The sequence below is a fragment of the Cibotium barometz genome, chromosome 23 (assembly GCF_041138505.1).
Source record: "Cibotium barometz isolate CiBa-2024 chromosome 23, ASM4113850v1, whole genome shotgun sequence".
NCBI lineage: Eukaryota > Viridiplantae > Streptophyta > Polypodiopsida > Cyatheales > Cibotiaceae > Cibotium > Cibotium barometz.
Window position 1 is genome coordinate 42,891,229 of NC_141068.1, and position 72,089 is coordinate 42,963,317.

The 72,089-nt window shown below is 44.1% G+C and overlaps 1 protein-coding gene across 1 annotated transcript; it reads right to left on the reverse strand.

Moving 5' to 3' along the window:
• Positions 1-36,236: 36,236 nt before the first annotated feature.
• LOC147625967 (uncharacterized) lies at positions 36,237-39,312 on the reverse strand. The gene has a single exon (XM_086817513.1). The coding sequence runs from the start codon at positions 38,188-38,190 to the stop codon at positions 36,592-36,594; it is 1,599 nt and encodes a 532-aa protein (XP_086673639.1). The 5' UTR covers positions 38,191-39,312; the 3' UTR covers positions 36,237-36,591.
• Between the last annotated feature and the right edge of the window lie 32,777 nt (positions 39,313-72,089).

Below are 72,089 nucleotides of genomic sequence, written 5' to 3' on the forward strand. Positions count from 1 at the left end.
CACTAGGCTGAATCTCATCCTTCTCCAAAATCTCCAATAGTATTATTGTTTTCTAATTCCCAAAGATAATTTAATATTTTTCTCTGATAAATTCCTAATGCACTTTACCTAGCTCAAAATTAAGAATTATCACCATGGCCTCCTATAATGCTCTATTTAAGATTTTTCCTAGCTCATTACCGAATAAAATTTTTATGGTCCAATATTTACAATAACGTTGCCATGTAAAATTTTAAAAATAACTATTATTATTTGTTCACGTCCAATTCTATAACTTGGATGCATGCCCATAATGCTCTAACAATTTTGTAAAGCTGGTTATGATTGCTTCAATGCCATTCCCCAACCCATCAGACGCGATCGAGGAATTTCGCCCTAGAAGGATATCAATGCTTCTATTATCAATGGTGGCTAGACCACAAGACGAAATGTCCTTTATGAACTAAACATCAACAAGAGTTACAAACTCATCAACTACTGCTGGTGGGTAGATACCAATGCCTAGGCAAGAGCAAATATGATCCTTATTATGCCAGACTTTGATTGAGAGAAGGAAGAGGGACTAGCAGTTGTGCCATGTTGACACAATCCCACAATCCCTCTTCTTTGATGGTACACAAACAGAAGTGCATGATGAGTCACGCAAGCAAAGAAAGGAAAGTGATGAGAAAACATGTGATAAGGAGAACTCTAGAGAAAATGATCTATAAGATTTTAAAGCTTTGCAGTTGAAGAAGAAGCTGCACATGAGCCAAAAATGTAGAGAATCTAAACAGTTAAGAAAGATGAATTAGAGGACATAAATTTTGGGGATCCAGATAATTCCCACAAGGTATAGGGTGAATGCTAAATTGGGAGAAAAACATAAAGAGGAGCTCCATGAATTTTTTAAGTCCTATAGGGAAGTGTTTGCTTGGAGCTACACGATATATAGGGAGTTGATCCATAATTCTATCAGCATTGGATTAACCTGAAAGAAGATGTAGTTTTGATTTACCAACAACAATGATATATCGAATGAATCTAAATTATGCTAAGAAAGTTAAGCTAGAGATACCTATGATAGCTATACAAGCATAAGGATAGAGTAGAGAAGAAAGAGCAAGGCCCAATTACACAATGGGAGAGTGTGTTGTATTATGAAAGAAACTAACTTATATAAGGCCATAAATGTTCACACACACTTAAATTGTGGCCGATTATGGGCACCCAAGGCTCACAAGCTGCCTATTTCTTAATCTAGATATACATGTATAAAGTACATTTACACATGTATTATACAAGGCCATAAGTGCTCACATGCACTTAAATTGTAGCTGACTATAGGTGCCCAAGGCTCATAAGCGACCTATTTCTTAATCTAGTAATACATGCGTGAAGTACATTTATGCATGTATTATATAATGGTTAATCTCATAATATAGTACATTTACTCATGTATTATACAATGCTTAATCTCATAATACATATGTGAAGTACATTCACAAATAGGGGATTTATCCTAGCTTACTACCATATGCTCTTGGAGCAAGAATCACCATAAGTATTCTATTAGAGCATAATAGGCACCCATCTAGGTTGTAGATCTAAACACTAATAGATAATAATAGTTATTTTTAAAATTTTACAAAACTGGGGCCTCCACTACTTGTTATAATGACATAACAGGTTGTGGCATAACAATTTAGATTGGCACCACATTTTGTGTTGATAATTCATGCGATAAGGAGTTTTTCATCCAATCCTATTATGATAGCATTGCTCTATAGAGTGGTTTGTAAGATTATAGATGGTACAATGACAAGTCATCATCCATCCCTCCTTTAGATATGTCAACTCTAGATTTGGATGATCTGCACACCTCTACTTCTAATTACCTTAGCCAAAGCTACTCTATCAATCGTTCTTCAACTTTCTTGTTAGCTTTTTGACTTCTTTGGCTCTTGTGCTTCTCATCCTCTTGATGGTCCTCTAAATCTTTTTCCAAAGTTGAATTCTTTTCAATATCTGATTCTTCTGAGTCTATGTCTATGTCTATGTCTATGTCTTGTGACTTCTTACCATTGAATTTGTTTGTCTCCTCTGAATCAACAACAAGGGTCCTTTTTGATAATACAATTGATTCCACCACCATGACATTGAAATCAATATTAGATCCATCAAAGCCAGATCTTGTCAAAGCTTCAAACATAAGACTTTTTTATGAAACATTTACCAATAAGTTCATTTGATGGGTGGCTGATTAGCTATATCCACTTGTCCATGGGATAATGTAAAATCTAGCCACGTAATCCTCCATACCGACAACATTTTTTGCTAAGAAGAGTGGAGCTTTTCCAGCACCTCGAAAGACGGTTTTTTGGTACCACTAGGGTTGTTTTGTACTGCTAGGGAGAAACGCATCACACAACTATACATAATTGAAAAAGTGCGCATCAGCATATTGTGCTTTTCCAACCACCCTGACTTTAGATTCCAAGGTGGACACAAACACATTATGTTTTAGATCATCTGGCTGATTCTGATTACTAGCATTAGCCGACCACCAACATTTAAAAGTACTAACATAAGTATCTGGATCCTCCAAATGCTTCCCCTTGAAGATAGGGTCCTTTATTTTCTCATGATGTTCTGATCCCAAGGTCAATGAGGTGGAGGGGGATAGAGAGCCGATGGAGCTGTGAGGACTCCAATTACCATTCCACCTAATAATCCCAAGGTCAGTGAGGTGGAGGGGGATATAGAGCCGCTGGAGCTGTGAGGACTCCGATGACCAACAAATTTGTCTGAGGATCTACACGCAAAATATCCTCCTATAGCACACCTTCCCAAAGATCGGCCCTTCAAAATGCCAACGAATGTTATGGCTCACCCAAACCCCCTTCAGAACACATCCAACAAGAAGATTACCTGTTGAACCGCAACTGTCGTGTGGATCTTTCCATTGGCCCAAGCTTATAACCCTTGAGGTCTCCAAGCTCCACAACTCCTTGAGAAGCAATTCCACCACGCCTCCCATGAGCATTGTCACACCGCCGCTTTGCAATACGTGTCAACTCTTGTGAGTCTAATTTATATATCTTCACTAAGGAATAGAGATCAATGTGTTGTGAAGACTCTAGTTGTCGTTTCAAGATGTTTGCAATTTAAAGAAAAATTCCAGGCGATGGGTTGTACCATTGACCAAGCTGTAGCCCACCACCAGAGATGTACCTGGAAAGTTATCGATGGTGAGGTTCTGGTGCAAATGTCTTCTAGTGAATGAGTATGGATATGTACTCATGGATCAGCCTGCTACATTAACTTAGCCAAAAGAATAGTAAGTTATAAGCTTAACAAAAATGTATTGGCTATTGCAGAGATCGTGGGGAGTTTTTGTGAGATTCTACCATTTTTAGGTAGGTCATTTGTGTGACTCCCTTGTGTTTTTGACTTTTTCTTTTTTCTTTTTCTTTCTTCTCTTTTTTTTCCTTTTTTTATTACCACCTTGCAAGCAATAGGTTCTTGTGGCTACTCTTGCTTTGGGAGAATAGGTTCTTATGTCTACCACATAGCTGTTGTACTCATGCTTTTCATCCAGAGGGGTGAAAATAGCATTATGAGTTTGTCCTTGATGCACTCATAAGTCTCCATTGCAGACGTGGTGATTGATTCTTGAATTTTTGGCTCAAGTGTTGTCGAGGCGGTAGGTGCAGCTTCTAGTTAGTTGCCATTGGCGCTGACTGAACATGCAAGCTCATGTGTATGTGTTGTACATACGAGAGGGGTTGATTGGCTTGCTTGGTGTTGCTTGGGCCTCTATTCTTGTCAAACTTTAGTTGAGTCTTTTGGAATTGAAGTCGATGTGGTGAGGCTTTCTGCAGTTTTTTTGATCTTAGCAACCATATGATGGGATTTCCATCATAATATCCTTGTTCTTGAAGCATATGCACAAGCACCTATCTTTGATGAACATTAGAAGTTAATGGTTGATGCCTTTGAGGCTTCTTTCTTTGAGCAGGCTTGGGGCACTTCTTGATGTGCTTGGAAATCCAAGCTTTGGTATTACCTTGGGAGTACCCTTAAGCTTGTAGTAATCATTTTGGTACCCACACTTGTTGAGTGGCTAGCGTTCTTTGAGGAACTTGCATAGGCTTTTGTGGATGACATTATGGAGTACTTTTATTCTTCCTTGGCCTTTGAGTTTTGCCTCAAGGAAGAGGCTTTGATTGTCGAGGCACCCAAATTGGATTGCACCTTTGTAGTAGCCTTGAGCTATAAGTAGCTGCTTTTCCACCCACATTTTAATACCATTAAGATACCTAAAATTTGGATGTCATGGTGGAGTTTTCTTTTTGGATGAAGTGGAAGTTTTGGGGCCCTCCTTCACATTGGTTGGCGCTGAGGTTGCATGTTTGAGACTCATGGGCATTGTTGACAAGGCTTAAGTCTCTTGCAGAGTGGATTTCGATGTTGAGGCTTTTGACCATGTAGCTTTCTCCTTTGGTGAGGATGGTGGATGAAGAGGCGTGGGCTCCGAGGCTTTACCCTTGAGTTTCTTGTCAAAGTAAGAGTGGAATTCTTAAGGAACTTCTTCAAGAGTGGCTGTCGTTGGAGAGGTTTTGACATTGGAAATAGAAGCTCTTTCTCTTATTGGTGAGGATGGAGTTGAAGGGTTAGATGCTTTGTCCGAGTTGGTCAAATGGTAGGTCCTTGTGTAGAGGGGCTTCCGAGGAAGAGGCTTGTAGCTTTTTGCATTCAGCATCATAGAAATCCATTAAGGTTGGATCCTCTTCCTTGCAGTATGGTATTGTCAACTTTGTGTCATTGACCATCATGATGACCCTATCACGAGGCAAAGCATAGTGGTGTTTGGGCAGCAATAGTCCATTTATGCCCTAAGATTAAATCTACTTCCAACACATACTCAACCACAAAAAACTTGCAAGTAAAGGGGTTAGATTCTATATACATTGTTTGTTCAAAGTACCCCAAACATGGCATGTTGATGTCTTTTGTGAATGGAATTTCTTTGGATGAGCTTTTAGTATTAGTTTTAAACTAACAAATCCCATAACTCGAGGGTCATAAGATTGTGTTCTTGCAGTGGATAAAGTTGTGCTTAGAGTGTGGTGATTTTATTGTAAAGTTCAAATCCAACCATAACACTTGGGATATTCTGAGTAAGATATGTTGGGAGTTCCAACTCCTCCAAGGTCTCTTTCTCCTATAAGAGCGATTTCACAATGCCTATAGGAGTGTTCAAGGTGACTGTTTTCATGGGTTTGTCAATTGAATACCACAAGTCACATACCCAAGTTCCACCAAGGATGACATCATATTTAAGGGAATCTAGGGTTACATGGAAGTCAAATTCCACAATTTGACCAATTGTTTGAGTAGCATAGCTAAAGTAACTTGGAATTTCAATGGTTTCTCCATTGGCACCTTTTGTAAGAGAATTTTCTTTGGGGATGATTGCAAGTTGCCCCAATGATATCCAAGTGTCTATTGTCACAAGGTTATGGCTTGCTCGAGGACTAATCAATGCGCGTTTGCGCTTAACGTTATTTCCCACATGGAAATCTAACCATACCATGATAGAATCCTCAAATGGAACCATGGAAGTTTCAGTTTTTGTTTCAGCTTTAATTCCTGTTTCCCATTCACTTTCATCCTCTTCTTGGCTCTCAGATTTTTCAAGAGTTCCCACTATGTACAATGGTGCCTTGGGTCCAGTGACCACTTTAATTGAGGTCTATTTGGAAACTTGTGAATCCTTAAATAGTCCTATTCTATGTAACTTGATATCTTGGTATAGCTCATGGTAAGCCTGTAAAGGTGCAAGGGTTGAAGCTATGCTAGCCTTCACCGCCACTACGAGAGAAGAGCACTCCTCCAAAATGAGGATTTGAGAGACTGTTTTAAATTTGTAAGGGATTCATCAAATTCCTCACATGCTTTTTCAACTGCGGCTTTCATGCAATCTTTTTTTGATGCCTCTTCTTGGCTTGATGAGTTCATTTCTGTAGAGAGTATGTGATACTCCTCCGATTTTTGTATTTTGGTTGCTTTTTTAGGTTTGACATTTTGAGGTTCAATCACAACTGGTAATCCTGTATGACACTCAAAAATGCTAAGCCTGCTCTCCTAAGCTTTCTTTTTGCATTCCGCATATGTTATGTCATCATGATTTTTGATATGGGGTGGTTAGGCGGGCTCTAGTTTCTTGATTAGATCGTGAGGTGCACTGAGTGACAAATCAGAACTTGTTTTGTCCTCACTAAGTGATGTACTAGAAGTTGTTCAATCTTCTGACTTTCTTTAGATCATCAAGTTTTCATTATGTTTGCCCATGCAACAAGAGTAAACTTTCTTTCGGTATTTTCTATCATGTGTCACACATGAGGGTTTTGTGGTTGGAGGCGTAGCCTTTGAGGTGGATGCATTCGATCATATGTAGTTTTTGGCTCTTTTGGGATTAGATCCTCCACAGGCTCCTTTCTCATGTCCTTTATTTCAACCTTGGTTTTGGCAATTTGTTGGCCCTTATTTTTCTTAGGTTTAGAAGGTTTTATTGCATTTTTTGGTTTCTGTTTTAAAAAATGCTCCTCTACCAATTTTGAAGTGTGTTCTTTTGTATTCTTTTTTACTATTTCTCATGCCTTGGCTTGCAAACGTGTAAGCACATTCAAGGGTGCCATGGACGATTTCCCATTCAACATGTAAGCACATTCAAGGGTGCCATGGACCATTTCCCATTTTTCACACTCAAGATGTTAAGAGTTATATTCTGCGAGATAGGTTGCATTGAAGCAACTCCCCTTGGGCAATCTTGGAATATGTGATCGATGCCGCATCATTCACATATGGGTTGCAAAGTGTCAGGATTATGGGCATGGAGGTATTCCAAACCGTGCAATCTGCCACTTTGTGCGGTCCACGACAATAGAAAGTGTTTACTTAATTGCTTCCTGAGCAAGTTCTACCCTTTGAATTGTGTTTATTTGGGGCAAGGACGGTTGTAGTATTAATATAACTATAGGTGAATTAGGACATTAAGATGTGTCGTGACCTAAGGTTTTGTAATGTATGCAGTACAAAAAGATAGGCCTAGGGTATGCACATTGGGGATTAGGATGGACGTAGTGATGGCAATGAACACAAGGCATTTCGCCCATCACTGTGAGAGGCATTAAGGATGTTTGGTTTTAAGTGAGCTTATCCTTTCTTTGATAGTTTGGTTCAAGGCTTTGAAGCAAGGCTGTGTAGAATTCAGAGAATGACAATTCCGAGATCAATTTTTCTTTAGCCTTTGCTTCATTTGGGTTAGATGAGGAACATCTCACATCATGATCATCCTCCATCATGTTGTCATCTAAATACATCACTTCTTTACAAAATTGATCAAATTTTTTCGGATTAGATACAATGATCAAATTGTGTAAGATGTTATTCTTTATTCCCATCATGAAACATCTCCTCAATTGAGCATCATTGAGTTTCTCCCATGGCTCACATTGTGAGTCCAAGATTTTTATCCGCAAGATAAAACCTCTAATGGTTTCGTTTTGTTTTTGCTCAATTGAATAGAGTTCTCTTGATGCACTCCACCGATTCACAATGTCTTGAAAAACTATGAATAAAGGCTATTTTCAAGGTCCTATAGTTTGTCTTAATCGTAGGCTGATTCAATGTGATGAACCATCGACTAGCCTTTCCCACTAAGCAAAAGGTTCAACGCATGTACCTTAGTGTGGGGCAATTTGGATTTCCAAAGGTTTCACATCTCTGTTCAAACATTTGCATAAATTGAATAGGATCAGTCGGTCCATCATATTTGGATAGGATAAACATTTGCATAAACTGAATAGGATCACTCAGTCCATCATATTTGCCCATGATTTTGGAAATCTGTACGACTGTGTTTTTGGATGAGTCACTGAGGCTGCTAATGTGGTTAGGACCTCATTTAGTCCATAGGCAACCACCCTTCCTAGATTAGTCAATATATCCAAGGTTTAGGCATTTAGGGGTTGCAAAGGGTTGGTATCTAGCACTTCGAAAGGTTTAGGTCTTGTGGTAGTGCTGGGCAAGGAACCAAATCTCGGAGGGATGTGACAGGGGGTGTAAAACCTAATGACACGCTTGTCAACATGGCAAATGATATTGGGAGGTGCATTTGGGGCATGGATCTCAATGGCTCGAAGATTTCAGCCATTAGATTCAGTTTGGGTGTCGGCCCATGTAATCTCTCTATTGTTTCCATATCTTGATGTTGCCAATTACTTCTTGATGAGAAAATCACACGTGTTTTTTTTAAAGATTTTCTTATAGCCCGTTATACAACCTCAAGAAGCCTAGCACACCTTTCTCTAGGTCAAACGAGGGTTCATTTGCCTTAATTTGCTTAGGTGCTAAATGCACATGAACACAAACTGCATTAGATAATTATTAACCACAATGGTTAACATTACTTAAAGCGTGGTTACACTTCATGTAATTTATTTTTATGCAAAACCACACTAAGTGCTTCATGTAAAAAGATATGGGATGACCGAGCTTACGACATGTGTAATGCCATCTATGAGCCACAAAGCCTAGATGTACATAGAGCTAGAGAACTAGTTTTGGGCCCCCAATTGTTAATGGGTGACTGGCCATTATAAAAAGAGAGCTCATGTGTATAAGCGACTTATTGAAATATGAAAAGGATGCAATCCCATTATCACAAATGAGTCTTCTTCTTCTTACCTCTTGCTCTCTTGTGGCTTGGTGTGGTGAGCTTGTGTGTTGATGCATGCTTGCTTGCTTGATTGTGAGTGTGTACTTGTAGGTGGAGCTCCATGTCCTCTCTCTCTCTCTCTCTCTCTCTCTCTCTCTCTCTTACACACATGAAGGCATTGAGATAAGAGTTAAGCTTTCCATAGCTCCTTCTCTCATTGCTCTCTACCTAGCTTAGCTCAAGGAAATCTCCACTTGTGTGACATAAGTGGTGGTGAAGTGAGCCCCTAGTAGCTTCACTGACATAAGTGGTGGTGGAGTGAGCCCCTAGTAGCTTCACATTGAGGAGTTAACCCACTTAGGGTTGGCTAAATGCATGATCTGAACCAACCCTTGCATATTCTCTTTTCTCTTTTCTTCCTCTCTCACGTAAGGAGAATGCTCATTGAGGTGAACACCTTTGGTGCTGTTGCTATCGGGGATAGCACTTAGCTTAGGGTCCTTCACAATCTCTTCCTAGTCTAGAGACTTATCTTGCCCGAATGGAATGCAAATCCATCGGTTGTAGGAGTTTGGTATGAGTTGCTTGTTTGATTTGTGTTCTTTTTGTTTTTCTTAGAGCGATGGAGTTACAATGGAGCATTGGGAGCAATAGGAGCTTCGGAGACTACATCAAAGGCAAAAGCTAAGTAAGTGCCCTAATTTTGCCCTTGATTCCATTGATTTTTGGTTTTTTCTTCAGGTAGATAGAAAAATTACATAGCTTAGTCTCACATTCATCCTAAAATATTATATTAAACTAGGCATTCCTTGCATTATTAGGTAGCTTAGGACTAAGCAAAGCTATGAATAAAAAGAAAACCTCAAAAAACCATCACTAAGGGAGAAAAATCAGGAAAAAACCAAGAGAAAATTAGGCACAATTCATTCTTGGGTTGTATTTTTGAGAAGTGAACGCCTCTTCATTGCACAGAAGTACGGTTGTACCTTCTTTAGCCATGCCCATTATTTTCCAGTTGGAGTATCTCTCCAAATCTATTTCATAAAGAGAGTAATGGGCATTAAAAGAGCATAATTTTTGTGCAGCTGACTCTGTCAAGAGAATATTTAGAGGCAGCTATCAAAGATACAATGTTTCAGAATAGTTAAGACAATTGCCTACCAGTCTATAAGTGAACGTCCGTACCTTCACAAATGAATTTTCGTTCCTCCATGATTGAACGACCATACCTAGATAATCCCATGACCGTTCCCCCACCAGCAAATGTTTTTTCCCTCCAACAATACCCATGGCTACACCTTCTCAAAGTCAAACGTCCATTCCTCTGTGGAAGAACGCTCATTCTTTTATTTATCCATGGCCACACCTTCTTGATGTATAAACACCTTTTCCTTTAAGAGAATGCCCATTTCTATTATAGTCCCTAACCCTACCTAAGATGGAAACTACTCTAGTTAAGCCATGCTCGTACTCACGCAACAAAAACGAACGTCCATTCCTCTGAGAATGAATGGCCATTCCTAACTTCCAGAGGGAAAACTCTCCCTGTTCCAAAGTGTGAAGAACACCCAAGCATGGGATAACCACCCCTGACTTAGAGGTGGGAGGATTGCTTACCCATTTTATGGACAGACCATTGTCTCAAGAGCAAACCCCAAGATCCCTTGCACACTCACAGAGGAGTCTTGTCTCGAGACTAAGAAACTTTATCCTTGGGATATACACAATCAGAAGAGCCTCGTCCTAGGGAAACGAGCCTAGACTACTGATTACCGTGTTGGTAGATTCATTTCAAGAACTTAGAACTTTGCCAAGCCTAGGTTGAGAACCAGCCCACCAAGACCCTGAAACCTTCTACCAAGGGGAAAGAATTCACCTAGAACAACCCAGCCAACACATGGCACCAATGTATAGTAACTACCCACCCCGCAGAGGGTGTATCCCGAATACCATACAAATCCCTATGGAGTGCACACTGGGGCACAGTCCACCCATGAGATACTACTCTCCAGGGTTTGCTTCCCCACCTATCATACCTACACACTGCACCATCTCTGGCTACCGTAGGATTGACGCCCGAAATGTTGAGGTTAGCCATGGAAATAGGGAGGGGGTAGCTTCAGGAATTATACCACCAAAACCCACACAGTCGATGCAATGGCCAAGACCAAAAAGGAACAAACTAGCCCATATCTGTAAACTTGTCACTAAGTTTGATGGGTCAGGGGATCCCATACCTCATCTAGAGATGTTTAACCAGATTTGTGAAGCATTCCTCCATGTGGAAGATCAGGTTAAGGTGAGTGCCTTTGACCTCACCCTTAATGAAAAAGAGGGACAATGGTTTGAATCACTAAAATAAGAAGACAAGGTTACCTTTGATGCCTTGAAAGAAGCTTTTAAAGAAGGATATTCGAGATGACAAGGAACTCGATGGAGTCCGGCAGAAGGAGGGAGAATCCATCCAGGACTATATCAACCGGGTACGATATCTTCACTCTTGTTGTAATGATAGAAACAAGATCTCTAATGAAAGATTGATCGATCAATTTCTAGAGGGACTTGAAGATGTAACCCTGCACAATTCCCTATATACTCTTGGACACACCTTCTTTGAGCAGCAATGTTGCAGAAGCATCATGGATTTTAAAGACAATTTCAAGGGAATTCCTTCCCGAGAATTGTATGAGGGAACTTCTAAAGCTTCCTTCAAAACCACAAGTTCCCTTTTCATATTTCATAAGTCACTTATATACATGAGCTCTCTTTTTACAATGGCTGGCCGCCCATTCTATAATTGGGGGCCCAAGACTAATTCTTCTAGCTCTATGTACACCTACGCTTATTCTCATGGCTAGCATTACACAATTTGTAATCTCAATCATCCCATATATCTTTTACATGAAGCGCTTATTAGCACAGTTACATCAAAATGAGGTACATGAAGCGCTTAGCACAGTTACATCAAAATGAGGTACATGAAGCGCTTAGCATAGTTACATCAAAATGAGGCACATGAAGCATAACCACACATAAAAATAATGTTAACCAGTGTGGTTAACTTGCCCCCTTCCCTAGAATTCAGGTCCATCCTCAGAGCTGCTGGCAAGTGGAATCAATGGCGGTAGTAGGTCTAAAGGAAGTCATACCATGATTTTTAATATGGGGGAGGATTTGTGAAAGGCCTTGTAGCTCATCCCAGAAGGCCGTCTCCATCATATCTTTGAAGGTTTAGAGATGCCAGATGCTCGTTAGTTGAAGAGATGCTTCAAGGTGGGGCCTTTGTTGAGGTCGAAGGTGAGGCCTTAAGGTCCCTCATGGTAGTTTTCCCAATGTGGAAAGGCTTCCAGGAGTGTGATGATGAGGTTAAAAATTTGATGGTTGCCACCATGATTGCTAGATCGAGAACATGATCATATCGGGTGATGAAGGCATGCATCTTCATGATCATACTGGCCTCCGTGTAGGGGTTCTGGGACGTAAGTGTGAACCATGAAGTTAAATTGCAACTTGGGGTTCTCCTTTTGTTCTGTTCACAATAGGTCCCAAGCCCAGCGTTGCCCAGGTACACGGAGTTGGTTCAAATCACGAAAGGGGCCTTGTAGTACTCTACCCATATGTATGGTTTGAGGAGGAAGGGGTGTCTCCATATTGGCTGCTTGCCCATGAGCTTGAATGTGATGGGCCGAGCATCAGACTATGGCCGGTTATACTCGTCATGTTGGTGTGTGCTGGCACATTTAGGTTGCATGTTTAGTGGGGCAAAGAACATGGATGTCCAAGTATTCCATGAGCTAGATGATGGGTGCCTGCTGGAGTTGTCAGCCGAGCAGGATTCTGATGGCCTGCTTTGAACTCTATATAATCCAAAGGGTTGTTCCAATTAAGTGAGTTGAGGGGGCAGATCCACTTCTTTGTGCTCTTGCGGGGGTTGTGGTGGGATTTCGCCTTCCTCTAATGGGGTCAGTGAAGGAAGGTCAATTGGAGATGGAGCAGCTGACGAGGAGGCAACTGTGCCGCGAGAGAGGCATTGAAGAAAGGAGGGGGACGTGTCGATGAAGAGGGTAGATCCGTGGGAGATACAAGCAATCCCAATCCCAAAATGGGGGAGGAAGGGGGTGATGGGGGAGTGGGTGAGGGGGTGTGGAGGGGACATGAGGGGGTGTTGTAGAAGGCGAGGGAAAAAGAGGTAAGATGGTTGGAGAGGGGAGGAAGGAGGAAAACTAGTGCCTGAGATGATTTTGGTGTGGAGGGTGGGAGGTTCCAAGGCATGGTGGTGGGCACCATTGGGGGTTGAGAAGAGGGGCCAAGTTGCGCGAATGGAAATGTGGTGGGGTGGAGGAGGAGAAGGATGTGACTGGGAGGTGGAGGGATCACATGTTCCAGAGGGGGCAGTGTTGTTGTCCCCACCATCGTCATGGTCATCGTTGGGGTGTCGGGCTGGCTGTTTGGAGAATAAGAAGTGTTGGGCTGGCCGTTTGGAGAAGAAGAAGTGTTGAGCCTCCCTTGCCTCCTCGATGGTGATGTTGTATGTGAAGGCAATGTGCAAATCATCAAATGACATGATGCTAGTGGTGGCAGCTATAACTTGCAGTTGAAGGTAGCACAACGATGATACATGACCAAGAGACCAGAAGGGGTATAAGGGGGGAGGTCTTGGTGGCGGGCGAAGGACTCAATAGGTGTAGCAGATCATGGACCAACCAAGCCTTTCCATGAAGCTGAGGGCCGCGACAAATTTGGTGGAGTAACATGGGTATGGGCAAAGGCCATGTGGAACAGAAAGATCAAGCATGGCATCCTCTTCTATGGCATGCCCATACTCCCAAAGTGCTCCCCCATTGATGAGGTTTGTTGCAATGGGGAATGTGAAGAGGATCGGCTGATGGAGACGTGGGGGAGTTTGTTGAAGAGGTAGGGGACCGTGGAAGGGGAGACTGGTTCGTCGGATGAAGATATTATGTTGGAGAAGGTTGAGGCACATGGCGAGATATTGGAGGTCAAGGATTTGGGGTGGGTTTTGCGAAGGAGTGAAGAGGGTGGGCACCTCTGTTTCTGCTGCTATGAGCACATCCACCTTCCTCTCCATGGTGCTTTGTATCGATTCCGAGGGTGCAAGTGGGGGCTGGAGAGCCCAAACTTTGGCTGTTGTAGGGCATCCTTCTGAGATAGTGTGATCTCAGCCACCTATTTGTAATTGTCGAATTGGAGGCACACGCAGTTGCAATTGGCTTCGGCATGTGGGCTCTATGGCTAAGCACCTAGGCTTCATTGTGTGCAATTGAGAGGGCATGCTTTGCTTGGTAGGCTTCTTCTTGGGTTTCTTGCAGTTGGTGTTGGAGCTTGATGTGATGGTGGCAAGGGCGGTGGGATCGCGAGGGTTGCCTCGTGATCCTCTAGGGCCAAGCGTGGCGAGGGTAGCTTCCTAGAGGTTCTCCTAGGTTTGCTCCTGGTCAGCTTTGGCCAAGATCATGGCCTACTCGGTGGCTACCACTTGTTCATGTTGGTGCTCCATGTAATTTTTCATGGAGGCGACGAGCTCTCTGGCAAGGTTTGAAAAACCTTCCACAAAATTGGGGATGGTACCATGGGTGGACAGAATACCCTCGCAGTAGGCTTGCTAGGAGTGGAAGCACCCAGCGTGGACCCATCACAAGGTGTCCAGAGTGTGGCATTGGGAAGAAGATGATGAGGATGAAGGCCCTTTGTCAAGAAAAATGGGACGTGATGAGGGCAGTTGTTGATGGCTCCCTGGGCTAGGGGTCTGGATTAAGTTCTCCCTCAAAAAATTGGGCAGTCTGGCAAAGGTCTTCCACCTCTTTCGCTTTGCGTCGAGCTTCCTCCACTGCTTTAGCTTGATGATGGGCATCCTCCTGCTTGGTGGGGATCCACATGGTGTCGTTTGGAGGGCGGAGGGCTTGGGGAGGGCTTGGGGTCTAGAATAGGGGTAGAATGGAGGGGGTGCCTTGTAGCTGGATAGGCTGAGGTAGGTTCTCCCAACCCACGGCGTGATAGATAACTTGGTGAGGAGGGACGATGTCGCGAGCTTGCCTTGGGGGTTTGAGCATATTGCATGAAGTTTCTTATGCAATACTCTGCCCAATTAACCTATACTCCTTAGTGGACATAGGTTAAAGTAGATAGGTTACATCTATTGAATATGTCTATCCACCACCGGGTGGTGAGGAGGAAAGTCAATGCTACCCGGGCAGGCATGACAAGTTCAGGGGGCGAGTAATACTTTACCACCATTTGACCCGATCTTTAATTAGTCAGCCCCCCCTGGAAGGCATCGCGCACATGGCGCATCACATTGCTATATATCAGACATAAGGTTGCTCGACTCGTGGGAGATGGAGTGTGTCCCGAACAAGATCGAGGGTGAGATAGACAGTCTAGAGATTGCCTCGTTGGCCCAGCACTTGCCCCATGGCTTGGTTGGCATTGTAAGTTTTGAGGAAATATAAGCAGTTTAGCAAGTCGGGTTACAGTGTGGGCAAGCTGTTGAGCCCTATCTACTCTCCATGAAGTTTATGATGGCGGGGTCCCAATAGCAAGGTTCTATATAGTAGAGCAATTTAGGCTCAATCTTATGGGTATTCTTCATGAAGCTGTTATGGTGTGGCCCTTGACCTGTTTCATTAGCACCTCACCTAAGTGGGAAAGCTAAGTCAAATGCTTTCCATATTCCTCAAAATGGTGGCCAGCATGTTTATGCTTCTTCTATGAGGTATGAGTGAGGATGTCATAAGATGAGTTTGACTATGCGAGGGTAGCCATGAGAGTTGGGGATGAGAACGTAGGCAAAAGTTTGAGAGAAATCAAGGGAAATAATGGTAAAAGTTCAACTAGAGGGCACGAAGACAAGTGAGTAAAATGAATGTGGGTGGACTCTTTTGTAGATTTGCCTTGAAGGTACGGCCGCCGTGACTTCATAGAGGTGCGGGCATCATGGCTTCACAGGGGTATGCCTGTGGCTACAGAAAGGGTACGATTGTGGCTCTTCGAAGTGAATGGCCATGGCTTCGATGTGAATGAACAAGTGTAGATGAAAAATTGAAACGATCATGGCTTGACTAGGGAATGACCGTGGCTTCGTGAGAAAATGGTCATGGGTTAGATGAATGAACAAGCGTGGCTCATTGAAGTGAACGGCTGTGCTCCTCGAAGTGAACGCCTGTGGCTCTTGAAGTGAACAGCCGTGCTCTTAAAGTGAACGATTGTGGGTTTTGAAGTGAACGGCTATGGTCTTGAAGTGAATGGCCGTTCTATAGAGTTACCTTGGGCATCTTGTAGCATTATATGGTAGTGATGTGTGAACACACTTAGGACCGTCAAAGCACTTTTTCCCTCACTAGAAGGTTTTTTCCCCCGTGTGTATGTACACCCTCTTATCTACTCATTTTGGGGTGTGTACTTATCTTTTGTATCTGGCACACATTTGTTCATTCTAATTTAGTGAGTTTGTGTGCTCTCTAGCTTCTCTATCTTGTGTGTGTGCATTGTTGCAACCCTAACTCTAATTCCAACAATTGGTATGAGAGCTAGCTTCCTTGACACTTGATCTAGTAGTCTGCCTCCCTCCTCATCAACGACCCTGTTTTTTGTTCTTCGATTGAGATACCCTCTTAAGAGAAGAAGGTATATACTGTAGTATGTTGTATACAAAGTATACAACATTTGTGAGGTCCGCGGCGCAATTTTGGCACGTTTAAGGCACATTTTGAGCACTACTGCAAAGTTTCTGGAGAGGCGTCATTTTGGATTGGTTTTGCTCGATTTTGGGTGTTTGGGCTGTGCAGTTGGCAGCCATCCGGGGTTGCATTCAGTGAATACTGTGAGTACTTGCAGTGTGTTGAAAGATTTTGCATTTGGTAGAAAGTCATGGTGGCTGGCAGTAGTGATGTATTCAACATGTTGTCTATTGAGGACAAACTTGATAAATCAGCCTTTTGATGAGGCAATTATTGAGGATGCAGTAGATGAGGACAGAGCAGCCATAGAAGAATCTAGGCGTATGCCAAAATGGCTTGTGCAGACATTGAGGGATAGCAAGTTGGCAGCTCCTTTACCTAGCAAAATTCGTGCAAGTTCTCATCATGCAGATTATTCTCGTGTGGATCATGTTCTCATTTCTACTTTATGTAATGAGGAGGAACCTGTTTCCTTTGAGGAAGCACAGGATGATGATCATTGGATGCATGCTATGCAAGATAAGTATAACTCTATACTCAAGAATGACACCTGGTATTTGACAGATCTAAATCATGGCAAGAAGAACATTGGTACTAAGTGGGTTTACAAGGTAAAACGCAAAGCAAATGGTAGCATTGATCGCTACAAGGCCAAACTTGTCGCAAAGGGGTATGCCCAGAAAAAGGGCATTGATTATGATGAGACCTTTGCACCCACATCTCGTATGACTACCATTAGGTGTCTCATTGCTTTGGCAACACATCATGGGTGGAATGTACATCAGTTGAACATTAAGACTCCATTCTTAAATGGTGATTTACATGAGGAGGTGTATGTATCACAGCCTCTTGGTTTTTTTGTGAAAGGAGAAGAGTATAAAGTATGCAGGGCTCTTTGTGGCCTTAAGCAGGCTCCTAGAGCATGGTATGAGAAGATTCATGCATACTTGGTTGCAAATGATTTTTGCAAAACAGCCCAACAGAGAGTACCCTCTATGTGAAGAGAAGTAAGGACACATTTTTGGTCATCGTTCTATACGTTGATGCTGCTCACGGGACCCAATATAGATCAGATTTCAGCCTTTAAGGCTGATTCGCAGTCATCGTTTGAGATGTCAGATTTGGGGCCGTTACATTACTATTTGGGGATTCAGTTTATGCAGCACAATGATGGCATTGTTATGCTATAGTCTAAATATATACATAAGCTATTGAAGAGGTTTAATCTTGAATACTGTAAACCTGTGGCTACACCTATGGAGACAGGAACTCGACTTAGCCTTCAAGATGCAAGAGACTCTTTTGATGCTAGTTTGTATCAATAGGCTATTGGATCCCTTCTTTATGTATGCAACACGAGGCTAGATATACAGTATGGAGTCTCACAGTTGAGTAGATTTATGCATAGCCCACGGGTACGAAGCATTGGTAGGCTGTTAAGCGGGTTTTTCGCTATTTATAGGGCACTCGGTATTTTGGATTGTTTTTCGCTATTTATAGGGCACTTGCTATTTTGGAGACAGGAACTCGACTTAGTCTTCAAGATGCAAGAGACTCTTTTGATGCTAGTTTGTATCAATAGGCTATTGGATCTTTATGTATGTAACACGAGGCTAGATATACAATATGGAGTCTCACAGTTGAGCAGATTTATGCATAGCCCAGGGGTACGAAGCATTGGTAGGCTGTTAAGCGGGTTTTTCGCTATTTATAGGGCACTCGGTATTTTGGATTGTTTTATCCTAAAGGGGGTAAGTCACAACTGCATGCTTTTAGTGATTCAGATTGGGCTGGATGTTATGACACACGAGTGTCCACTAGTGGGTTTTGCTTTCGCCTTAGTGATTCATGTATATCATGGATCAGCAAGAAGCAACCTATAGTGGCCACTTCCAACTACTGTGAAGTTGAGTACAGGGCAGTTTTTACAGCTACAATTGAGTGTGTGTGGCTCAGACGTCTTATGGCTGATTTGGGTGTTGGATAGTCATCTCTAGCACTACGCTTTTCACTGACAACCAAAGTGCATTAGTAGCAGTTACGAGGAACCCAGTGTTTTATGCTCGCACTAAGAACATTGAGGTGCATTACCACTTTGTCAGGGAAAGACTCTCTGCAGCAGCAGCAGCAGAGATCAACTTGGTCTATGTGCCTACACATGACAACATGGTAGATTTATTCATGAAGGCTCTTCCTCTTCCTCATAAAGGCTCTTCCTCTTCCTCGTGAAAAGTTCGAAGCTTTTCGTAAAGCTTTGGGCTTACTACCTTTTCAGGATTTATCAGCCATACCCTGTACATATTCACATCATCACTCCAGGGGAGATTTGTAGCATTATATGGTAGAGGTGTGTGAGCACACTTAGGACCGTCGGGGCACTTTTTCCCTCACTATGAGGTTTTTTCCCTGTGCGTATGTACACCCTCTTAGCAACTCATTTTGGGGTGTGTACTTATCTTTTATATCTAGCACACATTTGTTCATTCTAATCTAGTGAGTTTGTGTGCTCTCTAGCTTCTCTATCTTGTGTGTGTGCATTGTTGTTGCAACGCTAACCCTAATTCCAACACATCTTGCTATGTCCTTGTTGGTGCTTGGTGGGTAGGCCATTAGGTAAGAAGTGTACAACTTCTTCTCCCCATTCAGGAACCAACCATAAATGGAACAGGGGGGGCATCTGGTAAATCATCATTGACACCCACCAGTGGCTCTCCATTAGGAATGTGTGACATATGGTCGGCCAATAGATGTTGTGAGTCTTTTCGTATCGTGAGACAGTAAAGTCATATTCTAGCAAAATTAGGAGCCATTGGTAATTCTGCCACAATGGTACAAAGTTTATTTACCAAGTAGAGAAGACCCTGATGGTCAACAAAGAAAATGAACTTGGTCGCCAAAAGGTAACGATGAAACTTTTTAAAAGTGTAGACCATGGCCAACCCTTCTCTTTCCATGGTGGTATAGTTCCACCCTGCATCATCGGGCGGCTGGTAAAGCTAACAGGGAAATCCCTATTGCATTCTTCGGGTTGAGCCAGTATGCAACCAATTTGAAAAAGCAAAGGCGTCCAAAAAATGATCTCCCAATCAGGGGATCTCAAGATAGGAGCGCTTTGCCAATGCCCTTTTTAGAGTGTCATATGCTTGTTGGCACTACTCTGTCCATTCAAAAATCATTAGGAGTCCATAAAGGGGATGAGCGATGTTGACATACATTGAGATAAAGCGTGAGTAGTAACCAACATGCCCCATGAATCACTAGACTCCTTTGAAATTAATAGGGATAGTAGCTGGCGAATGAGTCACATCTATTAGCTATGGAGATTTCATGTTCTGAGATAATATGTCCCAATATCACTCTGTGCCTAACCCAAAATTGGCATTTTAGAGGGCTAACAAAGATCTTCTTGTAAATTTGGCATCTCTCTAGCACTTTCCTTAGACACCACATATGTGCTTTCCAAGTGGAGTTGACACAACGGTAATCCATGAAGACTTCAAGGAATTTTCGGAGATATTCCTTTATAGGTTATGCACATTAGGCATTGGTCAGGCCAAATGGCATGACTCGATATGCATAGGTGTCCCATTTTGTGGCAAAAGCTATTTTATGTTGACCTTTTGTATCCATCAACACTTGGTTATAACTGGAAAATCCGTCAAGGAAACTGTAGGCTTCCTTTTCTGCCACTCGTTCGAGCACATGTTCTATGAAGGGCAATGGATAGTGGTCTTGTATATCGTGGCGACATTGACCTTTTTGAGGTCTACGCACATTCTCACTTTACCATTCTTTTTAGGTACTATCATTATGGGTGAAACCCACTCTGTGTGCTCTCTTTTGTAGATGAATCCGGCATCTATAAGTCATTTGATTTCTTCCCATACCATTTTGGAGTATTTGGGATTCATAGGGTAGGCTCTCTGCTTTACTAGTCTTGCTCCCTCGACTATGGGAATGGTGTGTTTGACCACTTTGGGAGGCACACCCTTCATATCCATATACTTCCATGCAAAGCAATGTTGGAATTCTGTGAGAAGAGAGAGAAGATCTTTTTCTTCTTCTACAGAGAGATCTTCCCCGATGTAGATGGGTTTAGGATCTTCCCCTGGGCCTACCAGGTTAATTTCCTTGACCTTGGCCGGATCATCATAAGATGTTCCTGGATTCCCATCATGGGTTCTTTAGGCCTTGTCGTATTGCATGAAATGATCTCCAACCTTATAGGCCCTAAAGTGTTGGGGGACTTGTTTAGTCTCTTCAACCTTAGTGCTCTCTTCCTCCATTAGCCTTTTGGCTTCTTTTTCAGCTAGTGCCAATTTTTTGTTTTGTGCTTTGCATGCAGACTATTCCTTCTAGTTTTGTGGTTACTGTTTTAACCGGAATGGGGAACTCATCGAGCCCCTTTTGCTAAACTTGGCCAGAAGTAGGAATGTGTGTCGATAGCTTCAACGTATCTCAGCCAATGTTCTTCTGACTCTATCGAGAAGATGTATGCTTCTTTTCCTAGGAAGCCATTGGATTTATGTGTTTTGCAGGGGTGGTTTCCTTGCAACTGTATTTCCTCTCTATTGCTCACAGGTTCCTGGCTTGTAGCATCGGGCATGCATGCAGCGCTGAGAGCATATAGAGGGATGTGATTTCTTGCCCATCAGCCATGGAAAATTTGGTACCTGTGCATTTTGGAAGTATGTCCACGGTAGCAAGGATATGCATCCAATTCTCAGAGTCTTCCAACTCTGGGAGGGATGCAGATTCCACACTATCCTATTCTTCATATGGGGTTTTATGGCATGTTTGACACAAATGGACTGCGATGGATCTGGCCATCGTTACCGAGTCCTCCATGAAGGGCCTCCCACTCATAGGATGGATCTTCCAAGTGCGCAGGTTGACCTTTAAAGTTTGGTCTTTCTTTTTAACGTAGATATAATATATGTCCCAATCATGGATCTTTTTGGTTTCCCTCATAAAGGGACATACTAGGATGCAATCATAAGAAATAGGTTGCTGGTTAAAGTTCATCACCACACGAAGGCGTGTCGAAAGTTGGTTTCGATAATCTTTATCTTCAAACTCCGCAAAAGTCCTATGGGTTTTGTGGTGGCTCCATCAGTAAGTTTCACGAGTAAAGCTTTGTCATCCATAGAAGGCCTCCCCACCAGGAACCCTAACCCTCTACCCTCCCTACCCCTATTCCCTTGGAGGAAGGCGAGATTCCCCCTCATCCTCCATAGGAAAAGGACGAGGTGGATCCTCCACTTAACCCTCTCAACTGACGTGACCCTCTAGATCGCACTAAATTCGAACAAGCAATCAGAATCCTTCTTGGTGCCAACTTCAACAAACTCATTTGATGAAAGTCACTAGACCGCATGGACATTCATGCCCTTGACCGCATGGACATTCATGTCCTTGAACTTTACATTGACACTAAGTAGGATGCCTATAAAAGTCAACACCCGCACTGACAATGCAAAGGATACATGTAACCCGACATAGACATCGGGGCCATCACATTCGATCTTATGGGGAAATAGCCTGTCTGGCGCTCCTTCCTCTTCAAACCTCACATCTGGGTTGCATATTGTAAGGCCCCACACCACCTCCGCATCAATCCATCATATCTCCCCATCTGCCAATCGATGGGCATGGGACTTATTCTGCAATGTGAAACAGCAGCAAGACGTGAAGCTTCAGTTTATCTTCCCTTAGTTCATACCTCAGTTTTGGCAGTACATACACATAAGAAAGCATGCTCGCCTGGATGTACGCATTCATGAGCAGGTGCCCGACCCTGCCATCATCTTCACCATCTGCTTCTTCCACCTACTCATCACCCTCTTGGTAGAATTCCCTACTTGGCACCACTATGATGAAGGAGCCCAAGGCCTTGCCTTTGACATCAACAAAGGCCCCACACTCAAGCAACTATTCAGCTATTACAAGCGTATCCAGTGGATGTCTGCCTAGTGCCTCCAGACCTTCGAAGACATGATGGAGACAACGTTCTAGATAAGCTACAAAGCTTTCCATCATTCCTCCCAATACCCCAAGTCGCGGTATGATTTTGTTCGCACCTACTTCCTCTACTACCGCCATTAAGCTTTATTGCCAGTTCTGAGGACATACATGAATTAGGGAGGGGCCTATGTTAACCACAATGGTTAACATTACTTTCCAAAAAAAAACGTGGTTACACTTCATGTAATTTATTTTTATGCAAAATCACACTAAGCGCAAAAAATATAGGATGATCAAGCTTACAACATGTATAATGCTATGTACATAGAGCTAGAGAACCAGTTTTGAGTCCCCAATTGTTAATGGACGGCTGTCCATTGTAAAAAGAGAGCTCATGTATATAAGTGACTTAATGAAATATGAAAATAATACAATTCCATTATCACAATTGAGTCTTCTTCTTCTTTCCTTTTTGCTCTCTTGTGGCTATGGTGGTGAGCTTGTGTGTTGATGCATGCTTGCTTGCTTGCTTGTGAGTGTGTGACAACACTCTCAATGCAATGACCAACCTTCCTTTCTTTAAAGAGCCAAATGGTTATAATGCATAAACTTATTGACTTAAAGGTCTTTACTTTGCTCTTTCTATTATAAATTATGCCCCAAGGAGTTGAGGACCCTTACATGCTTGCAATAAGAAAGGTATTGGGAGAATGCCCAATCATGAAGCAAACATGCTTGCCCAAAGGATGCAAGTGTGTAATTTCCCTTAGGGTTTGGGAAGGCATATTGGACATTGGGTACATTTTCTTTTGCATATTGGAAAGGCATATTGGACATTGGGTACATTTTCTTTTGCATGGAGAGGCATGGGAGTTGTGTGAAGGCCCTTTGAGAGGGATGGTGGACCAGATCCCACCTCTCATCCTCCTAAACAAGAGAGGATCGCTCCCAAGAATGTGTGAAGGCCCTTTGAGAGAGATGGTGGACCAGATCGCATCCTCTCATTTGCAATTTGTTAAGTGATGTATTTGGATCTTGTATTTAATTATTGATAAGTTCTTTATCTATCTATTTTATGTTCCAAAGAAAAAGAGAGAGAGAGAGACGGTGGACCAATAACCAAGGGGACCATATTCAATTTGTGATTATCTACAAGTTACTAAAAATAATATTATTCACAACTAATATTTAATTAATTGATAATATTAATTGATTTGATTTTGTAATCAAGATAGTACAATCTCTACACATAAATAAAAGCCGGCCCGTTCCGCTACTACCGATTGCCGAGCAAAAGAGCTTCAGGTATGATCGTTGTTACTTCGTTTAATGATTTTTTAGGGTTTTCTGTTTCTTCCTCTGTTCTGCGAGCTATTTTCCTCTGCTATTTTTCTAGGTTTGAGTTTCTAGCGAACTAGATCTCTGTAGTCAATTTTCACACACATTTTTTTTTCTCGATTAATTTTTCTATCACAGAATGCCTGTAAATTACTGTGTGTTATTGGCATTTTGTGAGCTAAATAAGTTTTTATTAGAAGTCTTCTATCAATCAGATGATCAATTTATCAGAGGGAGTGTTGTGAATTATCTCCAATTATGGACTAGTGATATTTTACGCCTGAAAAACGGGAAAAACTGTTTTTGTCTAATGATTTCTGGTCTTGGCAGTAAGTTACTCGCACGGTCAAGTCTCTCATGTCGGATTTAGATGTGCAGCTCTCTGGCACACTTGGTAAGTGTACTGTTTTTCCTGTGATTGTTTATTTATTTTTTCGGAAGGGATACCAGCAGAAAGATGAGTTTTTCATTTGAATGTAGTTTCTTTTCCTCATATGTAATCATAATTCAGGCTTTAAAAAAGCAGTAATCTCATCATTTTCCAGGGAAAATGACAAACGTATTGCAGTATTTCATGTCATGCCATCCAACTGCAAGAAAATTGTAGATGCAGAAGTGGGTATGTTGCAATGGGATCCGCAAACGCATGCGATCTTTAGAGGGTTATAAAGTCTGTAAGAAAGACTGCTTCCCTCCTTTACAACCGTGGGACAGGTCCCCCTAATCGGTGTCCGATGCTTGCACGACTAGACTACACTTAAACCTCACACATCATTGGAGAGGGAGCTTTGATGCATAAATGGACCATACTACCATACATGGGGTTAAAAGCAATGCCAACTTCTCTTGACATCTTTCTTGTGTGGAGGGGAGCCTCTTTAAAAGGTCTCTTGCAATGTTGGAGGCAATTAAAAATTCTATTAAGCAGCATAGTAGATCAATTATTGTTATATGTGGCTTATGCATTAGAGAGAGAAAGAAAGGAAAATTCTATTAAGCAGCATAGTAGATCCATGAAAATATTGCATCATGGCAATAAACTGAAAAAAGAAGAGACTAGTTATTATTGCTATGAATTTGTAATTGGATGGACAAAAGCTACTGGCCGACTTGCTCCATGGAGCCTATATAAGAAATGCCAAGCTTTTGCATCATTTATTTGATTCCTAGGGATTTGATCATAGACTAGGACTTTTGAGTCAAGACAACTTTCTTGGGTGTGGCATGGCCACCAGCTTTTGTATATACATACATACTTTTGGTATTATTAATATATTGTAAATCAGGTGAAAACTTTGCGTTTTTCTCTCTCTTCTCTCCATTGCTTCTACATGGCTACATCTATGTGTTCCTATGAAAGGTGCTTAGAGCTGAAAGAAGACCGAGAGCTTTCGCGCATGTAACATTGGTATCAAGAATCAGGTGGTGTCACATATGAAGGTGCACAGTCCAAGGAGAGTAACACGACATGGAAGAAGTTTCCAGGAGGTTGGTTGGGAGTGTTCCACAAGACCCAAGGGGAATGGCAGCCTTGTGAGTCGGAAGCCATTTGGGGCATACCAGGAAACATTCAAGAAAACTGTTCCAAGGAATATGATCATCCAAAGGGTGGAGTGAGGATACTATACTCAATACTTAGGAAAAGAAGACCAAAGAAAGTGTTTAGGGACAGGGCATGAAGAGCCAAGGGACAAGTGGAATAGATGCAAGGAATGGCAAGGTTTTCAGTAGGAAGGTTACCAGGATTTGAAGGATAACAATGGGAGTCCATGAGGAGACAGAGGGATGATGACAGTCATCCAAGGTCAAAGATTTAGAAGCTCGTCAGCAAGTTTAGCAGAAGGGGATGTCATGCATGAGTGCATGGTGACAAGATGGCTCATCATTAGCACATCATTGTACGGCAATAGGGCCCTTTAGGATATGAAAATGTCATATGTTGTGGCCCCATTGTAATCCTCAATCGGGATATGTCAGGCACGAGCTACGTAGGACATTCCTCAGCCTTCGAGTGTCAATCAATTAGTCAGTCAAGTTCCTTAACCCACATGGAGAGAATCATTCATGCATGTAGAGTCAATAGAAGCCTTAGGGTTTGCATCAGTCCATGGTGTGCATTTGCATAGCATTCATGCCCATATGCATGTAAACCAGTGTAGAAGCCTTAGAACTTTATTCAACATTATTAGCATATTATTAGCATTATTATAATCATTATTCAGCATTTATCACATTGGCAACTTTTTTAGCATGTAATGCTACAGTCGGCCAGCTCTGTATCCAGCCGACCAGCCACATACTCCATATAAATAGCATTATTTTGCATCTCATCATTCATCACATCATTCAGCCTTCAACGATTCAGTATTCAGCCATTGAATCTTCATCGCTTGAAGCATAGAAGCATTCAGTAGCACAAAATGCATCATCATCAATCAGCCAAGGAAGAAGCGCTTCAGCCCTTTGCGTGTCTAACCCTATAGCAGATTTCAGCATTCGTATACATCATCGTTTGCTCCATCCTCCCGGGTGAAGGTAAACAAAGCATATTCATGCATTCATCTTGCATATTCACAGCCTAGAACAGTTCCAAAACAGCCCATCTCTCAACCACAGTGTGCAACCTTCCTACAACCCCTTGGAAGAGTGCATTGGCCTTGAGATTGGACATCATTGGTGCTTCTACAGCCGTGTACAGTTCAGCCCAACTCTTGGTCTTCCGAAGGTCTTGCGTTTGGCTTATCTACGGTCCAAAGTCAATCATTCTCTTCAAAGTAATAAAGCAAATACTCCTAGGAATAGGAGGGGGCCCTTCAGTGGGTAATTTGTGTAGATCTCTCTCTCTCTCTTCGCTCTTCGCTCTCCCCTCCCGCTGCTTGCCTGCGCCCACCCCTCCCGCCGCCCCCTTCGCTCTTCGCTCTTCGCTCTCCCCTCCCGCTGCGCCCACCCCTCCCGTTGCCCCCTTCGCTCTTCGCTCTCCCCTCCCGCTGCCTGCCTGCGCCCACCCCTCCCGCCGCCCCCTTCGCTCTCCCCTCCCGCTGCGCCCACCCCTCCCGCTGCCCCCTTCGCTCTTCGCTCTCCCCTCCCGCTGCCTGCCTGCGCCCACCCCTCCCGCTGCCCTCTTCGCTCTCCCCTCCTGTTGCCTGCCTGCGCACCCCCCTCCCCTCTCTCTCTCGCTTCCGCCGCCCTGTTAGCGCCGCCTGCTTCGCTTCCCCCTCCCACCTGCTGTTCGCCGCCCCCTCTCTGTTCGAACTTTCTGTCACCCCCTCCCGCCTGCTCGCTTTCGCCGCCTTCCCTCCCTGCTTGCCGCCGCTGCCCTGTTCGCTTCGGCCGCCCTGTTAGCGCCGCTTGCTTCGCTCCCCCCTGCTGCCCTGTACGCCGCACAGTTCTGCTGGCAATGGCCAGTCTATCTATCCGTTAGGCTGTCTGTCCCCCTTTCGCCACCCACCCTTGCTCAGGCCCCCAAGGCAGCAGCATAACTCTCTCTCTCTCTCTCGCTTCTTCCATGGCTTCCCCCTTGCGCAACCCGATGAAGGCGACCTTTATGGTCACAAACAAGAGGATAACAAATGTGGAAAAGGAAATGAAGGAATGGAAGGCAGAGATGGAGGGATGGTGGAAGGAGAAAGCCAACTTTCTCCAAATGGTATTCAATGAGGGTAAGCGGTGGAAAGAGGAGAAGGAGGACCTCTTAGCGGAAGTCAAAGACCTTCACGGGGAAGTCAACACGCTCAAAGGCGTAATTTCAGCTCTTCAGAGGGAGCTTGCAGAGGCCAAGGCAAATGGTGGACTTGAAGAAGGTGAAATTCAGCCATCAATGATAGAAGAGCTCAAGGTTATCAAAGAACAAGTACGGGCAATTAAGGAAGAAGAGAAGCAACATGAAGCAAAGACTTCCTCATGGGTGGAAGTCATCACCAAGACGCAAAAGAAGATGGATGAAGCGGAGAAGTGGATAGAGGTCGCCAAGAAGGGTAAAGGTAAGGAAATAACAACCCCTACACCTACAATCATTAACATGACTTTGGAAGAGGAACAACGAAGACGTACACGTGCTTTGCATGTGAGGATTACCGGCCTTAAAGACAGGGATAAAGTTGAAGAGGAGGTGAAAGAGCTTATGGTGTTGATGGGGATTGACAGTCCGGCACACGCAAAAGCTTGGAGAGTGGGCAAAAAGGGCGGAGGCAACGGGGAAACATCAAAGGAAAGAGCTCTCATACTTCGCTTCCCCTCTATTGAGGCGAAGAAGGAGTTCTTGAAGAGACGACCCACTTTAAAGAATACAGGCATTTTTCTTGGTGATGATCTTACTCTTTCACAGCTTGCACATATGAAGGAAGTTATGCCAGAGATTAGAGCGGCAAGAGAAAAGGGAAAGATAGCATTTTATAGAGAAGGGAGGGTGGTCATCGTGGAGCGACGCTCTACATGACGGTGCGAGACCTATGGGACCAAATTAAAGCTGGCAGCCTGGAACTGCAACAATGGATCCCTCAGACTTGATGTAGGTGCCTTTGAGGACAGCTTTAGAGATAGAGATATAGTCTTCTACTCGGAGACTCACCAGGCTCCTGGTCAGATGATGCCACAGGTGACAGGATACAGATGGGAGACAGCTTGCAGAGTAGGGACGAGATCGGTACACAGTAGTAGAGGATCAGGAGGGGTGGCAGTTCTTTTCAGGGAGGAGCTGCAACCGCTTCTACACATCGTTCGGAGAGATGATCAGGCCAGATATATGTGGGTGAGACTGAGGGCTGACACAGGCAGATTCCTGTATATTGCCATATGCTATTTTGCTCCTAGTAGATCGACATATGCAGCACCTAGAGGGCAGTCTCCTTTCTCTGTGCTAGATGATGACATATGGGAGTTCTCTAGGGATGGAGACATCATCTTGTTAGGGGACTTTAATGCCCGGACAGGCAACCGCCAGACAGCCTTTTATGATACCTGGGAGGAGATGCTGAGAGAGCTGGACACTCTGGATATGGGATTAGACAGACGCTCACAGGATGTGGAGTGCACAGAGTATGGGAGATATTTGGTAGATATGGGGACTGCACATGGGTTGGCCATACTTAATGGCTTGCAGAGGTTTCCGTCAGCAGCTGGATTTACTTGCTTTCCACATAGACATGGTGCTAGCATAGTGGATTATGTTATGGCTATGCCCAGCTTTGTTTCATGCATTGAGGACTTCACAGTTGGATCTCGGCCCATTGGGGTAGTAGTGGATCATGCATTGTTGACATTGACTATCTCTTTTCACTTTACCACAGCTCAGAGGACACGAGGGGCAGATCACACTCCATATACTTTTACCTCAGAGACTGATGCTGTCTACACAGATGGGATTTATAAACGTCTGTACACAGAGGAGCCAGGGAGACCTTTGGAGGAGTTGACCCATATACTGATAGAGACTTTACATGATGCAGCGAGAGAGGCATATCCACATACTCAGCCTGGACAGAGACAGCCATAGTAACCTGGACCGGCAGAAACGGTCGGTTCGGACCGGGTTGGAAACGGTGTTTCCGAGTTTCCGCGAGGTCGGAAACGGCAAGAAACGGAGTTTCTTTTGAATTTATTTTAGACATGTAAAAAACATGCATAGAGACATCCTATTAAATAAACTTATGTCAAGAGATGCAAAAAACATGTATAGAGACCTCAAACAAGACACATCAAAGACTCAAGTGGACATTAAAATCATAACACTTAACAGAATGTAGATAATGGACATGTATGATGTCGCGGCAAATTCATGTGAACCATAAAAAACTGAAGGCTGAAGGCTGAAGCATACATAGCGAGCTGCAAATTGTGATCATAATACATCATACATATCAGCAATGATCATCAAACTTGGGAGTCAGAGGTGCCCACTGTGGCACTGCCAATTTTCAAAATTAAATGGTCCAAAAACTACAAAATAACCGACATGCCGGCTGCCAAAAAAAAATGTACGGAAACGGCGTTTCTGCCGGTCTCCGTTTCCGGAAACGGCCGAACCGTTTCCAGAGGGCGGAAACGCCGTTTCTGGTTACTATGGAGACAGCGTTCTAGATGTATGCCCCAGAACAGCTGGTATGATGAGGAGTGCAGAGAGACCAGAGCCCAACTGCAGCGGGAGGTTGCTTTGGGAGTCACTACTCACCGACAGTCACGTATTGCCTTCCAACGTCTTGTGCGAAGGAAGAAGCGGGCCGGCCTTGCTCAGCTAGAGCAGGAATTATACCAGCTATTCTTGAGCCAGGATTCGAGGGAGGCTTGGCGTCTGTTTCATGAGTCCTCCCCTGCTTTGGCCATCACTTCTACAGAGGTCTGGGGTAGTTATGCAGCATCTCTATATACAGTTCCTGGACAGACACCTTTTCCTGACCCGCCAGCACCATGCCCACAGACATGTACTTTCTTTACCGCAGAGATGGTAAGGAAGGCCATTGATAGGATGAAGACTGGGAGAGCATATGATCATGATGGATTGGTCGCTGAGCACTTTATTCATGCGAGAGACATGTTGGCAGAGCTTCTAGGAGTGATGTTCAATCGTGCTATGTGCGAAGGCTTACTCGAGACTTGGAGTAGGTCCACCATCGTGCCTATCTTCAAGTCAGGGGACCCTATGGAGCCAGGGAATTATCACACTATTATGATTGGTCACACACTAGCACGATTGTATGCATCCATTCTTGAGCAGCAGTTGAGTAGATGGGCAGAGAGAGTTGGCATTCGAGCAGAGGGACAGGCAGGGTTCAGGAGAGGTTTCTCTACTCTTGACCACATCTTGACTCTCCGGGCCATTATTGAGGAGGGCAGGTCGCATGGGCGACGGATTTATTGTAGCTTTGTGGACTTCCGCAAAGCATTTGATACAGTGCCCAGAGCCAGATTGATGAGGCGATTACAGGAGATGGGGGTACCCACAGAGCTCATATGGGGAATTATGGCTTTATATAGATCAGTTGCAGGACAGGTACGCACCCCAGAGGGGGTCTCTACTTTGGTTCACTCCACTATAGGAGTGAAGCAAGGTTGCCCGTTATCTCCTTCACTGTTTGGTATGTATGTGGATGAGGCTTCGGACTACATTGAGAGATTGGGGGACAGAGGAGCCCAGCTAGCAGGTACATGGATCCCACTATTGTTATATGCTGATGATATTGTGTTGATCTCTGATTTCCCTGAGGGTATGCAGCGTCATCTGGATGCTTTACATGAGTTTGCACATGATAGTGGATTGTCTGTCAACCTTGGCAAAACCAAGGTTATGGTGTTTAACACCACGCCACAGTGGGTTAGGCGATCAGCTTCCACATTTACATATGGGCAAGAGATTGTGGAGTATACAGATGCATATACATATCTTGGGGTAGTATTCAGTGGGCCAGTGTTTTCGATGAGGAGAGCAGCAGAGACTAGATTGACTAGAGCACATGCAGCCCTGGGTGGTTTGGAGAGGATGTGTTCGCAGGTTCAGTTTCAGGAACCTCGAACGAAACTTTGACAACAACAGATACCATAGCTCTACTCCGAGCACAAAATCAACTTCTCATGGAGCGTCTCCAACTCTTGGAGGCAACTCATTTCACCAGCTACCCTTGACTTCATCTTTCTCTTCTTTCAGATGAAACAACAAAGATGAGAGGATGAGGCCAGACGGCGGGAAGAAAAAGCCGAAGCAGAAGCATGAAAATAACAAGAAAAAGCAAACAGACGAGACTATGTGAAAGCCCAACGCAGGCTTGAAGAAGATCGGCGTTAGGCTAAACTCATAGCTCATGAGTACTAACGAGAGCTCGATCAAGAGCGAATGTTACTCGAACATAGGCGAGGAAAGGAGTACATGCATCTGCAATTTCAGCACACCCTCTCTTCAGTTTCCCCATCCATAGGTGCCAACAGCCAGACTCCCATGACATCAACGACCATCATTAAAACTTAACCAAATTTCAGTAAGTATGATGGTAAGTGTGATTAGCTGCCAATCAATTTATTCATCAGTTTAACGCATATTTTCCTTTGGCAATCCCCAAGATAAAGTCCACGTAGCGGTTCCCCACCTTACGGGTGAGGCAGTCACTTGGTGGCAATATTGGTCTAGTGTACATACGGACTAGACCTCAAGTGTCAGCTTTTTGCTAGGATGCCTTTGTCCATGACCTAAAGACCCCCTCCCAGTACTTGATCAACCTGGTAGATCAGTTCTATGGACTCAAATAGAACGGGTCACCCATGCTTCAGTTTTTCGGTAAAGTTATCACTTTAGCACAACAGTTAGGCTTATCTGAGCAGGCCAAGATGGATCAATTCATTCGTGGATTGGATCCTAATATCCGGTTCACAATTTGTAACTTTGAACCTAGCACATATGACCAGGCTTTGACTCTTGCTCAAAATGAAGAAATGAAGATGAACGGAGGCAAGCCAAAACAACCACAGTCTAGTACCAAACCCCAACAACAGCAATCTGCTTCACAGCCGGGAAAAGATAATTCGTCTTCTAAAGATGCTAAGAAGGACGGTAGTTCTAGCTCTAGTTCAGGGGAGAAGAAGGAGAAGGAATCCAAACCTAAGAAAGTCCCTAAGGAAAAGGCTAAAGTAGACATCATTGGAGGCTATCTTACTCCATAGGAGCAAAGGAAGGAACAGTCAGAAAACCAATGTTTTTTCTGTCATATCATTGGGCAAGGATTGTCAAAAATGGCAAATGAAGTAAGCCTCCAAGCCACCTTGCCACATCTCGTGCTCCTCCAGCCCCGCCTACTACCACTAATGCAGTTCAGCTTTTGTCTTCTATGCATCCTATGCCATCCGTTGTATTTGATGATAAGTAGGAGAGTGAGAGTGAGGTTCCACAGAAAATCCTAATCCAAGCTTATGGCTTTGCCAAGGGCCGGCAGTTTGTAGTCCTATTTGACATGGGCAGTTCTGAGGACGCCATCTCTCCCCAGTTGGCTACCAAAATGAGCTGTACTTTAGTGCCTTATCATTTGGATGTGAACAGGTTTACACTGTGAAAACATACTCGAAAGGGTATTTACCCAACCCAAAAAGGGTTATTTTGATTATTTTTATTGTACCTTTATTTGTTGGCCGACAACCTTTGCTGGCTGACCAGCACCCTCCCTTCCTATTTATAGGAAGCGCATCTTCATTCAACGTAGACAAGCGAGCTCCTCCTCGATCATTGCCAACCTCTGAGGCACCATCAGCCCACCTATGACAGGTGTAAGCCGCCGCCTCTGCTGCTAGTGCAGGTCACCTACGATTGGTGCAACCTGTTGCTTCCTATGCGTTTTCTATCATCGATGTAGTTTGAGTTTTCCTTGTTTATTTCCAAGACATTGAAATGTCTTCGACTTGGGAGACAATTGCTAGTTTACAGCATAGCTGAAAATTTCCCATGTTTATTTCCAAGATTGTGAAATGTCTTCGACTTGGGAAACAGTTGCTAGTTTACAACATAAGTTTCCTAGTTTCGTTTCTTAGACAAATTTTGTTCCCAAGAGTGGAGACGTTTTGAGAAGGGGAAGTATGCTACATACCTAGTACTAATCTTTAGGATTAGTGGTCTAATCCAACAGGGTTAGGGAAGTAGATTGATAGAGGCGGCTAAGGCTCATGCTTAATAATACCAAGTATATTGGCCATTTATAATCGGATAGTTACTTATAGCAGTAGTAGTTGCTATATAAGCGAGACTTGGGTTATTATTGTTCATAGAGAGTTATTCACTTTGTGGTCTATGATGGACAAAGATTATCGTCGGGAACACATGATTGGATTCAATGGAACACCGGACGGTCATGCCGCTTAGAGGTAGGCGTTGGTTGTATACTAGTGTTGAGTGGCATGGTTCGTGGGATTGGAGCCTTACGCTGTCACATGCACACTCTTTCGAGGTGTGACATGGACATGTTTATTTCTTATAGCCACCGAAAGGGCAAAGTTAGAGGAACATTACGCACAGATTGGAGCCATTTTGGCAGCCTTGTAGGTACCCAAGACATGCATCAATGGTTAGGACATGTTATGGGCACAATATGAACGCATTTTATGACATTCTTGATGACTTTTTATGGCCTAAAAGGTGAAAACCGACCTGATTACGACTTGCGACAGAAATCTCTGTATAAAGGCAAGGCATGGGTCATTCTTAGCATTCAAAGACAAAGATTGAAGAGCCAAGGCCAAGGACATGCGGTCTAACAGTTTGGATCAACCAAGTACATCTCCAAATCAGCATTTTCCATTAACGCACAGAGGAGGATAGTAAGCATTAGTTCAAGATCTACATTGAATCTATGACAATCATTGTATGTACTCATTCATTTAGTAATATATAGTAGGAGCAGATTAGGTAAAGAGTCTCTTTCTTCTCTCTCTCTCTCTCAATGGCGTGAAGCTACGCAGGCCCCCCCTCCCTACTCACGCTACGCGCTGGTGGTCTCTTGTGCCCGTTGTGCGGCGCCGTTTTGTTGCCTGGCCCCCTCTACCAACTTTGTGCTGCCTCTGCTCTGCCTGGTGCAGGTCGCCTACGACTGGTGCAACGTGTTGCTTCCTTTGCGTTTTCTATCATCGATGTAGTTTGAGTTTTCCCTGACATTGAAATGTCTTCGACTTGGGAGACAATTGCTAGTTTACAGCATAGCTGAAAATTTCCCATGTTTATTTCCAAGACTGTGAAATGTCTTCGACTTGGGAAACAGTTGCTAGTTTACAACATGAGTTTCCTAGTTTCGTTTCTTAGACAAATTTTGTTCCCAAGAGTGGAGACGTTTGAGGAGGGAAAGTATGCTACATACCTAGTACTAATCTTTAGGATTAGTGGTCTAATCCAACAGGGTTAGGGAAGTAGGTTGATAGAGGCGGCTAAGGCTCATGCTTAATAATACCAAGTATATTGGCCATTTATAATCGGATAGTTACTTATAGCAGTAGTAGTTGCTATATAAGCGAGACTTGGGTTACTATTGTTCACAGAGAGTTATTCACTTTGTGGTCTATGATGGACAAAGATTATCGTCGGGAACACATGATTGGATTCAATGGAACACCGCACGGTCATGCCGCTTAGAGGTGGGCGTTGGTGGTATACTAGTGTTGAGTGGTATGGTTCGTGGGATTGGAGCCTTACGCTGTCACATGCACTCTCTTTCGAGGTGTGACATGGACATGTTTATTTCTTATAGCCACCGAAAGGGCAAAGTTAGAGGAACATTACGCACAGATTGGAGCCATTTTGGCAGCCTTGTAGGTACCCAAGACATGCATCAATGGTTAGGACATGTTATGGGCACAATATGAACGCATTTTATGACATTCTTGATGACTTTTTATGGCCTAAAAGGTGAAAACCGACCTGATTACGACTTGCGACAGAAATCCCTTTATAAAGGCAAGGCATGGGTCATTCTTAGCATTCAAAGACAAAGATTGCAGAGCCAAGGCCAAGGACATGCAGTCTAACAGTTTGGATCAACCAAGTACATCTCCAAATCAGTATTTTCCATTAACCCACAGAGGAGGATAGTAAGCATTAGTTCAAGATCTACATTGAATCTATGACAATCATTGTATGTACTCATTCATTTAGTAATATATAGTAGGAGCAGATTAGGTAAAGAGTCTCTGTCTTCTCTCTCTCTCTCTCTCTCTCTCTCTCTCTCAATGGCGTGAAGCTACGCAGCCCCCCCCTCCCTACTCGCGCTGCGCGCTGGTGGTCTCTTGTGCCCGTTGTGCCCGGCGCCGCTTTGTTGCCTGGCCCCCTTTACCAACTTTGCACCCCCCCCCCTCTCCCCGCTTGTGCACTAGGAGTAGATTAGGTAAAAAGTCTCTCTCTCTCTCTCTCTCTCTCTCAATGGCGTGAAGCTACGCAGGTCCCCCCTCCCTGCTCGTGCTGCGTGCTGGTGGTCTCTTGTGCCCGCGGTGCCCAGCGCCGCTTTGTTGCCTACCCCCCTTTGCCAACTTCATGCCCCTCCCCCCCCTCCCCCCCCTCCCCCCTTTGCCAACTTCACGCTGTCGGATAGATCTATTTAGGTCTCTTGGGATTGTTCCTATGACATTAAAACAACGTTCTTCACTGGGTGTGTGAGTAAATAAACAAAATGGGTTAACCTTTCTATCACCCAATGTGTGGTAGATCTGTTAGCTCATGGAGTTGTTATTCAACATGTCTTGTGTTCGAATCTCACTCCTGTCGGATAGATCTATTTAGGTCTCTTGGGATTGTTCCTACGACATTAAAACAACGTCGGGGTGGAGATTGTAAATGCAACCATCCAAGAAGAGAAGATGAGATAAGCAAGAAGACTTAGTGTGAGAGTGACCGGCATAGTGGAGAAAGAGGGTACCACACCCCAGAGGACGGGAAACAACTATGCCACAATTTGGGATATAAGGACGAAGACCCAACTCCCTTCCTCAAAGCATGGCGGGCAAGGAAGGACCTTTCACGCCCACGGTGTCATGTGCACAGTGTGTATCTACCGTGTGCTACACCATAGTTACCAGGGGACGGGGACGGGGACGGGGACGGGGGACGGGGACGGGGACGGGGACGGGGACGGCTAAAGGTAGGGAACGGGGACGGGGGGTGGGGACGGCACTCAAAATTGTTAATTTTAGAGGAGTAAAGAATCAAGATTAATCAATCAATAACAACAAGCTTTCTAACTCCAAAAGTTATGAATCATGATACACATTACATTTAAAATTAAATTACGCTACGAGGTGCAAGAGTCAAGAGTCAAGACTTGCAAAGTCGGAAAAGAAAGACTTTAAAGTTGATAACATTAAATAGATATACTCAAAAGATGTTGGGGCCTAGGCGATACAAAATATAAGTCACTCGCGGGCCTAGGCGATACAAAATATAAGTCACTCGCTCTCATACTCTGCGCTCCCAATAAGAGAGGTGCTAGCCTCATGATCATGAGTGCGTGAAGTGTGGATGGGGTTTGTGTCATCCGATGAAGGCTCATGATGAGAACCATCTGTCCCACCCTCCTGTGCAATAGTTGTAGCTGCCTCCTCCTGTTCCATCTCCCACTGTGTAAAAGTATCGGCATTGCATCTTGCACTCTTGCCAAGCATGCGCAAGTTTGCGCTAATGAAGACAAGATCATTAGCTCTTTCCACCCCAAGCCGATTTCTTTTCTTTGATGAAATGTGGCTGTAGGAGGACCATAATTGCTCTAGGCAAGACGAGCTAACGGACTGGCTCAAGATCCGGATCGCCAACTGTTGTAGCTCTGGTCCATCTGATCCGAAGTCCTCCCACCATAATGCTGCACCAACCTTGAATCTGTCCTGCTGCGCATCTGCACATCCATATGAGCCTTGAAATGCCCTGTAATTAGAGAGCTGGTCTCTAATTTTGCGCCTGATTTCTGCATCCGGCGTGAGGCGATCCAAGATGAGTCTCCAACCGTTGCTCACCTCTTTATCACCCTCCTGCCCTTTTCCCTGAAATTCTGGGTCCACCATAAAAGCAGCTGCATGTAAAGGAGAGGAATATGAGCTCCATCTCGCCACACAAAGCGAGTGGATCTCCTCATATCTATCTACGTCTGGCTCAAGCTTCTCAAGACTCTCTATCATCTGGTCCATGGCTTCATATACTTTGCCGATGCATGGCTGCATAGCATCAACAATCCTGAGCAAGTGGACAATGGGATGCACCATGGCGTCAGTGCGCTTGAGGTCCTCCCAAAAATCAGCATCGTCGACCTTTTTCTTGCATGAAATCCCTACCTGTGTACGTGCAAAAGATGAGGAGCAAAACTCATCACTGATGAATAGTTGCCGCACGGCACCCTGACAATCCTTCAAGCGATGCAACATAAGAAAGTTGTATGCAACGCGAGTGTCCGAGTACTTGAGAAGGACCTTTGTGGACCTCTTCCCAAACTCGGATCGAAGGTATGTGTGATTGTTGATGAAGGTCACAATTGCACATGCATCATCAATCACCGATTCAATCCATGACAATTTCCCAATATCTTTCAAAAGATTATTGAGACAATGTGCCATGCAAAAAGAGACGGTGATTTGAGGATACATACTCTCAAGAATAGCTCCCGCTGCCCTATTTGTCGCCTCACCATCCGTGACGAAACCGATCACACATTCGGGGCCGATAATCTCGACAGCACTACTCCACTCAGCAGCAAGTACATCCGCACTCTTTCCCGTCCCTGAAGCATCATGTGAGGAGACAAAGTACATCTCCCCCCGTGAGTATGCCACAAGGCCATGGATAGACCTTTTCCGTGTGTCACTCCATCCGTCTGCAATCAAAGAGACTCCATTGCGAGCCCATTGTCTCTTTGTGTTTGCCGCCGCTTGCTCAACAAGGCGTTTCTCCTTGTCAAGCATAGTGGTCCGCAAGGTTTCGGAGGATGGAGGTGTGTAGTGAGGACCGTACTCGCCAATCTTCTTCACCATCGTTTTGAAGTAGTCGGACCTATTTATCATTTCAAAAAAAAAGAGGGCAAGTAATTAGAATGGCAAAATGGTGATCCGTGAATCAAGACTCGTGAGACATGATGATGAAATCATGTGAGTGAAATACGTACCGTGTCACACGAAAAGCAATGTGGTCATGAAAAAAGAAGCGGGCCACCGCGGCATCAACCTCCTCCTTCTTTTTGGGATCCCAACTCCCCTCAAGAGTACTTTGCCGACGAGAGAGAGAGGGTGGACTAGGTTGCGGCATTGAGAAGGCGGCTTGTGTGAAGCCACGAGTAGTGCCACGAGGAGGACGTGGTAGAGGGGTAGATGAAGATGCACCACCACCCGATGTAGAACCTGATGTTTGGGTTGGAGTGACATAAGTGTTGGGATCCACTCCACGCACCCTTTGGCTTGCATTCAAAGCTTGATGGGCGGCAAGCTTTGCAAGAAGCTCCTTTCTTATCTCCGGTGTGACCCGCTCACAAAATTTCACCTCATGACCGGGCTCATGCAACAAATGGGCCCTCACCCTATTGGCCCCACCCACACGCTTATATGGGCAAAGCTTGCATGTCCATGGACGTGCACCCCCCGCATGAGTAGGAGGCTCGAAGTTGACCTCATCCCACCATGACCACCCATCCGTTCTACTCCTACCGCCCGCACGAGAAGAGGATGCCATGAATAGTTAGTAACTTAGTAGTAGTCTAGTAGAAGAGGGTGGAGAGAGCTTAGAGGGTAGAGTAGGAGAAGAGGTAGAGGGAAGATTTAGGTAGTCTAGTAGAAGAGGGTGGAGAGAGCTTAGAGGGTAGAGTAGGAGAAGAGGTAGAGGGAAGATTGAAGTAGTCTAGTAGGAGAGGGTGGAGAGGAAGGTGGTGGAGTAGGAGAGGGTGGAGAGGAAGGTGGTGGAGTAGGAGAGGGAGATAGTGGAGAGGAAAGATTGAGTAGGAGAGGGAGATGGTGGAGAGCCTAGAGGTACATCATCATTCATGGAAGGCTTGAGCAATGAGTAGAAGAGGAGTAGCATAAGCCCATTATATAGCATATGGCAGCTCTCTCTCTCTCTCTCTCTCTCTCTCTCTCTCAAACGGCCAGCCTCAAACGGCCAGCCGCCAACGGCTAGTAGCCGTTGCCCGAAAAAAAACGGCTACTTTTCTGTAGCCGTTGCGCCGTTGCAGGCGTCCCCGTCCCCGGCTGACAACGTCCCGCCGTCCCCTCCGACGGGGACGGCCGTCCCCTTGCCACGTCCCCTCCGTCCCGTCCCCTGCGCCGTCTCGCGCCTGAAGTTAATCGGGACGGCGTTCCCACGTCCCACGTGGCTGTCCCGCCGTCCCCCTGTCACTATGTGCTACACGCACACAAGACTAGCTTCGAGGTTGGGGAAGCTTGGAGCTAGGCAGGCTGACTGGCGAGCTGAGTTAGGGATAGACTAACGAGCGGGCACCCAAGTATGGACGGGCGGGCACCCAAGTGTGGACGCCCAATGACCGGCCAAGAGCCTATAAAAGGGTGGCCAAGGTTACTCATTAGTCATATAGAGTCTCGCGTGTCTTTGTGAGAGCTCTATGGTCAGGAGCCTGGATCTAGTGCAGACGTGCACCTGCTTCATGCAGCCGAGGCTGGCAGCAGTCTCGAGGCTACCGCAAGGGTAGCTTCGTGGCGGTATGGGATGTCACGAGGTAGAGATTGGTCGGTATGTTCATCTAGTTAGCTCAGCTCGTGGCTCGGTGGGGATAGCCAAGACTTGTGGGCTTGCCCACGGCTGTCAAGGTTGGGAGGTGAGTCAGGCCTGCACCCCCGTTATGTTTGTTTCGTTTGTTTTGCAGGTTTCGAGTCTTGTACCAGGAGCATTCTACGAGGAGATCGTGTGGGGATTTGACAGTGGCATCAAAGCAAGCCTCGTGAACGAGCAAGTTGGTAGGTAGAGAAAAAGAGGTCGAAGAAAAGGTATGAGTTCGTGAAGCTTGCTGTTTTTTCTGTGTATACTGTTGTTTTTTCAATTTCAGCATGTTGCTTTTTCATCATAGGAGCCCGCGGTGATGGGGATTTTGGTCTTGTTATGGGTTGTTTGCTTTGCAAGAAGAAGGGCTTAGGTGTTTTCAACTGTATGAACAGTTTAAGAGAGAAAAGAAAAAGCCAGTCGGTTGTGTTTTTGTAAGAGAGAGAGAGAGAGAGAGGAGGTCGCCGGCTGTTAGCTGTGTAGCGCTTGTATGGTTGCTGCGCAGCCCACTTGTATGAATAGGCCAGCAGCATGAACGCTGCACCAGTTAGGCGGGTAATACACACACGCTGACAAGCGGTGCACGTGCGCAGGCTGGTATACACAGGCAGGCGGGCGGGCCAGTGCACGTTGGCAGGTAGACTGTATGCAAGCAGTTGGGTTGCTTTGCGCAGCCAGGCGCGCAGGTAGGCCAATCTTCGCAGGTAGGCAGGCGGGTGCACGCAAGCCGACGGGTGGCAGGCAGGCGGCGATGGAATTAGCGAAAAGCAAACGCAGCGTGGAGTTTTTTTTAAGCTTTGGTAAAAAAAAAAAAACCCCATGCCACGTTTCTCTTGCTTGCGTTTTTTCCTGAACCTTAGCAAAGAAGTTCAAAACCCATGCTTTGTTTTCTATGTTTTTTTTAAAGAATATATATATATATATATATATATATATGTATATGTATATATATGTATATGTATATATATGTATATGTATATGTATATGTATATATATATGTATATATGCATGCATGCATGCATGTATGTATGTATGTATGTATATATACATACACTAAATTTTTTATTTAAAAAAAAACACAAAAGCAAAAGCTAAAGTTAGCTTTTAGGGAAGCCTATATATTCCCCTTAAGCGGGCTTCTTGCCACACATCTCTCAAGCTCTCAAGCTCTCTAGCACTCATCTTGTGCAAGATAAATATTCTCTCACCTTGCCCTCTTCAAGATGTCGACCCAAGAATCCGAGTTGGAGCCCTTTCTCGAACGTGAAGACCTACCGGTTACGGAAGCCACCGATGCCGATCTTTTTGACGATTATGTTTCAAAATCAGATTTCTAAGAGTTTAAAGTTGCTCTCGAAGCTTCTTCCTCGGAACGCCAAGCATAAATCGCCGCGCAGATGCAAGCTTTACAGAACTCCATCTCTTTGTTGACCACTACCCTATCTACTCTTTCGAGTATGGATACCTTGGCATCTGCTTTAGGCCCCAATATTACTCCGAAACAGTTTGGGGGCGAGCAAAAGTAGCGTACCAAGGAGATTGTGGACACTTGGCTACATAAGTGGCAAGTCCATTTTCAGTTTCATCCATATGATGATGGAAAAAAGATCCAATTAGCAGCAGGTTTCCTCTCAGGCAAAGCTTTGCTTTGGTGGAAGGAACTCAACCCTAAACCAACGACTTGGGCACAATTTGAAGACGTCTTCAAGAAAGAATTCCTCAAGGAGAAGAATGACTATGATGTTGTTGCCCGGTGAGATTCGTTATAGAAAAGGGTCCATGAATAGTGTTGCAGATACGCTTAGTCGAATTAGAGAGGTGAATACTTTGTCGTTCACCGAGATTTCTACTGCTTTATTTCAGTCATTGAGAGGGCTTTGCAGGATTGATAGTTATTTTGGTCCATTTTGGCAGAAGATCCAGGACGGGAGCTCTTGATTGACCAAGACTCAATGATTGAGCAGCCTACCATTCAGGCTGCAAGAGGCCAGTGGATGATTCGGAATGGTTTACTATTCCGTGATGACAAAATTTGTGTACCAGAGATCCCGGACATTAGGTCCAAGATTCTTAAGGAGTGTCACGACGCCTCTTCTGCTGGACACCCTGGGGTACCCAGGACATTATCGTTAGTGAAACACACTTTTTATTGGTTAAAGATGAAAGGGTATGTAGAAGATTATGTTCTCAAGTGTCAAGTTTGTCAAGCAAATAAAGTTGAACGCTTTAGACAGGCTGGGTTGTTGCATCCTTTGCAAATCCCAGGTAATAAATGGGAAAGTATCTTTGCAAATCCCAGGTAATAAATGGGAAAGTATTTCCATGGATTTTATTACCGGATTGCCAAGAACACATCAAGACCACGATTCTATTTGGGTTGCGGTAGATCGCTTGACAAAAATGGCTACATTTTTACCAACCCGAAAGACCATTACAGCTACGCAATTAGCAAGGTAGTTTATCGAGCAATTGTTTAGACTGTACAGACATAGTCAGTGATAGGGACTCCAATACGAGTGATTTTTGGAAACTTGTTTTTGAGAAGTTGGAAACAACTTTGAATTTGAGTTCCTCAGATCATCCTCAATCTGATGGCCAGACTGAAAGAGTGAATCAGATTTTGGAGGATATGCTTCGAACATATGTATCCAAAAGGCAGAGTTCATGGGAGGATTATCTTCCTATGTTAGAATTTGCATATAACAGGTGAAGCATACGAGTACACGTTTTAGTTCTTTCATGCTTATGTATGGTTTTCAACCTAGATCACCTGTTACTGTGGGATTCTCTGGACTTCAGCATGATGCAGCACGTAATTTTTTGCAAGATATGCAAGAAATGTTACAAGTTGCGAAGGAATCTATTAGAAGTGCTCAAGACCGAGACAAATTTTATTCTAATAGACATCGTTCACCAAGAGAGTTCTCTGAAGGAACGATGGTGTATTTACGAGTTCCGAAAGATTCGAAGACTTTACGGACAGGTCGATCTCCGAAATTATCCGGACCATTTCGTATTACACGACGGATTGGTTCAGTCGCATATGAATTGGATTTGCTATCTCATGTGAAAGTTCATCCTGTATTTCATGTCAGTAGACTTAAGGAAGTACTGGGTGGAACAGACCAGTTAGTTACTCCTCAAGAAATCATAGATGTCGAGGACAAGACATTTGTTCCACACGAACCTGAAAAGATTCTTGTATTTCGTGAAAGCAGATTACGTAATACGCTTATCACGGATTACAAGATCAAGTGGAAGGATCGTGTTGAGGAGGACGCTACATGGGAGACATTGACTACTCTTCAGAGAGATTACCCTGGCTTTTTAGTGAGCTCAGGAGTGAGATCTTAGAGGAAGGGGAGTATGTCATGTGCACAGTGTGTATCTACCGTGTGCTACACGCACATAAGACTAGCTTCGAGGTTGGGGAAGCTTGGAGCTAGGCAGGCTGATTGACGAGCTGAGTTAGGGATAGACTAACGGGCAGGCACCCAAGTATGGACGGGCAGGCGCCTAATGACCGGCCAAGAGTCTATAAAAGGGTGGCCAAGGTTAGTCATTAGTCATATAGAGTCTCGCGTGTCTTTGTGAGAGCTCTATGGTCAGGAGCATGGATCTAGTGCAGATGTGCACTCATGCAGCCAAGGCCGGCAGCAGTCTCGAGGCTCGCAAGGGTAGCTTCGTGGCGGTATGGGACGTCACGAGGTAGAGATTGGTCGGTACGTTCGTCTAGTTAGCTCACCTCGTGGCTCGGTGGGGACAGCCAAGACTTGTGGGCTTGCCCACGGCTGTCAAGGTTGGGAGGTGAGTCAGGCCTGCACCTCTGTCATGTTTGTTTGTAGGTTTCGAGTCTTGTACCAGGAGCGTTCTACAACGAGATGCTATGGGGATTGCTACACGCACACAAGACTAGCTTCGAGGTTGGGGAAGCTTGGAGCTAGGCAGTCGTATTGGCGAGCTGAGTTAGGGATGGACTAACGGGCAGGCATCCAAGTATGGACGGGCGGACGTCCAAGTGTGGACGCCCGATGACCGGCCAAGAGCCTATAAAAAGGTGGCCAAGGTTAGTCATTAGTCATATAGAGTCTCCCATGTTTTTGTGAGAGCTCTATGGTCAGGAGCCTGGATCTACTGTAGACGTGCACCTGCTTCATGCAGTTGAGGCCGGCACAGCAGTCTCGAGGCCCGCAAGGGTAGCTTCGTGGCGGTATGGGACGTCATGACATAGAGATTGGTCGGTACGTCCATCGAGTTAGCTCAGCTCGTGGCTCAGTGGGGACAGCCAAGACTTGTGGGCTTGCCCACGGCTGTCAAATCCCCATAGGATCTGCTCGTAGAACGCTCCTGGTACAAGACTTGAAACTTGCAAACAAATGAAACAAACATGACGGGGTTGCAGGCGTGACTCACCTCCCAACCTTGACAGCCGTGGGCAAGCCCACAAGTCTTGGTTGTCTCCACCGAGCCACGAGCTGAGCTAACTAGATGGACGTACCGACCAATCTCTACCTCGTGACGTCCCATACCGCCGCGAAGCTACCCTTGTGGGCCTCGAGACTGCTGCCGGCCGAGACTGCATGAAGCAGGTGCACGTATGCACTAGATCCAGGCTCCTGACCATAGAGCTCTCACAAAGACACGCGAGACTCTATATGACTAATGACTCCTTGGCCACCCTTTTATATGCTCTTGGCCGGTCAAATCCCCATAGGATCTCCTTGTAGAACGCTCTTGGTACAAGACTCGAAACCTGCAAACAAACGAAACAAACATGACGGGAGTGCAGGCCTAGCTCACCTCCCAACCTTGACAGCCGTGGGCAAGCCCACAAGTCTTGGTTGTCCCACCGAGCCACGAGCTGAGCTAACTAGATGGACATACCGATCAATCTCTACCTCGTGACGTCCCATACCGCCACGAAGCTACCCTTGCGGGCCTCAAGACTGTTGACGGCCTCGTCAGAATGAAGCAGGTGCACGTCTGCACTAGATCCAGGCTCTTAACCATAGAGCTCTCACAAAGACACGTGAGACTCTATATGACTAATGACTAACCTTGGCCACCCTTTTATAAGCTCTTGGCCGGTCATCGGGCGTCCACACTTGGGTGCTCGCCCGTCCATACTTGGGTGCCCACCCGTTAGTCTATCCCTAACTCAGCTCGTCAATCAGCCTGCGTAGCTCCAAGCTTCCCCAACCTCGAAGCTGGTCTTGTGTGCGTGTAGCACACGGTAGATGCACACTGTGCACATGACATACTCCCCTTCCTCTAAGAGCTCACTCCTGAGCTCACTAAAAAGCCAGGGTAATCTCTCTGAAGAGTAGTCAATGTCTCCCATGTAGCGTCCTCCTCAACACGATCCTTCCACTTGATCTTGTATTCCGTGATAAGCGTATTACGCAATCTTCTTTCACGAAATCCAAGAATCTTTTCAGGTTCGTGTGGAACAAATGTCATGTCCTCGACATCTATGATTTCTTGAGGAGTAACTAACTGGTCTGTTCCACCCAGTACTTCCTTAAGTCTACTGACATGAAATACAGGATGAACTTTCACATGAGAAGGCAATTCCAATTCATATGCGACTGAACCAATCCGTCGTGTAATACGAAATGGTCCACAGTATCTAGGGGATAATTTCGGAGATCGACCTGTCCGTAAAGTCTCGGAATCTTTCGGAACTCGTAAATACACCATCGTTCCTTTAGAGAACTCTCTGGGTGAACGATGTCTATCAGAATAAAAAATGTCTCGGTCTTGAGCACTTCTAATAGATTCCTTCGCAACTTGTAACATTTCTTGCATATCTTGCAAAAAATTACGTGCTGCATCATGCTGAAGTCCAGAGAATCCCACTGTAACAGGTGATCTAGGTTGAAAACCATACATAAGCATGAAAGGACTAAAACGTGTACTCGTATGCTTAGTACTGTTATATGCAAATTCTAACATAGGAAGATAATCCTCCCATGAACTCTGCCTTTTGGATACATATGCTCGAAGCATATCCTCCAAAATATGATTCACTCTTTCAGTCTGGCCATCAGATTGAGGATGATCTGAAGAACTCAAATTCAAAGTTGTTTTCAACTTCTCAAAAACAAGTTTACAAAAATCACTCGTAAACCTAGAGTCCCTATCACTAACTATGTCCTGCGGTAACCCGTACAGTCTAAACAATTGCTCGATAAACTGCCTTGCTAATTGCGTAGCTGTAATGGTCTTCCGGGTTGGTAAAAATCTAGCCATTTTTGTCAAGCGATCTACCACAACCCAAATAGAATCGTGGCCTTGATGTGTTCTTGGCAATCCGGTAATAAAATCCATGGAAATACTTTTCCATATGCAACAACCCAGCCTGTCTAAAGCGTTCAGCTTTATTTGCTTGACAAACTTGACATTTGAGAACATAATCTTCTACATACCCTTTCATCTTTGGCCAATAAAAAGTGTGTTTCACTAACGATAATGTCTTGTGTACTCCAAGGTGTCCAGCAGAAGGGGCATCGCGACACTCCTTAAGAATCTTGGATCTAATGTCGGGAATCTGTGGTACACAAATTTTGTCATTACGGAATAGTAAACCATTCCGAATCATCCACTGGCCTCTTGCAGTCTGAATGGTTGGCTGCTCAGTCATTGAGTCTTGGTCAATCAATGAGCTCCCGTCCTGGATCTTCTGCCAAAATGGACCAAAATAACTATCAGTCCTGCAAAGCCCTCTCAATGACTGAAATAAATAAGTAGAAATCTCGGTGAACGACAAAGTATTCACCTCTCTAATTCGACTAAGCGCATGTGCAACACTATTCATGGACCCTTTTCTATAACGAATCTCAAAATCAAAATCTTGCATTAATTCAGCCCATCGAGCTTTCCTTCCTCTCAAATCATCTGCATCACACACATACTTGATTGACTGATGATCAGTCAATACCACAAACTTGGAGCGAGATAAATAATGTCTCCAAACCTTGAGAGCGTAAATCACAGCATAAAGCTCCTTCTCAAGGGTTGGCCAATGAGATTGAGTGTCGTCTAGCTTTTTACTTTCAAAAGCAACAGGTCTACCATCTTGAAATAGCCACATATAAAAGATGTGACCTAAAGTGTGTTCACATGGTCCGGCCATAAACTGTGCCAGGTGGACCAAACCACTTATAAACCTCTATAAGTGAAACTAAGCTAAACTGGGGGAAAAAACCTCCACTAACTGAAGTAAAAAGTGCCCCAGTAACCTACTGATGATCACTAGCACTCCCTTGGGTGCATACACAGCATAAAACCCAACAACAGCCAAGACTTGTGGGCTTGCCCACGGCTGTCAAGGTTGGGAGGTGAGTCAAGCTTGCACCCCCGTCATGTTTGTTTGGTTTGTTTGCAGGTTTCGAGTCTTGTACCAGGAGCGTTCCACGAGGAGATCCTATGGGGATTTGACACACGGGCAATTATCCTCCAGTTTGAGAACGAAGTGAAGAGGATTGATTTCTTCAAGACAAGGGTCATTCTCCGAGGTTTGGAGGGCAGCCCCATTTACCTAGATGAGGACCTCATAGAGGCCCAAGTGGAGCATCGGAAATAGCTCATGCCAAAAGTACGGGCAGCCCGAGCGGAAGGGAAGAAAGCAGTCTATAGAGATGGCCATGTCATCATTGATGGCAAGGTGATTGCATAGGGATACGCAGCCTGTGAGGCACAGATACAACTTGCAGTCTTGAACTGTAATGGAGCACTATGGTCAGACCCAGGCCGGATGGATGATGTGATCAAGAACAAGGACATTATTTTCTTTACAGAGACACACCAGAGCCCTCAGAGAGGTCTACCACGTGTAACAAGATTTGAGTGGGAATCAGCTTTTAGAGGGAGCACACGAATGCAGGTAGAGCTAGAGGATTGGGAGGAGTGGCCGTTCTATTCAAAATAGAGCTTCAGTCGAGGATCAACATCATCAACAGAGACCCACAGGCCCATTTTGTGTGGCTGAGATTTCAGCTGACAAACGCCAGGACTATGTACATTGCTGTGTGTTACTTTCCACCAAACACCTCACATTATGCCACGAATACATAGGAGATAAGAGGATGGAGAGGAGATAGAGGAGGTGGAGGAGAGGGAGGAGACCGGAGGAGCTACATCACCATATAGTGCGCTCTAAGATGAGATTACACAGTACCTCAGATTGGGAGAGGTCTTACTAGTGGGAGACTTCAATGCCAGGATGAGGAGCAGGCAGTGCACTGCATATGATTTTGAGGGAGATCCCATACAGCTACCTACTCTAGAGGACGAGGACTCTGGATCACGGAGGGTGTCTGCAGATACTAAGCCAGTCAAATACTATGGACAGGGGCTTCTAGAGCTAGGATTACGCCATTGTCTCCTCATCTATAATGGGATGGAGAGATGGCCACAGTCAGGAGGACTTACATGCTTTCCACATGGAGGTGGAAGTAGCGCAGTGGATTACATCCTAGGCTCCTGGGAGACAGCTCAGCTCACACATGATTTCTCAGCACCCCCCATACCCATCGGAGCTGATCACACATACTTATCTTTCACCATGATAGCCAACCCCCCTCCTCCCGCCTCAGCACCCACCTCCACCCATCACACCACTGTCCAGTTCACTCATGACTGTGATCACATATATCAGGATACCCTTTACCATGGTCTACTTGACATGGATCCCACGGCACCTCTGGAGAACAGTTGACTGATCTACTCCACTCCTTTGCCATTGCCAGCTTCCCTCATACCACCCATACCCCCTCTAAAGCTAAAGTAGGGATGATGCCCCATAATGGTTGGTATGACGACGAGTGTCGTGAGACTCGTGCTCGCCTCAAACGACAGAAAGAACTAGGGGAGATCTCTAAGCGTGAAGCTCAAAGATTAAACCAAGCTGTGACTCGTCAGCAGAGGAGGAAACACAAAATCGAACAATACTGGGAGTTGTACCAACTATTCTTGAGTATTAACTTGAAAGAGGCTTGGAGGCGGTTTCATGAGCCACAACCACCCACACCCATCACCGATCCGACCACCTGGCATGATTATACAAAGTCCCTCTACCATGTACCAGATCAGCTCATATTACCCTCTCCACCCGATCCTCGACCCACCACCTCCGTAGACGTTAATATATCTTTTCTTTCTTTTCTTTTTCTACTTCTCTATGTCATGAGCATGTGATTAGGGTTAATCTTTATTGCTTTGCATTAATCATCATTAAGCACACTTCCTCGTAGTAATCATGTTACATTGGTATCAGAGCATCTAGGTCTATGCTAGGTAGAAGTTGTGCATGTTGAATTAGGGTTTCTGAGGGTTTGCGTTTTAGGGTTTTCAAGCCAAAATTAGGGTTTCCTTTTTTGGCATCATATTAGCCCTTGCAACAAGTTTTCTGCCCCATATTCAATGTGCAAAGTCAAAATGCAAATTAGGGTTCGCGTTTTTGCATCTTTAGCCCATTTTTGCATGTAGCATAGGTTGCATATAGACTAGGAGCAGCGAAATTCTTAGTCTAGGTCTAGTCTAAGTAGGAAATGACTTCGTTTGAACATTCACTGGACCAAAACCTCACCCCAATGGAGAGGTTCATGCAGATTGTAGGTAGATGGGGTTTGAAGCCAAGGTCCAAGAGCAACAAGAAGAACACATGGCCGAATAGATCAGGAGTGGCGTCAACAACAAGAGGAACATAGGCCCAAATGGAACCGAATGGATCAGGAGCAGCGTCAAGGGGAAGAAGAAGATGATAGGAGATTCTTCAAGCAATTGAAGAACCTGATGGCAACCACGAGACCAAGCACAAGCAAGGAAGCTATGGTGGCAGTTAAGCTGGATAACTGTGCCGCAGTTAAGGACGAAGGACAAAGGGATACCATACAGACACAAGAAACAGTGTCAGATCCACAAGTCGAGGTCAACCAAGGAGCGCAAGTGTCTAGTTGTGTAGAGCCCCTATCAATTCCACAACTGGTCTCAAAGATCATCACAGACTATGAGGTTTCAACAATTCTCTCCGAATCTGTTAAGCATGAACATGAAGTTCCAGTAGCTCTCTCCAAATCCATTGAGGAGGAGGATCAGGTTTTAGCATGTCTCTTTGAATCCATTGAGGAGGAGGGTGAGTTGAGTTCTTTAGTAGTTCCCATGGAGGTAGATCTCTCCAAATCCACTTTGGAGGAGGACGTGGTCAACCCAACAGTTTCCATATGGAGTTTACCATGCCAGCAGAGCATCCAAAGATCAAGGGACCAATTCTAGTGCGTGCAGTTCTAGCAACAACACTGGCGGAGGCACTAGGAAAGCAAGCAGATTCAGTAGCCCTCCTACCTCAGTGAGATTTCAAGATTGTGTGGGTGTCTCAACACCAACCGCATTTGAGCTTTCATACCAGAGTGGATCAAAGGCGCATCATGTGCACCCATGTAGAAGGGGATGTCACATGCACACTTTTCCGAGGTGTGACATGGACATGCTTATTTCTTACAGCCACCTAAAGTGCAAAGAGGAAGATTATGCGCAGATTGGAGCCATTTTGGCAGCCTTATAGGTGCCCAGGACATGCACCAATGGTTGGGACATATTCTGGGCACATTATGAACACATTTTATGACATTTTTTATGACTTTTTATGGCCTTAAAGGTGAAAACCGACTTGATTACGACTTCTATAGAAATCCCTATATAAAGGCAAGTCATGGGTCATTCTCAGCATTCAAAGACAGAGATTGCAAAGCCAAGACCAAGGACATGCAGTCTAATAGTTTGGATCAGCCTAGTACATCTCCAAATCAGCGTTTTCCATTAATGCACAGAGGAGGATAGTAAGCATTAGTTCAAGCATAGTGTTCATAGTCTAGATCTACATTGAATCTATGACAATCATTGTATTTACTCATTCATTGAGTAATATATAGGAGTAGATTAGGTAAAGAGTCTCTCTCTTCTCCTTCTCTCTATTTCTCTATGTCATGAACATTAATCTTTATTGCTTTGCATTAATCATCATTAAGCACACTTCCGCCGCCTAGTAGTCATGCTACATACCTTCTGGATTGTGGGTGGTTTGAAGCATAGAACCTACGGTTGGGAGGTGAGCTAGCCTGCAGCCCTCTTAGGGGGTTTGTACTAATCACTCGTGTTTTGCCTTTAGATCTGTGGGGTTGAGAGATTCTGGGTTCACACTAGTAAGTTAGTTCCCCCCGCAAGACACCACTGTTTTATTTTTTTTGGAGCCACGGGAGCATGTTATTACACTTGGGTAGGGATTGCCTAGGATCCTTGGATCGTGGATAGCAGAGCTACAAGGCACATGACACCCCATGCCGATCGGTTTAGTGTCCTCGAATCTGTCACCTTGGATCGAGCCATGATCATCGGTAACAACAGCAGGTTTTCCATTAAAGGGTGTCACCAGATCCCACTTAGTACACAGAAGGGAGGTAAAACTTTATGAAATGTTCTGTATGTTCCCTCTCTCTCTAAGAATCTACTCTCAGTTTCCAGCATGCTTTTTTAAAAAATGGTGGTCATTTTCGAAGACAAGGGAGTAGAGATCCACCATAAAGGTTCTAACCAGAGGTGATGGCAAAGGGAGTGGAAGTAGGCGGGCTGTTCAAAATAACAGCTTTTGTGGCACAAATGAGTGCCAGTGAGTATCGTGTGTTGCACGAGAGATTTGGCCATGCTCCACTCTGCACTTTGGCGGAGATGCAGGAGAAAAATATGGTGGATGGTCGGCCGGTCATCAAGGATATGCGGACAGCAGTATGTGTTGCTTGTTTGCAGGGTGAGCAACTCAGGTTCCTGTTTCAGGATTCCCAGCATCGTGCGACAGCCCTGCTGGAACTTGTTCATTCTGATCTCTGCGGGCCTATGTCTACAAAATCATATGGTAATTCTCTCTACTGTATGGCATGCTGATTTCAACTGGAAGACAAGGATTTATTTTCTGAAGTAAAATTCACAGGCATTAGAGAAATTTAAAGAATGGACAGCCATGGTAGAGAGGGAAACAAAGAAGAACTTAAAGTGCTTCGGACAAATAGAGGTGGAGAATACATCTCCAAAGTGTTCAAGGAGTTCTGCAAGAAGAGGGAGATAAAGCATCAGCTCACTACCTCCTACACACCACACCAGATTGGGTAGCTGAAAGGAAGAATCAGACCATCATGGAAATGGCCCGATCTATGTTGAAGGCCAAGAATCTGCCTTGAAGTTTTTGGGCAGAAACCGTGCAGACAGCCACGTACATCGTTAATAGATGCAAAACCAGGTCCCTGGATGGCAAGACACATGAGGAGATGTGTGGTTCCCATTTGAGAGTTTTTGGATGTAAAGCTTTCGTGTATGTTCCAGATGAAACTAGAAAGAAGCTGGATGCCAAATCAAAGGAGTGAACAGGATGCGTGAGGTAATTGATGAACCTACTTTAGTTCAGCCAGAAAGAGGGAAGCAGGTTGAGCCAGAACACAGGATATGCAGGATGAAGAGGGGGCAGAGAGTGCTCCAAAGTCAAAGAAGAAGTGCCAAGATGGTATCTTCAAACACTTCAGCAGTCAGCTGTGCAGAAGATCCCAAAAGCAAGTGAAGGCCCAAGGAGATCTCAGAGATTGCTGAATGAGCATGCATTGGTAGCTGTTGAAGAGCCAAGGATTTTCTCCGTGACACTGGAGAAAGTTGAATGGATGGAAGCTATGGCCAGAGTGCTTCATGCCATCATCAGAACAACACATGGGACTTGATGCCCAAGCTGCAAGGGAGAAGGTAATAGGAACAGACAGAGACAATGAGTGCTTGGATTCCTGTTTATGTTTATCCATGCAAAGCATGTTTCAGATGCGCTTCTTGAGAGACCGATAGAAGAATTTGACAGTGATGAGACATGTAGCAGAGGCCTTACTGTAAATAGTCCATTTGTGGCACGTTTCTCTATGCTAGTATCTCTCTTGCCAACTTGTTATTTATGTACAACTTGCATTTTTCCATCTTGACAAAATTTATGGAGCATGTTTGTAGTTGATTTTTCAAGCTTTAATATCTTGATGGACTATGTTGCAGATCCCTTTGCGGAAGCCAATGGTGAGGATTCAAGTGCAGGTGCAAAAGACTATGTTCATGTTCGCATCCAGCAGCGCAATGGCAGGAAGAGCCTGACCACTGTTCAAGGCTTAAAGAAGGAGTTCAACTACAACAAAATACTCAAGGACTTCAAGAAAGAGTTTTGCTGCAATGGGAGCCTAGTTGAAGACCCTGAGCTGGGTCAGGTGTGTCATCTCTCGGTCTCTCCCTTGTTTTTCTTGAAGTAATGAAGCTTATCAGACTTTTGAACTGCAGGTGATTCAGCTCCAGGGCGATCAACGAAAGAATGTGTCTCAATTTCTTGTACAGGTTTGTTTTATTCTGATTTTTGTGAAATCTATCTTAAAAACCATTCTTTGTTTTTAAATATTTTTGAGAGAAGAAAAACGCTTACTTTTTAGCAATCAAGTGTAATGTTGCGGTGCAAACTTGTCTTGTTCAAAAGGATGTTATGATGAGAGTGTGGATTGTTTCAGTCCTAGTTATTTTGAACTTGCAGGCTGGGGTTGTCAAGAAGGATCATATCAAGATTCATGGGTTTTAAGGTGCAGGCTGGGGTCGTCAAGAAGGATCTTATCAAGATTCACTAGTTTTAAGGTGCTCAGAGTAAGTTGATGATGATGCTTTGGTGTATCTCATGCCACCATGACCTTATATACTGATGCTTAATATCGTAAGGCTTGAAGACTATTTATGAAATGCTTCTACTCATTTTTAAGCGTGACATTGGTTCGGTTTGGTAAGTTCTTGAAATGGTTAAAACTATTGTGGGATTAAGGCACAACAATTTTAAATGCATAGCTCTTTTCTTTTTTGGGATTTGTTTGTTTCTCTGTGTGTGTGTGTTTTTGGGGGCAGGCATTTTTAGGGTTTATGTGTTGTAATAATTTAGCAAGTATTTGATGGCCAAAATGGCCATCATTAAAAAGCCAGCCTGATTGAAAATATCATTCCTGGATGTTGCGTGTGCGTTTGCATGTGTTATCTGGCCACACATTATTTGGATCTGGATTGATTGAGAGAGAGAGAGAGAGAGAAAGAAAGAAAGATATATTAAGCGTCTACTAAAGACCCAATTGGCAGGGGGGGCTAAGTGTCAGCTTGTATGATAGTTTGTCCCAATGGTAAAGACTCACCTCACAACCATATTTACTTGAATACTTTTATTGTTAAGTTTTGAGTGATTTGCAAGTCTGTTCTTTGTGTGCACTTTTGAGGCTCTACGGCTTTCTTGTGCTCTCATCATCCAAGGAAATCCAACACATTGCGTGTGTTATCTGGCCACACATTATTTGGATCTGGATTGATTGAGAGAGAGAAAGAAAGAAATATATTTTAACGTCTACAAGAGGCCAAACTGGCCTATGAGACAAAAGTACCAATACATCCAAAACTCAAGGAAACTAAATGTCCCGAGTAGAAAATGAAAAGCATAAACTGAAAAACAACTAGCTATAACATGTGGCCAAAGAGGAACTAGTGGCCTGATACAACTGCCAGAAAAAGGCGTATCTGATAAAAGTGTGGAACTGGAAAAATGGTAGGCTATGGAAAGCAGCTGAGATAGACTCATCCCATAATGTCTCGCATAGGTTGATCCAGCATAGACAGGCTGAAGCGTCGAGGTCGTGCCAATATCGCCTGTATCCTGTGATAACGTCTTGGCTGGGGTTGCGGCCCAGCAGGTCGTGGACGTCGTGCTCTACATAGCTCTCCAGCTCTGTCCAGGGTGACTCCTCAAGGTGGCTGTGGGGCCCCAGTTGACTTGTGGTCAACGGTGCACGGGGTCGCTGCTGCTCTGAAGAAGTCGGTAAGGGTGCACTGGCCTATGTCTCGGACATGTCCCCCTTGTCTGGAGCGTAGGATGTGGTCTCGGTGTCTGCGCAGCTCGAGGAGAAAAATCCCAAGGCAACGCTGGTCTTAGTAGTCCGCATCACTCTGGACAATGGCCCAAATCCATCTCGGAAGAGGCAATGAAAGCACCCCCGGATCTCGTAGTACACTGGGCACTGACATATGTAGTGCTCCTCAGTCTCTGGCTCCAGTTGACAGAGCCGGCAAATCCGATCCTCAAGGGCAAGGGAGACGGCTCCATATCGACCGGTCTCTATCCTCAGCTGATGTGAAGACGTGCGGATCTGGACAATAGCACATCTGACTCCATGAGAGGTGAATGTCCATGTACCTCGGGCGGACAACAAAACCATCAGGGGATAAGTGGAGAAGATGCTCTCGGTAGAAAGCCATCTTTGTCCCTAGTGGCTCGGCCGGTGTGATCCATGTGTGTGCTATGTGTAGCTGAATGATTCATGCCTGGGGTATTCAACATTGGCTGGTTATCCAAATCTTAGATTGAACTTCTTGCACCCTCCAGGCTGTGGTGAATACATGGATGATTAGGACATCAGGTCTAAAAAGAATTGCGATCGTTATTTATGCTGTGGCCAAAAAGCAATTCATGATTTCTTGACTTGGGTGTTTTAAACCTCATCCTTCCTTGTTGAAGAATAGTCTGATCTAGCCCACCTAGCTCGTATATCTACTCACACGTGTCCTAGGTGTCCTACGGCCATCAAAGAGAATCAGGTAGGTTGGGCACACCATTAGTCTTCTTTTTCTTGGTGAAGATAAGAGTCTCAACAGGAGTTGTGATTCGTGAATGATTGTGGGGTGGGAATCTAGGCATTGGTATCATAGGCAGCTTCTTGGACACCTCCTTTGTGAGGATTGGGGCGTTAGCTGCAAATCCATTGCTCCACTTTGGAATTTTTCAAGTAAGATACCAAGGGTTGAAAGCCATGCATGCCACTGTGGTTAGAGTAGGGGTGGACAGAAGGCTGGCAGGGCATCAGGTCTTTGTAGCATGGTGTAGGGAGAGAGCATGTGGGGCTTGATTTGGAGTAGTGATATCATGCAGTGGATTGAACAGTGAGTGTAGTGGGGTGTGTGAGAGATGGGCAATGATTTTGCTGCAGGTTGGTGCTTTGACTCTCCCTATAACTCATACAAAGCCATGTCTCTTGGTGCTTTGACTCTCTCCCTATAACTAACTCATACAAAGCCATGACTCCCAATATCATTTCCGATGGGAGGGCTAACTCCCGGATCTGTTTGAAGAGGCATGCCCGAGGTATAATATCAATTGCTTTGCAAAAACATACAAAGCATGCTGTGAACATGTCGCTCACCTCAATGATGGTGAAAAGATGTGATCTAATGTAGAGTAGGTCCTCTCACAGCCTACCGGTTGTGTTGCTCTATACCATGCCTGTCTTCTAGGGAAATGACCTTGGACTCCAACACATATCCATATAGTTTTGCCAGCATGTGGTCAATTATAGAAGTGCGGTAGTTATGGGTCCGGTGTTATGGATTAGTGTGATAGTGTTACTAGATGAAAAAGGGGGAAATCCTTGGATGACAGCCATATTAAACATACTGGCTAGCAAAGGAGCTGAATAATCATATGCATGAGCAATATGCTCCTCAAGCTCACGGACCTCAGCATTGCCATAACATAATCTGTGTATGGTCTAAGTAACTTTGGAAGTGGTGAAAAGGGTGGCAGAGGTTTTTGAGGGGGGAGGGGGGGGGTGGTGATTGGTTTGTTATGTGCTATATGTTTTGGCATATGGTCCCAATGATAGGGATGGGTGGCTTTTGCTTCAGGAGTTTCTGCCATTGTTGGGGTAAAGGCACTATGCCCACCCTTATAGTGTGTACAAGCCCATAAGTTATAGTACATAGTACACTTAGTACTTTTAATGTACTAAGTGCACTATGTGTACTAGTGCAATATACATGTGTGATAGGGGAGTCACACACTCATGCTACATGAGTTGACTTATCCCCACATCTCTCTCTCTCTCCCTTGTTCTTCTCTGTGTATGTCTCCCACACATGAATTAACCTAACCCTAATTCCTGTTTCTCTCACACAACTGGTATCAGAGCTAGCAGCAAGTGACTGGCTTGGGTGTGTACACGCAGGCGGAGCAGGCTTCCTGCAGTACGAATAGCCTTGGTGAGAGCCTTAGCGTGGAGCGAACACAAGCACACCACAGGCAGTCGCAGCAGCCAGGCGGAACAGGCGAAGGCGTTGGCGAACGTGAACGTGTTCATGGCAGCTAGCCACGCTGCTGCAAAGAAGCTGTGCTTTCAGGATGGCCAGTCGGCGTGAAGCGCTACAAGGCGTAATACAACAGCCGAATAGTAGGCGGACGTCAATCTAACAGGCGTCGAACGTGCGCTAGCGAGGAGGCCAGCGGAGCGTCTCAAGGAGCGCCATAGCTAACAGCCAGTCGTAGGCTTGCAAAAGGCGCCTGGCCACAAGGCGTAAGGAGGCGACGAAGGCTTTGTTCGTCGGCTGGCTACTAGGCGAACACGTCAGGGAAATCCTTCTCGTCCGTTTCCAGCAGGAAGGAGACGTGTTCGAATCCTTCTAGTGTATTGTCGATAGCGAGAAGACCTTCATCTGCACCGTTGGATTCGCTACAACGAGGTGGTGTGCGCCACTAAGATGGGCGATGGCAGGAGCAGCTAATGATGGGTGTGTCGAGGAAAGTGCTAAGGCGACCTCCATAGAAGCTTGACCGCTGCGAAAGGAGTCCTTCTTCTGTACTAATCAGCAGCAGCATCCGACGCAGCACCAGCATCAGAAGTGCCCCCCCCCCCCACCTGCACAGAACAGTAGCACCAAATCATCACCCCCTTTTCCTACAACAACAAAACCCGCCTGCAAATCAGAGAAAAATCAGAAAATTACAAGGTATTTTCCTCAATTTTTTTTTTGGGATTTGCAATTGAGCAAGTACAATCAACAATTGAGCAGGTACAGGTGCCCAATTGCTCAATTTTTGAGCAAAATTGAAATTGGGTGACATTGGTCACAATCAGGATCAATTTGCAGGAAATTGAATGTCGAAATTTGGGGCTTTTGATGTAATTGTGCAATTAAGCACTCATACATGCTGTATGATGTGAGAAATCGCACATTTGGGCAAAATTGCAGCAAATTGCAGTGCAAATCAAGGGGCTTTTGTGCCGATTTGGTTGATTTGCATGCAGGCAATCGCATTTGATGCTGTGGATAATGTGTTGATGCCTTACAAGCACTCAATGTGCCTGTAAATCAAGGGGCTTTCATGTATTTGATGTATATGTGGCCAAGGGGAAGCATCGTGAACACTCTGGATGCCTTCATGTGCGTCAATGTACCATGTATGATCATAAATTGATCTTAAATCAAGGGGCTTTTCAAGTTCGTATGCTTGTTGAGCTTGGCAAAGCAGCAAGCAAGACAGTTATGCCTTGAATCCTCAAAAATCAGCTTGCAGTCAAGGGGCTTTTGCCCAATTTCTGTTCGGGACTGTAGAAGTCTGATTTTCACTCATTTGGACAGCCAAGAGAGCATTTATTGCTACTGTACCTGCTGGTACAGATTTGGCACAGCTTTGTGCAAGTTTTGGCATGGCTGTACACTGTTTTGAGTGACCAAAAGGTTCAATTTCAGCTGCTGTACTTGCCGGTACAGGTTTGTTACATCATTGGTGAGCACTTGGTACTGTTGTACAGTACTTTGGAAGGGCAATAGAGCACATTTAAGGTGCTGTCCAAAATCTGCAGCAACCAGATTTTGGTGATTTCATCACATAAAGTGGGAGAAAAGTTGCATTTGTGCTTCCGCAGTGGGAGATAAAGCTTGGGAGAACAACTGTGAGCACTTTGTGTGCTTTTGGTGCAGTGTTTGCACATTTTGCAGGGAGTCAGGCATTGACAGGTTGCATATTGCTATGGCAACCACAGGTGAGAGCTCTTCATTGCTTCACATCAAGAAGCTTGAAGGCTCGCATAATTATGATATTTGGCAAACCCAGTGCTACAATGTGTTGCTCCAGAAAAAGCAGCACAAGCCTATCAAAGAAAGGGGTGTGATGCCCGCTTCTCTTACTGCTGAAGAGTGGGAAGATATGGATGAGCTGGCAAGATCTACTATCATGTTGTCTGTGTCAGACTCTTACTTTTCAGCATTCGTGAAGAGAAGACAGCTTGGGGAATGTGGCAGAGATTGCAGGACTTGTATGCCCAACAAAGTGCCTCAAGCAAAGTGTATTGGCTGAAGAAACTCATAGGTCTTCAGATGAAGGAAGGGGCGTCTATGACAGCCCATCTAAATGAGTTTAATGGTATTGTCAGCCAGGTCATTAATCAAAAGTTGGCAATGGACGATGAGTTCAAAGCCACTTTTCTGTTATGCACTTTGCCAGAGAGTTGGGACACATTCAGGACAGCCACTAGCAATTCGCATGCTATGCTGTCATATGCAGATGTTGAGGGTGCTCTTCTTCAAGAAGAGATGAACAGGAAAAACAACTCTGTTGGAAAGTCCAATGCAATGAATGCACGTGGGAGATCCCAACAAAGGGATAAAAGCCAAGAAAGGGGAAGGAGCAAGTCTCGCTCCAAAAAGGATTTGGAATGCCATTATTGTGGCAAGAAGGGACACATTAAAAAGCAATGCTACAAATGGAAAAATGATCAAAAGGAAAAGGGAAAAGGCAAAGACAAAGAGAAAGATGAAGCCAAAGATGTAAAGCCAAAGGGCAAAAGTGGAGTCAAGATTGAAGAAATCAATGTGTCACATGCAGGTGGCAGTGAGGATGAGGTCCTCTTTACGTCTTCACTTGATGCCCATTCACTTCTTACAGGTGGTCATGGTATGCACTCATGGATCATTGATTCAGGTGCCTCCTTTCATGTCACAGGTTGCAGAGACTTGTTTGTCAGGTATACTGCTAGCAATGAAGGAGTGGTTTATTTGGGTGATAACCATGCATGCAAGATTCTTGGCAGAGGTGATGTGAGGCTTGTGTTTTCAGATGGCTCACAGCTTATGCTCCATGATGTCAGGCATGTGCCTGAGATCAAGAAGAATCTGCTTTCTACTGGACAGCTTGATGATGCTGATTATGTTACCACATTTGGTAGTGGAAAGTGGAAAATTAGTAAGGGCTCACTGGTTGTTGCCAGAGGCTCTAAGGTGGACACTCTTTATTTCATGCATGCAGGTGTTTGTCACCATGCTAATGTAAATGCAACCGAGCTGCCGGAAATCTCTATGTGGCATAGCCGGTTGGGACACATGAGTGTCAAAGGAATGGAGCAATTGTCTCGTTTGGGTTACTTGCCTTCTCTAAAGTTTTCAAGTTTTCAGTTTTGTGAGCATTGTATATATGGTAGGCAACTACAGTGCCCCCACAAGAAAGCTCTTGGACAGAAAGATGCTCAGTTAGAGCTTGTGCATACAGATGTATGTGAGATGCCTCAGCTTTCTTTGGGAGGGGCAAAATACTTTGTGTCTTTTATAGATGATGCCACACGCAAGGTGTGGGTTTATCCTCTTCGTTTGAAGAGTGATACATTCTCAGTGTTTCAGAAGTTTGTTGCTCTTGTTGAGAATCAAACTGGCAAAACACTGAAGGCTTTGCGTTCCGACAATGGTGGAGAGTATATGTCCAAACAGTTTCAGGACTTTTGTGATGCTAAAGGCATCAAGAGGGAGCTCTCTACTCCTTATGATCCTCCACAAAACGGGACAGTAGAGAGGATGAACAGGACCATTCAGGAGAAGGTCCGTTCTATGTTGTCACATGCTGCATTACCTCATGGTTTTTGGGCTGAAGCTGTTATGACAGCCGTTCACCTTATAAACAGGTCACCTAACACGAGGCTTGGTGGGAAAGTGCCAGAAGAAGTATGGACAGGGAAGCCTCCGTCATACAAGCACTTGAGAGTGTTTGGTTGCGTTGCGTACGTGCACATACGCAGGGAAATGCGCACCAAACTTGATCCTAAGTCTCACAAATGCATATTCCTAGGATATGGTGACAAAGGTGAAATAGGGTATAGACTTTGGGATCCCATGAATAGAAAGATCATACGCAGCAATGATGTCATTTTTGATGAAACATGCATGTATAAGGAGCCTGCAAGGCAACAGGAGCCTGGCAGAGTCATCTTTGATGATGATGGACATCATGGACAACAACAAAGGGCTGTAAATCAGCCATTACAGCAGGAAAACCAGCCGTTAAATGGTGCTGAAAATGGTCCAAATGGACAGCCAGAGATGGCAGAAGATATCCCTATGGATATACCACAGTTAGAGGAAATACCGGGCATGATTTTTCAGCCTTATGGCATGGAACAGGAGCCACCAATGGGTGATATGCAGGCTGGACAGCAACCTGCAAATGATGGTCATTGGGTACGGAGGTCCACTAGACCCTCCAGAGCCCCTGACAGGTTTGTTCCAGGGGTTGACTACTTGATGCTTACTGACTGTGGGGAGCCCTCATGTTATAAGGAGGCTTGGTGGAGGGCAGACAAAGCTCTATGGGAGCGTGCCATGAAGTCAGAGATGGATTCTCTGCACAAAAATGGAACATGGAAATTGGTGCATTTGCCTGCAGGCAAGAAGGTTTTGCCATGCAAGTGGGTATACAGGCTCAAAGTTGCACCAGATGCTAAGCCAAGATACAAAGCCAGGTTAGTGGCTAAGGGCTTCAAGCAGGAATATGGTGTGGACTTTGAGGAGATCTAAATGACCACACTTAGAGCTGTGTTAGCTTTGGTTGCACATGATGATCTGGACTTGATTCAGATGGATGTGAAGACTGCTTTTCTTCACGGTGATCTCCATGAGGAGATATATATGCAGCAGCCAGAGGGTTATGCAGTGAGTGGAAAGGAGAAGCTTGTATGCAAGCTGAAAAAGAGTCTTTATGGGCTCAAACAGGCACCAAGAGAATGGTATCATAAATTTGATACATTCATGAAATCCCAGGATTTCAGGAGAAGTGACATAGATCACTGTTTATACACCAAGAAAGCTTTGGATGGCAGTCTATTGATCCTCATCTTGTATGTTGATGATATGTTGATTGCCGGAAAATCTCGTAAAGAGATGGATGCCTTGAAGAAGAGGCTGCATCAAACCTTTGATATGAAGGATTTGGGTGATGCAAATCACATCTTGGGTATGCGGATACTTCGGGACAGAAATTAGCATGTGTTGTATTTGTCTCAGAAGGAATATATTGGCAAAGTTTTGCAGAGGTTCAATATGGACGGGGGGAAGAAGGCTAGTACTCCTTTGCCTCCGTATGTGAAACTCAGTGCTATGGACAGCCCACAGTCAGATAGAGACAAGGCTGATATGGCCAAGATTCCGTATGCTTCAGCTTGTGGCAATCTCATGTATGCCATGGTTGCTACTAGGCCGGACATTGCATTTGCAGTGGGAGTGGTTTCTAGATACATGGCCAACCCTGGCAAGAAGCATTGGGAAGCAGTGAAAGGTGTCATGAGATACCTGAAGGGCACACAGGATTTGTGCATTTGCTTTGGCAAACAGGATGCATTAGTGCATGGTTACACGGATTCGGATTATGCCGGTCATCCAGATAACCGGAAGTCTACTACCGGTTATGTGTTTACATTCACAGGAGGTCTGTGTCATGGATATCCAGGATGCAGAAGTGCACTGCCTTATCTACTACAGAGGCCGAGTATATTGCAGCCACAGAGGCTTGCAAGGAGGCATTATGGCTATCTCGGTTAGTGGTTGATTTGGGTTATACAGGGGATATTCCATTGTTGCATTGTGACAGTCAGAGTGCCATCCAGTTGGCAAAGAACCCTGTCTTTCATGCAAAGACGAAGCATGTGGATGTGAAGTATCACTTCATCAGAGAGGTGATAGAGAACAAGCAAATTCAGCTTGTTAAGATTCACACGGATGACAACCCGGCTGATCTGTTGACAAAGAGTTTGCCTCCGGAGCGGTTTGCTCATTGCAGACACTTGATGGGCATTGGATGAGGCCAGTTTCAGCCTTGATATGGCCTTGTATATTATCATGTACATGCTGATTTTTTCTTTTCCTTTACTTAAGGGCACTTTGCCTTTAAGTGGGAGGTTGTTGGGGTAAAGGCACTATGCCCACCCTTATAGTGTGTACAAGCCCATAAGTTATAGTACATAGTACACTTAGTACTTTTAATGTACTAAGTGCACTATGTGTACTAGTGCAATATACATGTGTGATAGGGGAGTCACACACTCATGCTTCATGAGTTGACTTATCCCCACCTCTCTCTCTCTCTCCCTTGTTCTTCTCTGTGTATGTCTCCCACACATGAATTAACCTAACCCTAATTCCTGTTTCTCTCACACAGCCATGTTTCACCATCTTCTAAAGTTTCAAAAAGTGGTAGAATTGAGTCTCACACTAGCCAAAAAATCCCTCTTCTTATGATGAGTAAGGCACTAGAACATGCCCTTGGTGTTCAAAGTTTGTCTCATCGCCACATGAGAGAAAGGAAGCAAGTTCTATTAACACCCCAAGGGTTTGTGAGACCATAAGTAATACAATTGTACCATGGATATATTGAGCCATGGAAGAACTAAAAAGGAAATGAAAAACACCAATGTGTGAATACATATAGATAGCAACTGATTATCCTATGATCGCTCCTCAATTAGTACCAATCTCAGAGTAGAAAGATCACGCCTTTGTGATGGCAACATGTCATGTCGGTGGAGAATCTCTCGGATCAGCTATGTGGTGGAGGGTCCTAATGCTCTAGGTCATAGAATGGATTGGGCTGTCTCGCTACCAAGAACTCCTCTAGGGTCGTGTAGTCAAAGCGCAAGTATGGGTAGTTGGCTTTGAAGTCGGAGTAGAGGCATTGCTATGGGTGGTGGACTTATGTGGATGTGTGAACCCTTGGGCGTGGAGCCGGAGGCACGGGCATAAGTGGTGGGCTCTCAGGAGCAAAGGCACTATGGGTGGTGGACACGTGTATCACAAAGAAATATGTGATGGCTCTCTGTTGGAGGTGTCCTGTCGAGGATGGGCATGTCTCTTAACATGCTGCCTCAACACTATAGCCCTATGTCGTTTGAGCTCCATCAAGTACATGCCGATGTATTCATTGCTCTTCGTTGTTCTGAACTCTTGGAGTTTGTTGGCAAAGTTCTCGAGTACTATTAAACTGGTGCAGTTCCTTTTGAACCGCACCAATTTGAGCTCCATCAAGTACATGCCCACGTATGATTCATAGCTCCCACATTGTCTCTCCTTCCTCCTGCGTGAGGTTGCAAATTTGTGCGATGGGGCTCCATCTAGCTCCAGTGGGTGAGAATCCCACAATGAAGGTGTGTCTCAAGACCCCATAGATGGCCTTTACCACTCGCTTGCTATGTTCATGGCCACCCCCCTTTCCATTTCAAACGCCATCCTAAGTATTTCTTCTGCATATTCCTGTGGCAATGGAATGAAAGGGAAAGGTTGTGCAAAACCCTTTGTTTTAGGGTTTGGAGTTTCTTGCTCCATAGGGTTGAGGTGGTTTCCAACAAAGGCACTTGTCCTACTTCTACATGGCTTTGATCTTGTAGGCTTATGGCCCTGATTGAGGATTGCTCCATGGGGTTGAGGTGTGTGGTTTCCAACAAAGGCACTTGTCCTACGCCTACTTGGCTTTGATGTTGCAGGCTTATGGCCCCGACTGAGGACACATCATGTGATTGCTCGTGGAACACTTGAGTTTGAGGTAGTCCCTATCATTGCCTTACCTTTCCCTATGTTCCCCTATTCCTCGTCCGGATGGAGAGGAATTGAAACTTGTGGTAAACAGCTTCCATAATGGGCTCCTTGAGAAGGTGGGACTCTTGCTTACACACTGTCTTGTTGAGTGTTTTGAGAAATGCTCATTTCCTAATGGTACTACAAAAGGAACATGTCCCGATTGATGTAACTATGGTTGTTGGGTTGCTTGGCCACTTGGAATAAACCTAGCTCAGGATCAACACCAAATGTTTGAAACATTGTGGCATCCCTCCACATGGTTTGATAACTTCTTAAGAGAGAAAACCTTGAGATTCTTGGTCTTGGATCTGCTCTCGCTTCTTTGGTAGAGCTTTTCCCAAATACAGGGTAGTCTACTATCCTTTTCACAAAGTTAATGGCATTGTTTACTGAGCTAGTTGGTGAATCCGGGGCTCGGAGAACCATGGTGACTCTTGTTTCTAGGAATTTTGTTGCTCATCCATTTATGTTAGTGTTTCATTGGCTCATTTTGTCCCAAAGCTCCTCGCTTGAGCTAGATCTGAAGGAGTCTTACCTTTTTAACGGGGGAGCACTTTGTTTGCTTAGACGGAAGGTTGGGTGGGTTTGAGGAGATATGGTTCGATGCACTACAATCGATTAGATTATCATTTCCAACAATTAGTATGGATCAAGTTTGCATCAAAGGACTTCTCACTCAAGTTACAAAAAAATTAATGGTTTTTTTTAAAGGTTTCAGTTGCGTTGGTTTTTTGAACTTCTTACTTTTTTATGTGCTTATGTATGTGGGCACACGTCTATAGGCTCACACATCTCACTGATGGTAAGACACGTGCCTTTTTTATATGAAATATGGTCACATAGGTCTAGTGAGCTAGATTCACATCATGCTTGACATCACTCTATGGGCTCACAATAGGCTTATGCTTGTCAATCATGTCTAATTGGGCTCACAAATTTTTGAATAAAATAGACCTACTTGGGCACAGATTCCAAGTAGTGCATGGGGCTCCAGACCTAAAAAAGTGTTGGTGAGGAATTATTAGGTAATAATTATACTTAATGCTCTAATAAATTACAAAGAACAATAATTTTCCTTAGAATTTAGTGTTGGTATAGATTATATGATAGGAAAATCTTTAAGGACATGAGTAGGTATGTCCTTACGAGTCTTTAAGGTAGATTTAATTAATTGGTACAATATTAGGTATATACCTACCTCTAGACTCATGTATACAGACTCATGCCTCACGCCTCCAGACTCAAAACTCATGTCTTTAGGCTCACGATTGTTTTTCACGGGAATGGGGCCTCACGTTTCCCACATGGAGAGAATGCTTGTCATAGTTTTTGGAGGTCTTTATGATTTTTGGAATTGATGGTGATTAAGATTCCTAAATCTAATTAATGGTGTTTATGCCAGTGATTGCATGTTTTTTAAAAATTTTGGTTGATTTAACATGCTTTTAAGGTATGCATCAAAGGTACCGATTCCAACAATACATAAAATTTATGAAATGCATTAACATAAATTAAATTTTTCACTCTTATTCATATTGAACGGAGCTTAAAGCTAATGTTTTTGGAGTGGATTACATTTCTAATCATATTTGCTAAGCTAATTCTTGATTTAATGTAACGAAATCAAAGCCTTGTGGGCTTCAAAATCATGCAAACGATTAAAGAAACTAGGGTTTTTCCCTTTCTAGTATGAAAATAGAATGTAAACAAGCTTCAAAATATACCAAAAATAATAAATCTCACACATCCAAAGCTCAAAAAATCGCATGTTTTTTGGAGCGTGATCTCCTCATCAACATCAGGTATAATATTGGGTGGCCTCAATAGCTTGGAATAGATAGAAGTACGGAGCTAATCCCTAGGCTAGTCTTCCCATTGATGGTGCTAAAGCCAATAGCTTCCCTTAGCCTTTGTCAAATCAAGTGTCTTTGGTACTTTGTCGTAGAACCACAATAAATGCAACTTTCCATGTGGGTCTGCTAAGCTCATTTGTTGCATCGTCACTCTATTGTCACAGAGTGGAATGCTCCATGGTTATGTGGGTAAAGGAAAGCTCTCTTTGCCTAGATGGAAACAAGAAGGAGATAGGTGGATGGAGAAGAAGCTAATGAGAGGGAGAATCCTACAATCAAACCTATTTGAAGTAAGCAACCATCTAGCATGCAAGAATCCAAGAGAACACAAGCAAGCAAGAGTCGAGAGAATAAGGAGAGCTCACAAGTATTCTTTTTGCAAGGGAATGATTGTGTATTGCTTAATGTCAAAATGAATTATATACAAATGACTAGCTTTCACACTAGGCTAGAAAAAACTTAAAAATAGTCCATTGACACTAGTTCTAGCCGTAAGCAACTTCATACATGATGTTTTATCACTTCTCTAAGCAAATGACTAGCTTTCACACTAGGTTGAAGAAAACTTAAAAATAGTCTATTAGCACTAGTTCTAGTCCTAAGAAACTACATACATGACGTTTATCACTTGTCCATACAAATGACTAGCTTTCACACTAGGCTCAATTATCACTTTCCCATTGGCATTAAGCTTAAGATAAGGCTGCTTTGTAAAGTCCAACATCAAGTCTTACAAGAATTGGGATTCCGTTACATCGAGTAAGATGAAAAAGTATTGAAACCATGTTAACTTGCAAAGTGGTTAATAACACTTAATACTTTTGCTAACATAACGCATGGCCTCGTGTGAAAACTAGTCACTTGTATATAAGTCACTTTTGAGAATAGGCAATACATAATCATTCCCATTACAAAAGAATATTTGTAAGTTTCCCTTGTCCTCTACTTTTACTTACTTCTATGTTATTAGATTCATGCATGTTAGATGGATGCTTGCTTGAATAGGTTTTCTTGTAAGTTTTTCCCTCTTGCATTAGCTGAGTATGTTTTTTGAGGGAGTATGGTGGGAGGAAGCTTTTACTGGCAATTTTTCTCTTAAAAATGTGAACATTCTCTCTCCAGTCCCTCCACCACTACCTCCAACCCAACTCACTACTACTACCTCCTACAACCTCCACCACCACCTCTCAACCCAACCCACTTTCTCCCCTCTAGCCCAACTTAGCTCCTCCCTTCTCTCTCTCTCTCTCTCTCTCTCTCTCTCCCACCCTCTTCCCTCTCTCTCACTCTTCCACCCTCTTCCCTCTCTCACTCTTTCTTCCTTATCCTCCCTCCCTCTCACTCTCTCTCCTTCCTCTATCTCTCTCTCCCAACGTCGTCCCTCCCTCTCCCTCTCTCTCTCTCTCACTCTCACTCTTTCTCCTTCTCCCTCTCCCACCCTCACCCCTCTCTCCTTTTCCCAACCTTGTCCTTTCTTTTGGGTACTCACATGTGTGCAAAATATTAGACACCCTCTCTCTCTCTCCCTCTCTCTCTCTCTCTCCTTCTCCCAACCTTGTCCTTTCTTTCTCCCTCTCCTTCCCCCTCCCCCTCTCCCTCTCCCTCTCCCTCTCCCTCTCCCTCTCCCACTCTCTTTATTCTATCCTTCCTTCCCCTCTCCCTCTCTCACCCTTCCTATGCATAATCTCTCATTCCCATTTTCTCACTCTTTCTCCCTTTCCCACCCTCCCTCTCTCTCTCCTTCCCTCTCTCCCCCTCTCCCACCCTCTTCTCTTTCTCTCTCTCTCTCCCACCCTCTTTCCTCTCTCTTTCCTTCCTCTCCCACCCTCTTCTCTCACTCCTTCCTTTCCCTCTCCCTCTTGCACTCTCCCTATACATAATCTCTCCTTTCCTCTCTCTCACTCTCTGTCCTTCTCTCTCTTCTTTTATCTCCCGACATTTTCTCCCTCTCCCACCCTCTTCCCTCTTTATTTCCTTCCTTTTCCTCTCCCTAATACGCTCCCACTTACCTCTGTCTCTCTCTCTCTCTCTCTCCCATCCTTCTTGTCTTTCTCGTCTTTCTTTCTCTCTCTTTACTTACTCTATCCTAGATGCCAATACATGTATGAGCCATTTCAATACATTGCATTGCATGGCATGATGATGTTATTACATATCCATGTCATTTCATTTCATTGCATGGTACTACTTTATAATGCATATTGTTGCATATGATTTCATGTCATTGCATGCACTTGAGAGTTGCACGTCATGGCATGCCTGCGCATGTCATTGGATGCCTTTGCATATGACTTCATGTTATGAAAACAATGAACAATGCAAATTTGAAAAGGACCATTATTACAATCAATTGTGGGTAAAAGATAATTTTATTCTCCAAAAGAAATTATATCGGGATCACATACTATTTCCTAAAAATTGACAAGGCGAATTCTAGTTAAAAGAAGACTTTATTCCAGAAATGTTGTTACATGATCCTTACATATTTTTACTAAAGACAACATGACACCTTCATGCAACTACATAAGGGTTTCTACAACTAAGTACTTGTAAGGGATACTGCCTACAATGCTATTGACTAAAGACAACATTACATAACTACATAAGGGTTCCTACATCTATGCTTTTACGGGCTACTCTATTCTTCAACTTCTCTCAGAGAGGGGCTCCTCCTTTTCTTCACCAATGTAGCCATAACTTTGCCAAGTGGCGATGGCAGTTCTAATCTTCAAATTCCACACATAAGACCATATTAGGGAGTTTAAAAAAATCCCATTACTTTGAGAATTTAATTTCCAATCTACTTTTTGGTGTATCTTGAGCATATCGATTCCAAAGTTATTGGAGAATGTGGATTTAGAACCTACTCTTCAAGAGCTTTCCAACGATGTCACATGGGGGGTTTTTGACAAAATCTAAAAAGGGTTTACCATGCCTCCCATTTTTTGATCTTGTAAAATGGGAATCGGGATTTTTTCAAACTTCCTAATATGGTGTTACATATAGATCTCCGAAGTCAATGGCCTCATCCGCTAGAAGCTTGCTCCAAAGATTACGAAGCTCTATTGTAATTTTAAAATGTTCTTGCATATCTGCACCCGACTTCTTGCACAAATCCTTGTAAACAGCTTTAAGGGTATCCTTAAGAGTAGGCATTTGATGAAGACATGATGAGATCGATAAAGATAGAGAATAGGGAAGGTAAGAGAATGAGAATGAGAAAGATGAGGTAGAGAACGATGTGGTGAGAGAGTGAAGGAAAGAATGATAAATAGGGAGGGAGAGAATGATAGTGAGAGAGAGGGAGGCAATGAGATATGAGAGTGAGGGTTATTAGAGTAAGATCCAGATGGTCATACATACAGGTTGAACATGCTAAAAGCAAAAAGTGATTTGCATGGATATTTTCTATATTTAGAAAAGCAATTGCATGGATAAGACGTTTGTGTAGGAAAAGTAATTTCATGAATAAATGTTATATTTAAGAAAATCAATCCAAATAATTGATAATATATAAAACGATATTGACATTAACATTAAAAAGAACTTAAAATAATACATGAAGTTATTTCAACCATCTACATACAACCATATCGATTATCCTACTAAGATATTTAAAAAATGAAAAGTAACTAGACCTTGATAGAGAGTTGATAGAACCATGATATAAAGGACATTTTATTATAGCAGAATCAAAACATTTTCAAAACAACAATACATTGTCATGAACCTAGAGATCCTTTTCAGATTGTTCTCCTACTACTAACCATTATCATTAGATCCTCCTTTTTTAGATTGGGTTGATGTACACACATATAATGGTTTGCATCTAACCCAAAAATACACAAATAAACAAAATAAAGATGCTTGCATGCACAGTATGGTCTACAAACCCCTACAGTGATTTGAAAATCAAGACATATAAAGGTAGTAGCAGGGATGAGATTATGTGTAGTCTACACAAGAGTATGAGAAGATTTATTGTAACAGAACGTGATGTCCAATGGTAACCTTTTATGAGAATCATAAGCACATCTATGGTTAGTGTTACTCACCTCTTGTCCTAACACCTTTCCAATCTTCGTTGTACACCACACATTCAGCATGGGTTGTCACTTAATACATAGTACCAATGCCAATAAGGGAGCCATTGTCGTCTAGGATAGTCTCACAAACCTTGAGCAATAAAGTCTTGTCTCCATCTACGTCACATAGACGTAAAACATGAGAATTTTACTCAACGTAAACACAATAACACCTATTGTCTTAATGTTAAAAACAATTCTTCTTGATCACTCACATATATAGAGATTGCATGGTGGAATAATGTCATCGAGATAGCCATAAACAGAGCAACCTCACTACAATACAATTATATTATGTGCTTTTATTGACACCTTCAATATTAACGATTTGGTTTGCCTCTTTCAAGCTTTATAACATATCAAAAAGATGTGCTAGCTCCTCTGGACACTCCTGGTTTTGAATTGCATGGCCTATCTTGAAAGGATCCCCAATAAATGCTCACCTACGTAAAAGTATATCCTGTTACACTATGTTAAGAAGAGTTATACATTAATTGTCATTACATGATATAAAAGAGACATTTACTGTCATTACACATGTGATGGATGCATAATTGATTAGTACACCCGTGCGCCGAGGTTTCTATATCAATAGAAGAACTAGCACTTTGATGTTGCAACATGCTTACTATAGAAGGCGTACGACAAGGCACTCCTACAAAGCATACATTTTGTAAGTATATTCACTGGAAAATTCATTTGGATTGGTGTCAAAAACATATAGGCTAGGTGGATTATTATGTTGAAATGGTGCATTTGGTGCTTCACCTCTTTGCCAAGCTTATCTGGACCCATAACTAATTCATCTACATTAGTATTTCAACTATTTAATAATAAAATCTCGCCTCTTGCCAAGCATCTCTGTACCCATAACTAAATCATCTAGTTAGTATTCCCACTATGTAATAATAAAACTAGTAAAAGAGTGTCCTACATGTGTTGCAGCATGATCCACTTCGTCAATTTTTGGGATTATCTCGATGGGCCGAGTGTTATCCTCGGAATATCTTTTATCATACTCTGATGTAGAGACAACAACAAAGTCATCTTCTTCCCCTCCTGCATTTTCTCTTCATTCGTGGTCCTTCTTTGATACATTTACCACTTCATAATCATCATCCTCTTCATCTTCATCAGCCTCATGATCTTCCATAAGCCCTTTTGCTCTTTTCTTAAAGATGTGATTGGTCACGTAGAATTCGAGTCTTCACAATATAAATCACGATCCAAAAAGATATAAGATATAATATCAAAAATTCACTAAAATATTTAATTACTAACACGAGTAGATATATACCACACCCATGTATTCTTTTGGTTTGTGGTACGGCAAAAGGTCATGCGGGATTTCTTCAAGATTATAGGACCTTGCTATTGCTGAGATGGGGTCCGCAAGTTGAGGAGTCTATCTAGATGGCAACGTTGAGTCAAATCCCCCCAGGTGCAGGCCATTGACACAAATTTCTACAAAGAGCTCCTCTCGATTGGTCTCCTCACCCCCGAGATCAAGGCAGCAAG

What these genes read in the sequence shown, in the direction of transcription:
- LOC147625967 (XM_086817513.1), bottom strand. Translation starts at nt 38,190, where the DNA reads ATGATAAATAGGTCCGACTACTTCAAAACGATGGTGAAGAAGATTGGC.